The sequence below is a fragment of the Miniopterus natalensis genome, chromosome 18, assembly GCF_054644295.1.
Source record: "Miniopterus natalensis isolate mMinNat1 chromosome 18, mMinNat1.hap1, whole genome shotgun sequence".
In the NCBI taxonomy this organism is placed as follows: Eukaryota; Metazoa; Chordata; class Mammalia; order Chiroptera; family Miniopteridae; genus Miniopterus; species Miniopterus natalensis.
In genome coordinates this window covers 8,797,196-8,869,284 of record NC_142098.1, presented here as the reverse complement: position 1 = coordinate 8,869,284, position 72,089 = coordinate 8,797,196, and positions in this window count along the sequence as shown.

Here is a 72,089-nt window from a genome sequence, read left to right as displayed (position 1 = left end):
GTGGGCTCGTTGCACCCGCCCTGTCGCACTGGAGCTCGTCGTAAGTGCTAAGCGGCAGCCTTAGCGCCAGCCTGCAGCCCGCAGGCCCGGGAGGAGCGGGCACAGCAGGCTCGGGACAGCCTGGTGGGGGGAGAGCGGGCGTCGAGATACTCCATCTTCCCCTAAGTGTTTCTGTGCCCTCAACTCTCCTCCTTCTTTAAATTACTAGATTGATTTCGTCTACAGTCACCGTGGCCTCTGCAAACCACTCCTGCTTGGTTTCCAACGCCCAGGACCCTCAGAGCTAAAGCACGTTGGCGTTACCCTTGAAGCTCCCTGTGTGGGCTGCTCGTCCCCTTTGAGGACGCTCTCGGGGCGGCTCTGGCCACTGCGAGGCCCGTGGTGGCTTCGGCCCGCGTCCCAGCCCCGGGCTGCGGAAAGGAGACGGAAAGTGCGCTGCGCCACGCTGAGGGGAGGCGAGGCCCTACGGCTTTTCCTTTTCATTTCCAGAAGGCACGGGGGCAGCTAAGGTTACCAAACATGCCTCTCTCGATGGAGAGAAACCTCTTTTTTTCTTTCTTCTCTCTTTTTTTTTTTTTTTTTTGACTTGGCTTTTCTGTGCCAAATTCTCCCCTTTGAAAAATGCAGAAGCCCATTAAAGATCAAGACTACAAACAAGCTTAAAACACGTCTTAACAGCCTTCAGAAAGGTCCCAGGTGTGGGCAGGTCAGAGCGATATCGTGTTCTCCTAAATATTTCGACAGATAGACAAACTTTTGATTGTGTTATCTGCTCATAAAATGACTTTGAACTTTCCGCCAGCGCCGCCCACTTGGGCTTGCTCAAACCCACAGAGGGCCAGGGGTAGATAAGGGGCCTGAGTGGTCCCGGACGGCGGGGGCCTTTCATCTCCCCTCGGCTGTGTACACGAGCCGTTTGCTTAGCTTGGCTCTGCTATCCTGAGGACCTTTTTAAAATCCTCCCATTTATTAGGACCTAACACCCAATCTGTAAATAAGCCAGGAGAAACGTGGATTGCAGGGCAGGCGGAGTGCGGTTCACGCACCGGCGGGCTGGCTGCCCCTCGCGCTCCTCATTTCCCTCCGGGTCTCCTCTGCCCTCCGCCTGCCCTCTGTCCCCTCCCCTTCCTTCCCTCTGCCGCCTCCTGTCCTTTCCCTCAGCCACTTGCAGATAACAGAATAAAAGTCGAATAGATTGGCTGCATATTTTATGTAGGTGTCTTAAGTTCATGCATCAAGAAACAGTAAAGGCCCTGGGCAGTTTTGCTCAGTGGTTAGAGCATCAGCCTGTGGACTGAAGGGTTCTGGGTTCAATTCTGACCAAGGGCATGTATCTCAGTTGCAGTCTCGATCCCCACCCCGGCTGGGGCACGTGCAGGAGGCAACCAATCAATGTGTCTCTCTCACACTGATGTTTCTCTCTCTCTCTCTCTCTCTCTCTCCCCCCTTTCCATTGAAAAGCAATGAAAAAAAATCTCAAATGAGGATTTAAAAAAAAAAAGAAATAGCAAATCATGGTGGAGAACAGACACAGAGCCAGGCTATCTGGGCTCGGCCTCTGCTTGTGCGGGTCCTGGCTGTGTGACCTTGGGCAGTTTACATAACCTCTCTGTGCCTGTTTTCTCATCAGTAAAATGGGGACAATAACAGCAACCCTGTGGTACTGCTGTGAGGATTAACTGAGCTACATACACTACGTAAAGGACTTGGAACAGGACTTAGCACACACTAAGTCTTGGCCAGTCCTCTTACTGCCACATTGTTATTAAATCGGGAAGCTCTGAGTGTGTTTCCACGGAATTACCAGTGGTCTGTGGAAGGGCTGCACTCCACGGCGTGGCCTTGGACAAGTACCTCCTGGGCAAGGATGTGAGCCCCGTCACAGGTGGATTTCCCACACTGGTACCTGGCGCCCCTCGTCTCCCTCCAGGACGGCTGAAGGAAGGGCACAGTGGCATTGCTGCCCACACTCCCAAAGGCTGGCAGTGTCCCCAGCAGGCCTCTCCTTCCCCACTGCCACCTCTCAGCATTCAAAGGGCGGCAGGGCCTATCCGGTGGTGATGTTTCAAGTGTGGCGGAGCTGTGATTCGGCCGATCAAAGCAAGCCCTGCTGAGAGGCTCACAGGACAGGGCGAAGCTTTTGGTGGCCAGAGGCACGTCGCTGGCCATGCATGTCCCTCACGAGAGAATGCCTGAACCCGCCCGGCTCGGCTGAACCACACAGGAGGGGCTGGCAGGCAATAGGGCCCGGAGGTCCTCTCTGCTCCGTTCTGGACCCACCCTGGGGCCTCCGAGTCTCCGACAGGCCCAGGGCAGTTAGGATGGACCCTGCTGTCCCACTCAGCAGGCTGAAGGCCTCCGCGTCCCCTCACCGGCCGGTCCGTTGTGTTGTTAGAGGAAGGCCTTGGCCCATGTCTCTGAGGCCGGGGCTGACCCTGGATGCCGGGGCCGAGAGAGAGCATCGTTGCCACACTCCGGAGGCCCTTCTAAAGGGCAAGAGCAGACAACTGGAATCGCAAAGTCGCAGTGAGCCCCTCACGGGTTGCATGCAAACAGGAATTTTGAATATCCATCTTCTCTCCTAAACGCACGGCCCAGTGGGAGCTCCGGTCATCTTCTCTAGGAATTGCCTCAGAGACAACTGTGAGCGCTGGCGCCCGTCTCCCCCTCAGGCCCACAGTCCATCCGTCACTATAGCTGGAAACCATGTTGGGGCACCCCATAGCAAGCCCGGCGCGTGGTAGGCACTCTAGACATATTTGTTGAATGAATGAATGAATGAATGAATGAGCAGGGAAGTCAAAGAAAGAAGTCAAGAGAGGGGACAAGGGGAACCAGGGGCTCTTCCCATGTGGCACAGCAGGTACAGCCCGAGTTCTGAGTGCAGGAAACCCAGTTCTAAGAGGCACGAGCCGTGTGGCCTTCAGCCAGATAGTTGACCTCTCTGAGCCTTGCTGTCTTCATCTGCAAGATAGGGACGGACATGCTTAACCACACAGCGCTGCTGTCAGGATCAGAGACAACAGAAGCAGAGGACATGGCCGTGGCCACCCTCTGCCATTATGTTGGTCACCGATGTGGTGGCTTGTCTGCCAGGAGGCACCACTTTGCATCCAAGGCCCACCCAGTAAATACCACTTATAAGGGGTCTTCTTCCTCCGAGTCACTGTGCTGTCCTCTAATAACTGTACCCACCGCCTCAGAGCAAGGCAGTGCAGCCATGGGGCAGCCTTGTTAACTGTGGGCGGGGTGACAGTTACGCTCCCTACACGAGAACACGCTTGCTTGGAGCGGCGCAGGGCAGTGGGACATGCTATGGCTCAGACAACTGGCCGGGTGCCTGAGCCGCCTCTCCAGCTGGAGGACCTTACTCGGTGTTCTACTAGCAAGTCCCAAGTAAGGAGGTGACAGGAGGTGTGTGTGGCTGCTGAGGAGACAGGGCACCTGGGGCAGGCACGGGGGCAGGTTTGCCCTTAGAGATGCGTGTTGAGGGTCATGCGATGATCCAGTTCACGGCTGCCCTTCGATGAACCCAGACGTGTGCCAGGCGTTGCTGCGGGCACTCTGCAGTTTGACCAGCTTACGAGGGGGGCACTGATTGCCATCCACCGTCTCCAGGTGAGGAGACTGGGACTATGACCAGTCAAGTCCCTTGATTTGAAACAGACGACCCATAATAGTGGGGCCAAGATTCAAACCCGGTAGGACCCAGAGCCTTGTCTGAAACAGTGTTTGCTGGAGGTTTGCACCTGACTATGGACCAAACAGTAGGTGGATACACTCACTCATTTAAAAAAAAAAATTCCATTAGTTAGTTGCCTCTATTAAAAAACTAGGTGGTTTTAAGTTGAATTCTAGACTTGGGCCAATCAGAAGATCTAGCAACGTAGTGTAGGAATTGCACCTCAACAGTGACTGCCTGGAATCAGGTAGAGGCTGTCCCCTTTAGGAAAGACAAACAAGCTGCAATTGGCCACAGTCCTCACCATTCCATAGTGCCCCTTCTCTGCCAGCTTCACTATTTCCTTTCCTTCTTGGTCCCGGTGCACATTTGAGTTCAAGGTCCTTGTACTAACCTCTGTGAGGCCCTTGCCTTCAAGGGCACCTTGAGGAAGCAACAGAAGTATTATCCTGTTTATTTTGCCCTTTAAGAGCACGGTGAGGTGAGAATCGGTGTGCGTGGGGGGAGCACGGACTATTATACAAGTGACATAGGTTGTTCCAACAGCCAGGGGTCTATCCATGAGGGGGCACCATCTCCCCCTGCCCCCCAGGGCTCAAGGATCCTTGGAAGCAGCTCGTTACTGTCATCCGCTCGTCTCTGCAGAACCCTCGGTGGCTCCTGTTGCACCCACTTTATTTATTTCCCTTGATCTCCAAAGAATCCAGACTCATTACCGACCTTGGTAAATGCTTTCCTCCCCACGGCTCTGTGGGGAGATCAGCTACCTTGATCAATAAAAGCAAACTTTAATTTTTCTTACAGAGCTAGGTCTATCGGAAGGGCGGGGGCGCCTTAAAACAGTAGCTTTATGATTTCCCCGTGCCTTGAGGAGTAAAGCGCGTTGCTTCCGTTCCGGCGTGAGTTACGCCTGATGCCAGCGCGGCCGAAAATGGGTCAGGCCGTCCAGAAAGCCAACAGTTGGCCCCGTTTGTGCTAACTCCGGTCTTTTTGTTTTTGCCAGAGGAAGAGAATATTCTAATTTCTATCAGTGTAAATTGAGTTGGGGAGCATTATCAGCTGGAAGGACCCTTCTGATCTGACAGGCCCCGCTGTATGGTGATTAATTACTTCTCAGCTCCGTTGGACTTTTCTAATTTCCTCTCGCCACTGGCTGGAGGCGCCGCGCGATAAGTCCCCCTCTTATTATTTCGTGCAAAGGAAAATGTCTATTACGCTCTGTCGTACAAGCGAGCAGAATAAAAAGGCGGCGGATCAGGGCCCTCGCGAGCTCTCTATCTTTATTTGGTCTCCCCTGGCCTGCCTTCCTCGCTTGTTCTAAGACAGAGGTGGCCACACACGGTTTCCTGTCAAAATAAGAAGATAAAATCATAATCTCTGTCAGAGCACTTGACATTTTGAAATTTGTATAATGATTTCATGGGATTTAATACTCCAGCTCGCCACAAATCCTCCAAATGCAAATGCTGCTAAAATATTAGACTGAGAGACGCAGGGCTGTTCTTTGTCAGGCCATTTATTTGGTCGTAAATTCAGCTTGGGGGGGTTGCTTTATGGTGTCTCGTGCTGAAATAAAAACAATAATAATAATTTGGGTAATTACAATGATCAAGAAGCGTGAGTGAATTTGGAAAGAGAGCATTTAGGTGTCGTCCAGGCGGACCCAGCACCTAAATTATAAGGGGTGGGTTTGCAGGAGGGTCTCCCAGCAGGAGAGCGACGGGCGGCCGCCTTCTTCCCGCGATCACGGAGGCGCCGTAGTGCAGGACGGAGACTCCACAGAGGCTGCTTGTTTTCCAGGAGAGGAGGGACACGAACCCGCAGGGAGATCCCCACTCCCGCAGCCCTTCTGCCTGCAGCTCCAGGGCGCGGGCCGACCCTGAGCTCTCTGCAAGTGTTTACCGAGCTTATGCAGAAAGAACCCCTTGGAGCAAGTCACAGCTGTGTTTCTCTCTGTCCCCACTGCTGAGAGGCTGCAGATTTCACCCCGATTTCCCCGGGAGCCCTACATCAAAGCCGGGCGGAGAGGAAGGAGAGGGCCGGGCTGGGCTGGAGCCCCGTGCCCTGGGTTCCCATCGCAGCCCCACTGGCTTCTGAACGCACTTTTGCTGGTGGGGTTTGGTTTATTTATCTTTGGGGGGACACGGAGCCGCCTGGGAGTTCCTGAAGGAGAGTGGGCCCTCAGCGTCTCCTTTAGATACTATTAGCTGTATCTCACAATACTACGCGCGGGGCTCTGTGCTAAGTGCTTTACGGACGGTATCCCATCAGCTCTGGGCAGTCCACTGGCGTTTTGATGCTTTTACGAACCCATTTTACAGACAAGAACACTTGGGCATCAAAGTTAAATGTATCGCCCAGGATCACACAGCTAGTAAATGACAGAGCCTGCATTTGACCCCGAGACTGTCCTTCTCTCAGCCTCTCCATTGCCTCCTATTTCTTTGTCAATCTTTTTTCTCCTTTGCAAAATCCCTAATGATGATTGTGTGGTGAAGAATGCTGGCTGGGTCACCAGGGCTTATTTTCTTCATTCCCATACTCCACTCATTGTGTCTCTACTTGTTCCATAAACATTCGTTGAGCACTTATTATGTGCCAGGTGCTGCACTAAGGCCTAGGAACCCCCAGATAAAATCCCAGGGTACTTACCCTCAAGAGGCTCTGGCTAACATCAGCAAATGAATGACTAAAACTAAAACCCAGAGGAAAAAATGCTATAATAGAAATGTGCAGGAGTCATAAATTTTGTCTGAGGGAATGGGAAGGTCTCCAAGACGGGTGGACGTTTGACCCGAGCCCGGGAGGGCATTCCAGGTGGAGAGAAGAGCCTGGCCAAAGACTAAAGAAGTAAGTCTGATGAGGCCAGTTTGTGGGATGCTTGGGGAACTGAGAGGACAGAACAGCCAGAAACTAAGGCAGGGAAGGTAGAGAAAACCAGACCGGGAGGCACACTATGGAGTCTGACTCTAGTTTAAACCCTGAAATGTTTGTGACCTCAGGCAAGTGCCTTCTCAGCTCTGGGCCTTAGTTTCCCCATCTATGCAATACATTCAGTCGTTAGCCTAGACCAGAGGTTGAAAACCAGTGATCCATGGGCTGGGCAGGCCCACAGATGAGTTTCCTTTGGTCTGCATGTTCCTTTCTTTAACAGAGAGCCACCATCCAAGAGTTCACATCAAAACCCAAATTTATAGCTCCTTTTGAAAATAAAGCCTTGACCGATGGCACTCACATTCCCACCCAGCCAGAGCCGGCTGGAGTGAAGAAGCAGATGCATTGTTCGAATAAACTGGGATCTTTTCAGTTTGCCACAGTCTCCACCACTCCCTATTATTGCCCAGCATGAATACCAACTAAATATGCTCATTTGCCCTCATATTTGTATTGCTGATTAGTTTTTTTCTTAGAATAGAGGAAATACACCTCTGTAACCATGATGCTGACTAAAGTGTTAAAACAAAATCTAGACACAAAGAATTAGACCACATTTTTAAAAAAGTAGTAGAGGGCACATTTCCTGTTGAATTAAGGAATATTTGGGTGTGTTTTATGTATGAAGAAAAGTGTGCTTATGTTGAAGAACTTCAACTTCATTATCCAGTGTTCCTGATGGCGTCTGAGTTGTACATCTCTAAAACTTTTACTCTGGCTCCCGAGTGGGCCTGCTGTGGAAACTTGGAGTCAGAGCTCTGATGGCAACACAGCTCCAACAGAGGACAAGGGTGGGAAGCAGGTTGATGGTCACCTAGTCCACCTGCAGAGGTGGCTCTTAGTGCTACAGCCCCCTCCAGCTTTCTCTGAGAGACGTGTGTAAATCACTGGATGGGGAGTGCTCCCAAGCATGGACTGACCTTCCTGGAAGAGGGTGTCATGCATTGGTGCATAGAGCCCTGCCCACAGCAGCCCAGGGAGAGGGACAGGGCTGGGTCCTCAGTTTGGCACAGATGGGGCCTCCTGTGTAACAGATGGTCTGGTGGGGTGAGTTCTGGTAAACTGTAGCTTGGTTGACCAATCAGGACGCTTCTCTCCTGTGACTTCACCTTCCTGGATCCATACCGTTTGCTCTGTGACTTTGCAGGGCCCCCTCTTAACTCTGGGCTGTCATATGACTTGCTTTGGTCAACAAGATGTCAGCAAGGACAAGGTGAGCAGAGGCCCGAAATGTGCCTGTGCGTTTCCGTTTCCCCTCTTATTCCGCTGCCTTCTCGGCAAGAACACGCCCAGGCCAGCCTGTTGGAAGGCGAGACTCGCTGAGCAGAGTTGAGTCGACCAGTTGTCCGAGCCAGGGTGTTCCTAGACCAGCAACAGCCAGCTAACCCTAAACACGGGCGAGAACCATCCCAGGCAGCAGAGCCTCTAGCCACACCGCAGCTGACCCCAGGCTCATGAGTCAGGCCAGCCAAGACCAGAGGAACCTCTCAGTCAACCTGCAGACCAGGGACTAAATAAATGCTTATTGCTCACGCCTCTAAATCTTGAAGTGGTTTGTGATACCACAGCATTGTGGCAGCAGACAACTGGTGTACCTTCCCCCAAAGGTGTTTTCCTCCGTAACAGCACAATCTCTCTCCCGTATGTCAGCAGCCCCCACCTCTTGTCCCAGGGTTACCCCTAGACGTGGCTCAGAGCCCAAAGTGTTTGGTGTCTTTCAGATGTGGGTCTGGGGTTTAACCCTGCCAATGCCCAGCTCTGTGCCCTTTCGCGAGCGCTTCACTTTTGAATCCTCAGTGTCCTCACCTGTATAGTGAGTAGAATAGTAATACAGGCAGTGTCTGCTGGCAGGTAGGACATTTAACCCATTGCTTACCATATACTCAACATTCAACAAATATCAACTGGTCTCACTCTCACCCTTCCCCTTTCCTCTGTCCATTAATTTCTCAAACTTTTGGTAGAGTTTCGCTCTTCCCGCATCCAGCAGCTTCAGGCAACATTTTCAAACCGCACGGTGCTCCGTGCTGCGGGAGCACATGCTTGCAGAATTTCCTTGTGGCAAGAACCATGGACAAGGCCTCCTTACCGCAAGCCCAGGATCCCTCTGCCCTTCTCATTTTCAGTAGGTCACTGGAGGTGGGGAGATGGCCTTAGCACACTCAGATGTTCGAGACATTGCCTTGTGCTGAGAACACATAATCAGTTACACATCTAGAGGACAAAGTTTGCTCCCCAGAGAGGCTGATGATGCAGAAAAATGGGAGACCAGTGTTTCCCAGAGTGTGTACCGAGAGAATGTTTCTACATGATATCTGCTAAATAAATGATAGATACATAGTTAGATGATAGGTGATAGATGATAGATAGATGATAGATAGATAGATAGATAGATAGATAGATAGATAATAGGTAGATAATAGACAGATATAGATAGATAGATGATAGGTAGATGATAGATGGTAGATAGATGATAGATATAGATAGATAGATAGATAGATAGATAGATAGATAGATAGATAGATGATAGATAGATGATAGATAGATAGATAGATAGATAGATAGATAGATAGATAGATAGATGATAGATAGATAGAAAAATTTCTGGAAAATAAATTTGATAAATTCTGAGCCAAACAGAGGTCTGTGTTGCAGGACTTCTCTGAGACTTTCTAGAACAATGTGTATTTATCACTTCTCTCCAGCAAGGAGGTAGAGAATCTTGTATTTTTTAAATTGAATTGACTACAAAGCCCTCATTTTTGGCACAACGTTGTATGGGACTAATAGCCCATAGACAATCCTTTTGGGAAATGGTGACTTGGACACCAAGTCGATCGTGGGGCTGAAATCGCAGATGACGTACCCCCTTAGGTGGGAAGGGACCTGCCTCCTGGAGGGAGGCCTGCGTTGGAACCACTGCTCTTTTCCTCACTGCCCTTGGCCCCTTTGTGGGGTCTGTCCTCACTCCTCTGTTCCTTTTGCCACCAAGGAGAGGCAAAAGTTTGACTTGCCCTGGCTACGGCTTTTCCCCCCTGTTCTTAGAGAGAATTGTGCAGTCAGGTGTGGGCAATTTGTGCCCGCTTTGTGAAGAATAAAGCAAGGATGCTGGATGCATTATTCCTTCATCATCGCCCCAATCAGCCGAGGTTTAAATGGAATTCTGTCAGGGTCACCGACGTGATCTCTCTCTCTCTTTTTTTTTTTTTTTAAACAGGCACACAAGATACCATTACATTTCATCTTAGGACAATTGTTCTGTGAGAAAACTGTGTTATTTTCCTGTAGGTAATCCCTTACCAGATTGCGGATTTTCCTTGTTCAACATCAGCCACTACAACCAAAAAGCAACCAACTGTGTTATTGACAGTGTTTTAATTATGATACATAAAAGATACAAGAGAGCAAAGATAAGAAGATCATCTGCCTGCAGATAATATTTTTATGTGTTTAAGAAAACTCACAGTGATGATCACTCCAGTATGAAACGCATATGTATTAATGCTCAAAATCATCTGGTACGTACGGGACGGCTTTAAAAGCAATAATAACATTAATAGGAACGATTGTCCCCGGCAGCACAAGGAATGAAAGGAGAAGCCCTTGGAACGGTGGGCTTGCAACAATGTTAGTGTGAGACACAATCGTTGAGTTGCTTTGTTCGCTTTTCCAATAAAAGGGGGAAGCTATCGAGGGTTGTTACCAGGCGAGATAAGCTGGGCTTCTGCTCAGCGCAGTTCTGCGCGTCTGAACCAGCAGAGGCTTTTGAAGTCCCGCGATTCCTTCTGCTTGCTAATTCTTCCATTTGTTTGATTTTTGGTACAAAGAAAATGAAAGAATATGATGAGATTATGGCATTTTAAGTCAATATTTATTAAAAAATCAATCTAGATGAAAATCTGCCCATCCCTCTAATTAGATGAGGCAACTTGAGGTTGATTTTTAATTGCAAAAGTAATTACACGGAGCAGATAGCCAGTGACATTTGATTATCTAGGTGATTGATTAAAAAGCCGAGCTCACCGAGCAGATTGCCAGCCAGGGAATCCAGACAAAAGAGCAAATTAAAAAAGTTGTCCTGTTAGTAATCACAAAATTCAAGGATGAAATTACAGAGCCACGCACCTCCATCGGCCCTCAGCTTCATCACTCACTCCGCACGCGTTCACTCCGCCGCCCGATAAAGAAATGGATTAGTGTGAAATTAATTGAAGGGGGGGAGAGATGGGGAGCGAATTCACGGCTGAGAAAAGGCCTTTTTAACACGTTGAAACAAATTTCTCCAGTTTTATAATAAACTTTTTTTTTTTCTTGGCAAGAGAGATGTTTTCGTAAAGGATTTTTTCAGAACGTTTGATGATATTAATTTATCTATTAGGAGAGAGGGAGGGGAAACGCTCCCTTTCTGGCGGGGCAGGATATTAAGACGTCTCGCCCGCTCCTTTCAGTGCAGCAGGGAAGCCTGGGGACCAGGCCGCAGGTTTGGAGAGAATCCTTGGCTTTGTAAACAGCCCTCGCTGACTTATTGGGCGGAATAATGAAGGGGCCCTGGCTGTTCAGAGAGACCCCGCAGGGTCTGCAGAGGGTATGGTGGATGCGAGTGGAAGGGGTGTGCACCAGAGCAACCCCCAAGAGGACACTGGGGCTGGTTCACAGTGGTGATTTCAGGTCCCCAGAAGGGACGCCGAGGCAGGCCCAGCGCGGTCCGGTGCACTGAGGGTTCCGCGCCACCTCCCAGCGATGCCGGGTGGTGCCGCCCCGGGTACAATGCAAGGAAGCAGTCAGGGGACCGAGCCCAGATCACCGCTAACATCTGTCCTGCTTTGTCGGCAGGCACCGGCCAGGCCCGATGCGTCCCGCCCGACCCTCCAGGGCGGCTGATCTCAGCAGTTTCCAGGCCAGGCGCCGTGTGTGGGCCGCTCCTTCGGTAGACCGAGGGCTGGGCTCCCGGCCTCGCAGGCAAGGCAGCCCCCTCCCCGTGTTCCTGCTGTGGCCTTTGTAAAAACCCAGTTATTCCTTCGACACATCCTTCTGGTAAGGCAGTTTGATGTTATGGAGACGAGTTCAGGCTCTTAGAAACCAGCGTGGCGTTACCCAGTGGAACTGGAGGTGCACACACCCTCTGACCCAGAGATGCTCCCACCAGCCGCGTGTCCTAGAAAAACACGCACAAGGGACACGCTCCGGGAGACACAGGCAGGTGCGCTCACAGCCACAGGGCTCTCACAGTTGCCGCAAACTGGAAGCATACCAAATGCCCATTGCCTGAAAAACGGATGAATAACTTGAGCTGTATCTTTTAATGGCGTCATATATATGCAACAACATTTCATAATTCCAGCGTTAGGCCCAAGCAGTGAGACACAAAAATGTTTGCTCCATGATCCCATTCAGAGGAAGTCCAACATCAAGGAAAGCTAAATGATATTGTCTAAGAACCTACAGGTGCTGCAAAGGGAGGGTTAGTCAGGGAGACAGTGCAGGGAGCCCCTGGGTATTTGCGGTGTTTTATTTTTTGTCGTAAATGGCCTATATTTCACATGCACACATATTTATAAACAGATATATACGGATTTAGAAATAAACCGTCAGGATGTTCCACAAGCTCTGAGTAGACTGAAGACACTTGGTGTTACTGGAAGCCCCCTCTGGGCCTCGGTTTCCCCATCTGTAAAATGAGCCACTTTTCCATCTCTCACGCAGGGGGCTCCAGGACATACGGAGGCTCCGGGCAGCAAAGCAGCCAGGGCCCCGGGCTTTGGGGGCGGCCTGCCCACGTTCAGTGCGGCTCTGTCATTAGCCGAGAGGCTTTGGGTAAGACGGTCTCTCCGTCTGTAAATTGCCAAGTCTGTCAAAATAGCGATCACAGTACTTCACTATTCACCTCGTCGGATTTCTGTGAGGATTCAGTGAGTTCACATGTTTGAAATATGCAGATCAGTGCCCAGCAGAGGTGAAGGGCTCATACAGTTCTTGTTGTGGTTACTATTATTACTATTGGCGGTTTGTTTTCAGGTATCTGACGTCCACTCACTGCTCTTCTCTAAAGCTGTGGCTAGTTGGTCTCTTCCGCCCACAGTTTCACAGGGTCAAGGGTTCTGCCACTTTTTCAGGGGCATTTTCACAGCCTGGGGCTCGTCTCCTCCCGGGCGCCCGTGACTGTGTTTCCAGGCTCGCCGAGTATCCCCTCTCCGCAGCTCCCCCCACCCCCGGTCCGCCTTTCATAGCTATTTTTGGCTGGGATTTCATTAATTCTTACTTGTCTGAGTTTTCCCTTCTTATCGTGACTGTCAGCCAAATTCTCCAAAGGCCACAGGCAAAGCTCCCCCAAATCCATGCTCATTAAATCGCCCTCCCGTGGGGAAGGGGAATAGGCCGGGAAATAACTGGAAAGATCTCACTGTTGCCTTTTCCTTAGCGCCGGCTTTGGAGCAGAGCTTCTCCGTTAGGCACCGTTTGGCAAACGTTCCCGGGCAGGTTCTCGCCGTCTTGGGTAGGAAGCAGTTATGGGGAGACTGCGGGCGGACGTCCTCTGCCAGGGGTGCCCGGCGGGCAAGTGAAGGAGCATGTTTTCCAGACGCTCACTTTGGGCTTGCACGTGGGAGCTCAGCTTGGGGTGGGCTCTCGGCTGTCAGAGCTGGGAGGAGACATCGCGAGACCTGGTCCAGGCCCTGGTGACACAGGTGAGAGTGCCAAGGCCCAGAGAAGGCAAAGCTGGGAGTGCAGCCGAGTGTCCCGAAGTCCAGCCCATTGCTCTCTCCGCCACGTCGGCTAGCTCAAGCCTTACCCCCATCTCTCAGTGCAATAAGTCGATGGCATAAATGTCCCCAGTTTTTCACTCCTCCGTGGGAAAACACCATTTACAACTTGATTGCAATTCCTCACATCAAGTCTGTTTCTCTACCAAGATCTATTAGCCGGCCAGGGCCTCCAGAGCAAAGCACCGCAGCCTGGTGGCTTCAACAACAGGAATTTACCCTCACAGCCTGGAGGCCTGGAGGCCTGGAGGCCGAGATCAAGGTGTGGGTGGGGTTGGTTTCTTCCGAGGCCTCTCTCCTTGACTTGCCGGTGGCCACCTTCCCCCCGTGTCTTCACATGGTCTTCCCTCGGTGCTTGTCTATGTCTTAATCTCCTCTTATTATAAGGACACCAGTTGTATTGGTCTTGGGCCCCACCCACATGGTTTTGTAACAACTCCAACAGGTAGACCCTTAGCAGCTCCCACATGCCTGCGTATGGCCCGCGGGGAACCTACTCCCTGGCTGGAGAAGCTGGTTTGATGAGTTTCATGGTGTCCGTGCAGTAAAAATTATTTGATTCCACAACCATGATTCACTTCTCCTGGTCTTGGCACCCAAGAGCAGCTTCTTCCGTGGACCCTCCTGAACAAACACTGACCAGATGGTCAGCGACCTAAACCACAAGAACAGGATCCCTGCAGTGGGCCGGCATGTCAGGCCTTCTCACAGAGTGGCAGGACCACGGAGCACAGAGAAGGGGCCCCGAGTTCGAATCCCAGCTCAGCACCGCGCCAGCTTTGCGCGTTGAGCCGGTCACTCAATCCTTGGAAGTCAGTTTCGTGTCTCAGAGATAATGACGGTGTCTGCCTCCTAAAGTTACTGCGAGGCTGACCTAAGGGAGGTCCAGGCTGCAAGCACAGGGCCTGGGACTCAGCAACACCCCCCCCCCCCCGAGGACCAGTGATTCACATCAAACAAGCCAGCCTGAGCCGAAGGAACCTCACCCGAGGCCACCTTCTCCCCAAGAGGTCACCTAACCCCTCCAAGCCTCAGTCTTCTCATCTGTAAACTGGAAATGAGAATGGTCTCCAACTCTTAGGGTTATTTAAAAGATTAAACTGAGAATGAGGGAAATGGGAGATGTGGACCAAAGGGTACAAACTTTCAGATATAAGATGAATAGGTTCTGGGATCTAATCGACAACATGGTGATTATACTGAGGAATACGGTTCTGTATCCGTGGGGTTTGCTCTCGCCGCACACACAGTGTGGGCCAGCTGTGTGAGGGGACAGTGGCGTCATTAACTTGATTGTGGTAACTATTCCACAATGTACTAAATCATCACACTGCACCCCTTTAATACAGCCTAAATATATACAATTTTTATTTTTTGATTATACCTAGAAAACATAAAGGAAATTTAAAAAGAATTTAGAAGAAGGGATTAAATGAGCTAATCAGAGAAGGTGCTTAAAACAGCGCTTGGACAAAGCAAGTCCCCGTAGGGCTGAGCAAGCATTACAGCAGAGGGGTGAACTGTGGGACACGGGCGTGGGTGTTTCGGGGTCAAACAGCGCTGTGCAGGGGACACGGGAAGTCACACGTTAAACACGATGGATTTTCCCGGAGTGCCGACCTGACGATTTAAGAAGAAAAACATAATACATATGAGGGACCGATGTGCCTCCAAGTACACTGTTCTCTAACCACCTGCGGTTGATCCTGAGGGTCCCAAGAATTCCATCTCCTGTCCTAAAATCGAGGCCTGGACTCGAGGGAGAAGGGAGGGGGGCCCCTGGATGACGCGGGCCGCGGGCACCACGGGAGCGTCGCCGTCGCCTGGCATCTCTCTCCACACCGGCTGCTTCAAGCACGGCCGTTTTCCACATTCCCCTTCATTAAACAAGAAACTCAGATGTTGGTAATTAGACGGCCGTCCCCAGCTGCCAAGTCACATTCGGTTCCAAAAAGCCCTGTATACTGCTACTTGTGTGTTTGTTAACAATGTCCCCACAACAGGCCTGCAATTAGAGCCCATCTGTTGGGTTTCTCAAAGAGCATTGCCAATGAGGCTGGTGAACTTGCCGTCCTCATTGTTGTGAATCCCTGACCGGAAACCCTGCGGCGGAGGCTGCTTGTCCCTGAGCGAGCGTCTGGGGTTGGGTGGGGGGCAGGGGGTGGGCCCCAGTTATAACGCATGTCGCAGGCCCATACTCAATGTCAAGGAAGCTGGGCACAATAAGGTGACGGCCGGGGATGCTCTGTGGTTATCATGAGGTGACAGTGCTGCTCTCCTCAATCAAAGCGACCCCTCCTTTCTCTAGCTGACCCATCATGTTTGGCCGCCACACCCTGTGGGCCTGTCTGCAACTACTGGTACCCGAGTGTCATTTCCCGGACACTATTATCTGCTCAAAATCAAGCATCATCGCTTCCCTAGGTGGGGTTGGGCGTGTCCAGTGCCATCCTGGTAGGAGATGCCCTGTAGCTGGTGTCAGCTCCCTTTCTGCACAAGCCCAGCCTTGCAGAAGAGTCAGTGATAGCCAGGCTTTCCCTTTGGGAACTGACGGGGGGATATGGAAAAGGTGGGGAAAGGGGAGAGGCAAAGCCAAGAGCATCAGGATGCAGGCACCACATATCGAAACCAACAAAGTTTACAATGTATTTTCCAAGAAAGAAGCTATGCGTACATGAGTCAGAAATGGTTGCTGAGCAGCGACCCAGGGTGAGGGTCCTCGCCAGGGAACTCACCTTCTCTCTACCTTAGGAAGCTTTGGCTAACACAGTAGTTTTCAACCCCAACTGTACATGGGAATCACTTGGAGAGCTTTAAAAAAATACTAATGCAACTTGGAAAGCAATTCCATTTATATTAGTAGCTAAAAGAATTAAATACTTGGGAGTAAATCTAACCATGGAGGTGAAGGACTTGTATACTAAAAACTACAAAAATTGTTGAAAAAAATGAAAGAAGATCTAAGTAAGTGGGAAGACATCCCTTCTTCATGGATAGGAAGAACTAACATTGTCACGGTGTCGCTACCACCTGAAACAATCTATAGATTCAACACAATCCCTGTCAAAATTCCAGCGGCCTTTTCCTACAGAAAGGAAAAAGTCAATCCTCAAATTCACATGGGATTGCAGAGCGCCCTGAATTACAAAAACGATCTTGAAGAAGAAAAATGAAGTTGCAGGTCTTGCACAACCCAACTTTGAAACTCACTACAAACCTACAACAATAAAAATAGTATGCTCTTGGCGTGAGGACAGGCATATAAACCAGTGGAATATAATAGAGACCCCAGAAATAAACTTTGGCATCTATGGTGCTATGGGCTGAATGCTTGTGTCAAAATTCATATGCCGAAGCCCCAGTCCCCACTGTGATGGTCTATGGAGGTGAGGCCTTTGGGAGGGGATTAGGTCATGAAGGTGGAGTCCTGGTGATGGGATTAGTGCCCTTGTAAGAAAGGACTTGAGGGAAATGATTTCTCTGTGTCATGTGAAGACATAGCAAGAAGCCATCCATCTGCAAACCAGAAAGAGGGCCCTCACCAAGACCCCAACCGTACTGATCTCAGACGTCCAGTCTCCGGAACTGTGAGAAATGACCATTTATTGTTTCAGACACTCGGGCTATGGCATTTTGGTATAGCAGCCCGAGCTGACGAAGACACACGGCCAATGAGTTTTGAGAAGGGTGCCAAGACCATGCAGTGAGGAAAGGGCGGTCTTCATTTCTGTACCGCAGAGGAGAGCACCAGCTTCGAGGGAGGCTCGGGAGGGGAGATCAGGGAAAGCTGCCTGACGGAGGCAGCACTTGAGGATTATACGGGGCTCTTTCCTAGGGGTGAGGGGCAGGCAGGGCAAAACTGCCCAGCGGAAGGAGCAGCTTGGCCAACACGGAGGACGGAGGGGCAGCTCGGTGCCTCTTTAGAGAAATGGCTCCAAATGGAGGCTGGGTTTGAGCAGAAACAGAGTGAGTGGCAAGGCTTAGCGAGTAGGTCCAGGATGGGCTGCAGGGGCGGGCAATGCCAGAGGGGAGGGCATTGCTTCCTCTCTGTGGGTAAGTGAAGAGCCACCAAGGGGATATGGGCAGGAGAGACATGCTCTCGACCGTGGGAGAACTAATTAGGCAGAAGCACGTGGACTGGAGGGGCAGTGGGGCTGCATCCGCGAGATGTTAGTGCACAGCTGCTGTGTAGCAGCGACTGTCCCAGGTCCTAGGGATCCCCTGTGAACCAGGCAGGACACTGAGCAGCTGGCTGGGCAGAGTAGAAGTGGGATGGAAACTGGTGATCAGAGGAAAGACGACTGAAGTCACAAAGGACACTAGGCTTTTAATGTGGGTTTGTGAGGGGCTGAGGGTGCCCCTTGAAGAACCATTTCATGCAGAATTGCTGCCTTGGGTGCATCACCAGGCTGGGCATGTCGTGTTCCAGCTGCCAATACGCCCTTCACTTCGAGAAGTAACAATGAACTTCTATGATGCCAACTGCAGGCCTTGGACATAATGCTTAACCTCCCTCCCTGATCCTCAGTTTCCACATCTGTAAAATGGGGGGATAATGGGTGAACATTCCTCACTGAGTTGAGAATGCAATGACTCCGTATGCTGAGCACAGGGCCTTCCCACTCACAGTAACGTGAGCTGCAAGAGAGAGTGGGAGCCTCATTGCAAACAGGCTGAGGAGGGGAGGTAACTCTAGAGTAGAAGCTTAGAGAAGTCTCCAAACGGGCTAAGGGTGTTGGAAAAGATCACAGGTCACTTGGGTGAGCGTCAAATAAAGCAGTCACTTTATGCGTAGAGACCGAGTTTTAGATAGATAGATGATAGATGATAGATAGATAGATAGATAGATAGATAGATAGATAGATAGATAGATAGATAGATAGATAGATAGATGATAGATAGATGATAGATGATAGATAGATAGATAGATAGATAGATAGATAGATAGATAGATAGATAGATAGATAGATAGATAGATGATAGATAGATGATAGATAGATAGATAGATGATAGATAGATAGATAGATAGATAGATAGATAGATAGATAGATAGATAGATAGATGATAGATAGATAGATAGATAGATAGATAGATAGATGATAGATGATGGATGATAGATGATAGATAGATAGATAGATAGATAGATAGATAGATAGATAGATAGATGATAGATAGATGATAGATGATAGATAGATAGATATAGATAGATATTCATATTCTTAAAAATATGTAAGAAAAAGGCCTACTGAGTGAGGACAGAATCCTACTTCCTATCTGCTACCCACATTCTTCGAGAGGCAGCATCTCCCGCATCATTTAAATGGCTGCCGCGTCTCTCTGTGTGCAGATAAGCTCGTGTCCACGGGGCTGCCAGGCTTGGCTGCAATGACCCGTGGCCAGTGGCAGAACCCGGCATGCACAGCTGCTGATAAGGTTGGACCCAAGGCCTGTCCTGGATGCCCGGGTGAGTAGCAAGGCCCCCGGCTCCCAGAACATGCATCACTCTTGGCAAGAGAAGAGCAGAAAGGGGGAGGCCTCTGCATTTGCCCGAATTCTTGATCCGAAGGCGAGTGAGGGGGAAAGGTCTGAACTGGGCTTGTCTCTGTTCACTAAATCAGGTTTCCTGCTCTTGGGCCGGAGAGGAGAATTTAGGTCAGTTATGGAGAAATACGTGTGAGTTTGTGGCTCTGCCGACGTACTTGCTGAACTGGCAGCTTGTTAGGAAGACGGGATCTTGCTAACTGATTTGGTCCAGAGGCGTGTCTGAAGCACTCCCATGCGCCCGGCGCCTCAGCAACCAGAGGAGGGAGAACGGGAGATGCTGGTGTGAATCAAAATAGACCGTACCATGGGGGCTCAGGGTAGTGGGGTGTGTATTCCAGGTGAGAATGGGTAAGGTGGGGGGGATGGAGAGAGAGTCTCATCCTGGGGGAGTCCGGGACCATGTCCTGAAAGAGATGCCATTGGCCGTGGGACCTGAAAGAGAGGCTGCAGTGAAAATTTGAAGTCATTGTTGGGTTTTATTTTTCCCTTGTGATACCCCAACTGGGGGTATCCGTGGTTCAAAGACAAATCCTTGCAGCTAATGCCGAGCCTTCTAGCTCAGTCACGACGGGCAGCCATTCCTGCAGGACCACAGTCCACAGAGGGTGTTCGAGAACACGGGCTCCCCCAGCAGGGAAGCCTGGGTTCAAGTCCCAGACCTGCTGTGTGACTTCAGGCATCTCACTTAGACTCTCTGAGCCCTTGGGGTCTCTCTATCGATAAAAGGGAGGCAATAACACCCACCCTGTCAAATGATTCTGAGACTAAATGGGCATCATATGCAGACAGAGCTGTGCACAGGACATTCTCGGGGGCAGAGTGAGTGCTCAAACAGCCAGGGTTGGGGCAGAGCCGGGTTGGGTCCTCAGGCTGCGAACGCCTCTGCTGCTTTAACAGGTGGCCTTTGCCTCTCTCAGAGCCCTGCTCCCCTGGACATGATTAAAAGTCCTGACTTCCTAGGTCAGTCTCCAGACACTGCCTGCCATCCGCCTGCCACTGACCGGGGCCCAGGTTTAGCCAAGTCTATAGACGGTGGGGGGCTTCCGGGCTCTGGCAGGGGTGGCGGGGGGGAAGAGAGTGGTTTTCCCTTTGCGCTCAGGAAAGCGTCTGTCCTCATTTCAACACCAGCCAGGGCTGATGATGGGAAGCCAAAGGGGCTTCAAGGTCCCTTTCCTACTGGGGAAAGGGGTGAGGCACAGAGGAGGGAACAGCATGTGCGGAGACCCTGAGACAGGAGGAGCAGAAAGAAAGCCAGTGTGTCTGAGGAACAGAAAGCTAGTGAGAGGGTGGTGGAGAAGATGAGGGGTAATGGTGACAGCGGATGCTCTGAGTGCCAGGGCCTCTTCGACGCCTGCACTGACCCATTTAGGCCTTGTACAGGCCACGTGGTCAGTGCTGGCACCTTCCTGCCGTTTTCCAGATCACACCTAGAGAGGGTTTCAGTGACCTGCCCAACGTCACAAAGCCAGTTAGGGGCAAAGCCAGGATTTAAAGCTAGCTTACCTGGGGTTCACAGCACCTTCTGGCTACTCAGCCCTACCGACCGGGCACAGGGCATTTATGAAAGCCACCGGGTGTTGTGCCACAAGCCATGGGAACTAGGTAAGAAAAGCATATAATGTCGTCTGGATCTGCGACAAGGTCTCCGAGGCTGCTGGTGGACAGTCGAATGGAGGAGCCAAGAGTGAAATCCAGAATGACACCCACCACAGAGTCCCTGAAGGTGTTGGGATGAGAGATGAGGGCCCACACCGGGCTGGTGTCTTGGGAGGTGGGGACAAGTGGTCACTTGCAGAGACGCCGGGTGTTCTCACCTTGGCACTTACCCTAATTTTAGTCGTGGAATAAAAGAATTAGCCCTGACTGGCTCAGCACTGGGCGAGGAAGGCAGATGTCAACTCACAGAAGGCTTCAGCGGCCCCGCTAGGGACCTTGCTGTCATTTCCCACTGCCTCCGCTGTCAGGGTGAGGGGCTTGGAGCCCCGCCCCTGGTTCTGGGAGTTGCGGGAGGAGGCAGATCCCAGGGGACCAGCACTCAGATTGATTCCTCCAGAACAGGGAGGCAGCCGGCCCTGGCAGGCAGCCCTCCCCGGACCCTAAGACCCCTGTGGTTCACTCCCTCCCACCCGCGGAGCTGAGGCTTTCTCCTGGACCAGGGAGGGATGAGAGCTGTGTTCAGACGAATGTCCCCACCCCCACCCCACGCAGCCAGCGAGCCTGGGCCAAGGGCATCAAAGGCCATTTGAAAGACTGTGCTCACAAGCCAGGCAGTTTAACCACTGTCAGGGGCCGCTCTGCACCAAATCCTTACCTCCAGGTAGCATTTACCTCCACGGCACACAGCCTGGGCTCCCTGCACCTTTGGCCTCCCGGGGCCGGAAAGCCGAGGAAGCACAGCGTTTCCAGCACGCTTCCCAAATCCGAGCCCCGAGCCGAGGGGCCCAACCCGGGGGCAGCGGGGGACTCAGGCCCGCCTGGCACCTCGGCTCTGCTATTTGCATTCTGCCTCACCCCGTTCCCGCAGCCTAGAGTTAATCTCCACAGCCAAGATTAGTTTATTCGATTAACTCTGCTCCCTACAGACTATCTCGGGGAGCTCTCCGCCGCGCATCCCGAACAAGCCTTACCAACCTTTTACCAGCCGGGAGAAGATTCAATAGAATAATCTTTCTCTCTCCTCCTTTCATATGATTGGAAAATAAATTGAAAATGAATTTCAGTCATTGCTTGTGTTTTAAATAGGAGATAAAGGGCAGCCCCCTGTGCCAGCTAGTTCAATAGACGGAGGGCGGGAGGAGGGCCCGTAATGAGAAACACAAACACCCTGGCGGGGGAAGCAGGGGCTCCTGAGCAAACGTCAGCTTCCCGGCTGTAATTAGGCTGTTACATTTTGACACCTTTAACTGATTAGTATTACTTTGTTTGTTTCTGGAGAACTACCGCCTAGCCAGCAAGCCTTGAAGTTATAAAATAAAAATGTTCCCTCCAGCATCCTATTTCAAAATTTCCCTCTGCCACCGGCTGGCTCTCTGACTTGGCGGCCTGTTGGCCAGCTGGGGAGCTTCACAAACGCCGGTGCCTGGGTCATCCCCCCCGGGGCTTCCGAGGTAATGGGTCGGGGCAGTGGCCTGGGCGTGAGATACATTTTAAAGCTTTATTATTATTATTTATTAATGTTTTTCATTTCTAAGGATTCTTTTTAACGATGATGTTAGTATGTAGCCAAACTGGAGAACTGTGACACTGTCTTCTCTACTAATGGCAAGCTCAGGAAAACTCAAGGGAACCGCAACCTCATCACCCGTCCCCGCAAAACGTAACGTCAGAAACGGGGCGTCAGCCCCGTCGTCCGTTTCTCCTTCTGTCTTCCTGTGGGGTGGGTATGTGCCCACCAGGGGTAGGGTGCTGATGGGGGTGCCCTGGGCAGGCGATGAGCCCCCGAATGTTTGTCGTGCAACGGTCAGAGGCGTACTCATCCAGGGCCGGTGCTCAGTATTTGTCACCACGAAAATGATTGCCGAGGTCATGAAAGTGGCTTCGGAGCTCGGCGCCGAAGGTTCGCCCTGCTCACGTGCTTGCGCGGGCTCAGGAAGGGATGTCAAACAGCTCAGCCAGTGATCGCTTTTCACACTGAGTTTGCTCAGCTTGGGAGCGACAATGATGTGAGAAGGAGCCAGGTTTCGATGTTGGCCCAGATAGGAGGGTGGCGAGCGGCTGAGAGCCACGGTGTTGACAGGGAGAGGGGCTGGGCAAAGATGTGCGAATGTGGCTGCTGCCTTCCATGGCAGCGGCCTTCTAGAACCCAGTAATTGTCCCTGAATAATAATAATAATAATAATAATAATAATAATAATAATAAATAACAACAACAATAGGGTTCCTGGTACAAGTGTCTTCTTTTGCCCAAAGAAGGGGTTTCTGGTTCTCACAAACGATTCTGCTCCGGGTTGACACTCCCCTCCACATACATATTTTAAAATGCACTGAAATCTAATTAAAGTAGACAGCACGACAATTCTTTTAATTATTCATTACAGCTCCAGTACACAGAGAGTCTCTCTAAAGTTATCGCAATTGCCGAGGAATGATGCCCCACCCTCCCGCCTCCTCATAACCGGGCGCAGGCTGGCGACCCCTCACTGTATTAGCCCCACATCACTCCAGGCTGCAGGAAGCGTAAGGGTCAAGCTCCGATATTCTCTAAGAAGAATCCCATTTTAAAATTAGATTATTAAAACCCTCAGACAAGAAGACACGCCTGGATAAATGTCAGATCAATAGCCGGGCGCTGGTGCAGTTTTTGAGAGGCTGAGTACATTCACTTTCATTAAATTATATGATTGTGCACTAAAGGCTATTGTTCGCCTATGAACCTTCGGAGAAGTCGCAGTAGAACCAGAATTACGATGGTGGATTTCTTTCAAGAAACAATAACACATAATTTAAAACACAATAAAAATAAATAAATCTGAGTGTGTGATTTCTGCTTTATCCAAAGAAACAAAAATTCCCCAAACTAGATGTTCTCAACTCGTCGATTAACAAAGATCACCACAAATAGATTTCAAATTGGTTGAGAGCACTCTTCCCGGGCCCTGGAGTGGAGGCGTTTTCAGATGTCTGCACGCACAGGCCCCGCTCGGCCGAGCGCCGGCAGCCGCCCTGAGCTTGGTTTGCGTCGTGGCCTTTGGAACCCTGACCGCTCCCGCCGTCTCGGGAATATTTTCTGGGGGGGGAATGTCACCCGCCTGGAATCTGTGCTGTTGCACCTCGGGAACGCGGGCTTCCTCGCTGCGGGGCAACAGCCCTCAGCTCTGTACACTCCCCGTGTCAGCAAGGAATCCGGCCCGAAGTCCGTCACGACCTGGAACCGAGGGCGCACACGCTTTAAAATCATAGCAGGCCTTTTCCAGATGAGCCCCGCAACTAAATCGTGAGGTTAACTGGGCACAACACCGCATGTTTTGGTTTTTATTGGATTCTCTGGTTTCAGTTCTCCTGCCTTTCTTCCCCATGGAGGGTCTTCATGCTGGATCTTCGGCCTGGATGACTGGAATTCCTCATTTACAATCTCTCCCAATGGGTGACGCTCGGGGAGGTTACTCTGCATGTAACAGGCTCAACAACTCGGTCATTGTTCCTGGGATTTATAGTTCGGCCACCACCTGTGGGCTAACAGTCCTTCAGCAGAGCAGCGTGGGGTCCCCCAGGTCCTACCTTCAGACAAGGCTCCCAGGAACTCAGCCTCTCAGCTGGGGGAGCCCCACTGATCCCCAAGTAGCCTCCATGCTGAGCTCCACCCACCCACAGGGCACAGCTGCCAAGCCCCCTGCAGTCCCCTCCCTCATCTCCTTTCTTGTGACAAAGTACAGAATATCAATAGCGTTTTAGGCTTAGAAAGTTCAAGGGTCAATCTTCAAGATGCTGAAGATGCTGAAAGCAGGGGAAACTCCCCAGAGACTTGAGGCCAAACTCAACCTGCAGTAGCCAGCGTGGTGTCCTTGGGGTGCAGGACAGTGATGGCATCTCCAAGTAAAGAGAGGGATCCCCTTGTGACAGCACCAGTGTTCCCCATGCTAATCAAACAAACCAATTATGGTAATTACCTGGCACAAAGGTGTAAACGGAAGGGGGGTTACCACTTAGGTTCCACACAGTTACGCTGGTAAAAATGAATTTCCAAAGACGATCATGCTACAATTATCTGATCACTTGCAAAACATATATATTGAAGTTCTTAGAAACCATCTGCCATTCGGAACCATCCTTAGACTCTTAAAGAAATAGTGGAGAGGAAAGAAGCCGGGCGGGGAGGGAGGGAGGGGGGGGAGGGAGGGAGGGAGGGAGGGAGGGAGGGAGGGAGGGAGGGAGGGATGGGAGAAGGGAGGGAAAAAAAACATAAGCTAAATTTTTAAAACCCCTCTGCACTGACAAGATGCTGTGGGATGTTACATTTCCCATCACTTTGCTGTAGTGATTTAGAGAAATTCAGCCTCATTGAAGGTCACCTTGACTTCAGGAAGGAAGCAAGGCCTGAATGATATGCTAATTAGGGCACATCTCTTTGAAAACTGTCCACATGGCTGAATATATATATATATTAAAGCCGACCTGTGGTTAAAATACTTTCGGGCCAAGTTCCCTCTTTTTGTGTTTTCTTCCTTAAGAGAGTTGATTGGTCAAGTCGATCCCTTGTTGTTGAAATTCAATCAAGGGCATTAAAGTGTAAACCAGTTGGAAAAACAAAGAGCTTTAGGGAAATTAGTTGCTTCAACAACAACAAACAAGCCTTCAGTAATCTTCTTAGAGAAATTAATGAAGGGAAAACTCCCCTCGACTGGGGAGCAGAAGGATCCCTGGCTCTCAAAGCCAGGGCCTGGGAGGTTTATCGAGAAGGTGCGGGCTAAGTGGGACTTCAGTGACAACACCAAGAAACTGGGGGGCTCTGAGAGCAAGCACACCCACTTTCCGAGGGAAGAGCATTTTGGAGGGCCAGCGGGTCCTGATCCTTCATGCAAATCTCCCGTTGGAGTGGCCTGTGTTGCACAGTCAGCGCGCGGGCCTCTGAAATGCTAACGTCCGTCAAAGAAGCCCCGTGTCCAGAAGCATCCAGAGCCGCCGGCTTGCTGCATTTAATCATCTCCCAAAGTTGCCCGAGACTTGAAGTTGAAATCTCACTTTCCAGAGTCTTGAGGGCCTTGCAAACCGTCGGAACACCAGACACAACAGGGCACCACCACCAGCACCAAACAAAACAAGTAAACGAAACACCCGCCTTTTGATGACCAGGCCAGACTTGATCTTCTCTGACTGCTGGTTTTAAGGCTGGTAAGTAACTCTCCTATTTTTTCTTCCACTACTCACCTTCCCGGCACTACTCATTTTAATTTCACGTGAAAATCGTAATCCTGAACAAGGAGTGGTGTTTTGTTTTTTAAATGTTTTATTTGGAAATGACTTCAGATTCACAGAAAAGTCATAAAAGTGAAAAATAGTATAAAGAACACCCTTTCCTTAGAGTCAATTACTCTTAACATTTTATCTCATTGCTTTGTTATTTATGCATCACACACACACACACACCCCAAATTGTCTTCTCTAACCTACTAGCCTGTTAATACTAACTAGCTACCTAGGCTAACAAACCCAGTTGAGGGTCAGTTAGATACCTCAAGTTACACACCCGTATTTCCATGGGTATTGCCTAAGAGCAGGAGGATTCTGTTACGCAGCCACAATATAGTTATCAATGTCAGTAAAATTCACCTTGATGCAGTAACTTTTATCTAATTCATCATTCGTGTTTCAGCTTTGTCAGTTGACCCAGTAATTTCGTCAGCAATTTCCCCTCTGCAGTGCAAGACGGGGGGCAGGATCAGGACTGCCTTTGTTCGTCTTGACTTTTTTAGTTTAAACAATGTTTTTAAACTTCTATGAATTTTAAGCATGTTGGATGTTTTTAGTAAACAATGATTGTATTCCATAAATGGCTGCATTGTTTCATTTAGACGCCAAAGTTTAAGTTTTTGCTAACATTTGTAATTGATGTATGTGGAAGCCAAGAATCAGGAAATAAAGATAACAGTGATAGGAGCAATAACAGTAACCCTCTACTGATCAATGACTCTGCGCCCGGGGCCCTGCTGGGGTAGATCTGCGGGATCTGCTCCCTCAAGGCCTCCTTTTCTCTCCCCCAACCTAGAATGAAGGGGCTTCGAGAGATGCTCAGGACCCCCCTTCTCATTCCTTCTAAGGTACTCAGCACCTGAATCCCAGCTCTGCAGTTCAGACCTACAGTTGTGCAGGGCGTGAAGGTCAGGCACCCCAGGTCTTTATCTCCAGGTCTTTAGCTTCAGGGGTTACTGCTAATCAAGGCACACAGGGACCTCCTGCTGCTGAGAAAACACACAACAGACACACACACACACTCCTGCCAGCCTGTCTCCACCCCTCTCCCAGCTCCGCCAGTTCGCTGTGCATCCCCAGGCCGGTCATTTAACCTCTCTATGCTTTTCCTCCCTCTGCCCCTCCAGAAACAGACAAAACAAACGAGGGAGGTTTTTCCAACGTACGGAACACTTTACCTTCGATGTAAAACGGTTACTCCAATTTCTCTCTCAGCCAGGGGGTGATGTGCCTGGGCAGGCTTTGGAAATCGTAGCTGGTGCTGGCGGTGGAGGGGGCAGTGCCGGAACGGGATGCAGATCCTGGCTAATCAGAGTTTTTACGGGGCCACCTCAGGACGGCGGAATTCACCGGCTAGGAAGGAGCGGGGGAGGCGGAGGAAAGAGAAGCGTCTTCTGGGACAAGAGCCACCCGTGGGCAGAGGCCCAGAAGGGGGGTGATACCTGGCAGGTTTGGAAATCGCTGCCGTGTCTGGAGTGGCCCAGGATGGCACCGGGCATCCTGCGGAGACAGCATAAAGGGCTGGGGGACGCAGGAGCCGCGTGCACCTCGACGGCCTGCAGGTGAGCGGGCCAGAGGGAGCCTGCAGCATGAGCGGCCCCGCGGGCAGTCGGGGTCTCTTTGGAAGGAAGAAGGGGAGGGAGAGAGGGGACCACAGCGGCCTGCAGGCGGACAGAGGCCTCTGCGCTCGCCCCGGGTTAGAGCCATCCGCTCACCGCTCGGCCATGTACATTCCTTGAGTAGGTTCTAAGTACCGGGCGCTGATCTAAGTCCTCGGAGACAGCTGTAGATAAAGTAGACAGAATTTAATGATAAGTGCTGGGGAGAAAAATCCAGCAGGGTGGGTGACGTGGATGGCAGCGCTTGGCTGGTTCATTCAGGGAGGTCCGGGACAGCCCTCTGGCGAGGTGGCACCGAAAAGAGCCCTGAGACAGGACGCGGTGGCGAGAACCAGCTGCGCGAGAGCAGCCGGGAGACGGGTCAGCAGGTGGGGTGGGGTGGGGGTGCGCGGGCGGGAGGCACCCCGAGGAGCCCACGTGGCCGGAGTTCAGCGATCTGGGGGGGGAGGGACGGGAGAGGAAAGCACCGAGGCGGCCGGGCAGCAGACGGCGAGGGGCCTCGCCGGTCACGTCGAGGACTCCGGCGCTTCCGTGAGTGACGGGAGACGCCATCGCGGGGCTCTGGGCAGAGGAATCCTCGTGAAGGCTGCGAGGTGGAAGCAGCTAGAAAGCAGGGAGCTGTGAGCAGGGGGCGGCTGCCGTGTTTTGAAGGTAGAGCTTTCGTGATTTGCTGATGGGCGGCTGTGGGGTGTGAGAGAAGGAAGGCAAAGGGAGCTCCGCAATGGTAGGCCTGAGCGACTGAAGGACAGACGTGTCCTCCACAGAGACGGGGAAGGTGCCGCATGGTTTTGGTGAGGGGACAGGAGGAGAATGGGCATCAGAGGGTCCTCTTCACGTACTATGAAACCCCATCAGGCACCAATAGCAAGAGAGCTGAGCCTTCCTCCCAGGCTCTGATATCTGAGTATTTCATTTGATTTAAAAAATATTATTTTATTGATTTTTTAGAGAGAGAGGAAGGGAGAGGGAAAGAAAAAGAGAAACATGGATGTGAGAGGGAAACATCCACCCGCTGCCTCCTGAAGCCACCCACCCGGGTTATGGAGCCTACCCCCTGGCATGTGCCCTGGCCGGGAATCGAGCCAGCACCCTTTGGTGCACGTGAGGACGCCCGGCCAACGGAGCCGCACCGGCCAGGGCTGAGATCGGGGTGTTTCAAAGATGAGTGTTCACTTTGCAACTCTTCAGAGTCAAGTTCTTAAACGGGGTGCTCTTGTCCTGCTGAATGTGGAAGGTCATGAAGGAGCCCAGGCAATGAGATATGATGTGTGACTCCTCCGAGTTGGGGTTTGTTCACACGTGAGCTCTCTCCCTTTGACATGTAGAAAGAGATCATGTCATGTGGAATTTTCTCCCCAGAAGATATTATAGCATAAAATTTATTTCATGTAATAAGTTGAACAGGGGATGTTAGAGGGCAAGGCCTCCCTGGGATGACCCCCTTGTCACTGGGGACGTGAGTGGCAATTCCTTCTCGGCAGGAGGGCCGGCCAGTGCGCTGTCTACGGCATTTGCTTCAGAAGAGGCGTATTTCAGGGTGTGTGTATGTGTGTGTGTGTGTCCTCGCACAAGCACACTAGCACAGCGGGATTCTGGTGTGGACGGTGCAGGATCTAATCGGGGTGGGGGACACTCCTGGATTTTGCTGAAGGTGACCCAACACTCACTGCTCTTGCAGAGCTCTCCCTGCTTTGCCCACTATGGCATGTTCAAGTCCTTCCTGCCCCCAGCCGCCCCTTCCACCAACTTGTCCCCATTCCAGGAACCACGGCCACATCCTTTTGTTCCTAGACCCCTTTTGTATTTCTGTGTGGCAAAGCTTCCCGGTGAGCAAGGGGGAGCTTTCCAGGTCTCCCAACCTCACCTCTCCTCCCCACACAGCGGTTAAGAGGGGCAGGCTCTGGACTCAGAGACCCCAGTGGGAGCCTAAGCTCTTTACGTCTATGCTGTGTGACAGCAGGCAAATTGTTGAGCTTCTCTGAGCCTCAGTTTCCTCCTCAGTAAAATGGGGATGGTGGTGACCAGACCTAACCATAGAGTTGTACCGAGGTTGTGATAAACACAAGGCCACTGCAGGCTCGTGAGGTGCGTTTGTGGAAAACGGGGGACGTGCCCTGCACCGGGCAGTGGCTCGGTGGATGGAATGCAGAATAGATTACAGACAGACTTGGTCCCTCCTGGGCACCTGAACCATTCACACAGGTCCTGATAATAAAGCTACAGTTGGTAGAACATGGTGGGTGCCTAACATTCACCAGCCTTACTAAGAGCCCTGGCTCCTCACCTTGATCCTGGCAACCAGATCGGTCAGGTGCCACTTTTACCCCGCTCTCGGTGGCCCAGAAAGTTCTCTTCTCTGAATTCAAACGAGGTAACCAAGAAGGGGTGGGCCTGCCCATCAGAGCACCCCACCAAGCACCAGGCCTCCCTCCCACGGGGTGCCGGGTGGGGGTCAGGGTGGGGGCGGGGATGATGGATGTTACCACCGAACCCTCCGAGTACCTGGCAACAGCTGGTGGCACTTCTGAAACTTGCAAAGAAGGGAAACCAATTTTCCCAGTTCCAGCAAATGGCTTGAGGCCTCCTAAAGGCCCCCTTCAGACAGGCAGCTGGAGCAGGCTGGGGCTGCGCTGCTTGGGCGGCCCGGGGACCATATGGGCAACACGGCTTGGTCCCTGGCCGCCCCCGCCCTGCTTGTCACCCCCAATCATACTGGCTCTAATCCGTGTTTTAATTTACTCTACTGGTTCAACACCCGCGCTGCCGGCCGGTCCTTGGGGCCCCCTCATTCCTGCCGCTGCTGACAAGGCGTATGCAAAAGGCACAATTATTCACCCACCGAGGTGACAGAGGAGGCCTCTGCCTGGGAATAGGTTTCCAGCTTCCAGCGTTTTCATGTCAGTCGCTGAAGCACTTTGCAGTTTGCAAACAATTCTACGGAGACCTTTTTTTTTTTTTTTTTTCCTAAAGCATTTTGATCAGAGCAAGTGATGAGACTTCCCGTGGCGGCCGCCGCCGGCTCGCCATTGATTCCGAAGGCCCGTCCCGAGGAGGGTGGCTGCACACGCTCCCTCCCCTTCAGCTGGATTATTGGATTTTTTTTTAATCAAATAAGATCCTCCCCTCCCTCCTCCTGGCCGGCCCACACCCCGATGCTGCCCGATGGGCCTCAAACAAAGGGAAATGTGTCGGCCGGCCTATGAATTCGTGCGGAGCTGGCGCTGTTCGCGTTCTCATGCGGGCCGCATTCCAGAGCAGGAGCGGGAGCCCGCGCGGGGCTTCCGGCTCCCGAGCCCGTGATGTATTTCATTTGCCACGGTCCGAGCCGTGGCAACATTGCTTTTCTTTTTCTTATGGCCTAAAATGATTTTCTTTCTGGGAGGGCCGTTTTGAGAGAGAGGAGAGAAGGAGGGGGAGAGAGAGGGAGAGAGAGAGTTTCCTTTCAGGGTATCATTTGCAATTTAAAGCTAACCTGGGGAGCCCAGGAACAATGGCCATGCCCATAAAATGGTCCCAGCCGGGCCGCATGCCGAATGAGGGTGATGTTGAGCTATTTAGTTCTTTGTGCTCCCATAATATCTACTTAATGCAATTCAATAGCAGAGGATTGTTAGCGGCATTAAGGATTCTATTAAGTTCCTCTCCAAGCCCCGCTGTCTTCCTTCAGCTGTCGAGAGCCCGAAGCCTGACGCTTGAAGCTGAGCCTGGGGTGGAACCTTCCGGAAAGCACCTCTGGAAAGTGGGCCTTTTCCAGCCTGAGAAGGACCCACTTCATTTCAGACCTGGGGCTGCAGAGCTGAGCTCCAAGCCAGTGTCAGATCCCACCACCGGGCCCCCAAGCCTTGAGTTGGGGAGTCTCCCTGTCCAATATATAAAGTGCTTTCCCCATCTCACGTGAAATATGACCTTCTTCATGCCAAAAATACTTTCTGGAAGCATTTTTAGAATATTTAATCATTTTCGGTTCTGCTTCTGTGAGAGCAGGCCATCCGCTCCGCTCTTTCATTGTTCAGATACTACGAGACGGTGGGACCTCGGTTGCCCACACACTCCTCCCTCACTGAGTCGCTCATTACCCGCCTCATCTGTCCGATCTGGCAGTTTTTCTTTTTATGTTTTGGAGCCACTGCTCTAACTTTATTTGCAGACAGGAAACTATTCCGCGAGCCCTTAAAAGTGGGCCCTGGGCCGGTGGGTGAAATGGCTTCGACCTGCGAGAAGTTAGCCCGGTGCTGACCCAGGTTCTTCTCAGCCCCGGCTGTCAGCTGCTGAGCCCCATAGTAGCTTCACATTTTTTTCTGGTGCTCCAAGCCAACCTCAGAGGGTATTTCTGGAATAAATAGAGCCAGGTGGCTGGGTTCACCTCTCCGGGGCCTAGAACCCTGCCTGGCACAGAGGGGTGCCCCGGGCTGCCCAACCAAGGATCAGGTGTTAGTGAGTTCTGGAGACAGCCCTCCAGGGGTTCGTCTTTTTCTCCTTCCCTGAAAGCTAATTCCCTCTGGGGCCACCCTGCCCCACAGACACTCCGGGGGTGTCCCCTTCTTGCCCGTGGCAGCCCCGATCCCTGGCAGAGCAGCCAGGGTGGGTCGGCGTGGCGTCCAGGGGCAGGTCGCTCTTTCCAGATCGGGCTGGGAGGGGGAGGCGGGGCTGCGGGAGGGCCGGGCGGAGGGGAAGGGGCCACCCCGGGATTTCACACAGTCGGCTTGAAGAGGCCAGCACTAAGCTGCCTTTTCAACCGCGGTAAACCCGTCCATCTGGCCACCCTAAAACTCCGTCAGCTTGTTCCCCGGGCCCAGGGCTGACTGGGCCCCCTCAAGCAGAAGTAACGACATCAATGCTGTAAACCCCGGCCACTTGAGGGTATTACATTTCATTTCATGCTTGACTTAATCAAAACTGGGGAAATGAAATGTACACCTTTTTGATGTTCCTTTCCCCGCTGCTTAAAGAGAAGAATCTTAACCCATTTGATCTTCACAGGCACCCAGTAAATGACCAAATATGCCAAGCTGTCAGAAGCAGAAGGCGGCCAGTTGCCAGGCGGTGTTAGGTCACTGGGAAAGCGCCTGGCGCAGGCCCACGTCAGTCGGGAGCCCAGGGACTGTGTCGCGAATGCACCGCTTCCCCCAGCCAGGCCGCAGTTAGGAGCTTTTTAAAAGGGAATGTGAATTGGGGAAAATAAACGGGTCCTGCGATTCAGAAGGAGGGAGCCTGGGCCCACGCCCTTGCTCCTCGGGTCCCGGGCCTTCAGAACTTCTCTCAGGCATCACCTGCCCCTTGAAGCTTTTCCCAACCTCCCCCCAGAACTGGGCGGTGGGGGGGCCTCTCTGGAGTTACACCTCGTGTCCTTAGGCAAGTGACTCCACCTCTCCAGGGCCTCAGTTGACTCAGCTGTGAAACGGGGGGATTCTAGTAGCTGTGAGGATGAAACGATAGGAAGTATCTAAGGTGCTTGGCACCCTGCCCGGCAGGTGGGTGCTCGGTAAAAGTGAGCTATCGTCATTGTTCCTGTAGGGGTTCGCTTGTCCGTGGTGGTGAGTGAAATAAGGACCTAGAATAACGTGACCGCTTCTGCTCTCAGCTTACGAAAGGTTTCATGGGCACGCAGTGTTCACATAGTGAGGGGAACCCGCGTTTATTACTCGCTGCTGTTAACTAATGTGATCTCCCCACCCCCAATTTATAGGTTGAAGCTCAACCCTCAGTGGGATTGCATTTGGAAGGAGGGAATTCAGGAGTTAATTGAGGTCAAATAAAATCATAACTTAGGGCACAAATCCTACAGAATTGAGAGCCTATGAGGGGCTCGTTTTCCATGCTCATACACTAAGAAAAGGCCATGTGTGGACACGGTGAGAAGGTGGCCATCTGCAAACCAGGAGAGTGCCAGCCCCAGAAACCCAATGGTCAGCAACTTGATCTTGGACTTCCCATCTAAGTACCCCGCCTGGTATTTTCTTACGGCACACCAAGCTGACTAATACACCAACCGATCAGAGTTCCCTCTCTCTCTTTTTTAAAAAAAATTTATGTGTCCATCTCCTCAATGAGACTCTTAAGTTCTCTGGAGGCAAATTCCATGACTCACCTGGCTTTGTATTCTGGGGCTTAGCACAGTGTCTGGGAGACAGTGGCCGCTACTGGTTAACCATATAATTGGGTGGACACAGTTTTGTGTGGCAAGAGAGCCCTGGCCCTTTTCTTAACCTCAGTTTGGCTACTTGTATGCTCTATGACCTTGGACAAGTCACTCACCCTCTCTGTGCCTCAGCTTCCCCATCTGTAGCACATGGGGTTGGATTGGATGATTTCTAGGGTCCCAGAGATACGAGATTCCATCTTTAATCAAAGACGGAGGCAGGGAGAGCAGGGGGAAGGGGCGAGAAGAGGCTAGAAGAAGGCTGCTGTCTTCTCCTAACCCAGGCGGCAAGAATATGCTTAGTTATGACACTGACCTAGCAGGAGGATGCTGGAGGTGCGCCTCAGGCAGCTTGAGTTTGGGATTAGGAGGGCACAGGCTTGGGGCTGCGCGCACCGGGTGTCACTCTGGAGGCGCCCCAGCTCTGGTTTCTGCCTGCCCAGTGAGGCTGGGGAAGGGGTGCTGGCCGCCTGTCAGAGCTCAGGGATGGCTAGGTTTGTAGTCCTACGTGCACATTTGGTTGAAACGTACACAGTTGCCCATCCAGCCTGCGAACTGAAACACCAGAAGAGGGTGCTTGTTAAACTGTCATACCCGGGCCCTAAACCCTGCCTCCTTAGCTGGCTCAGTAGGGGGGTGCTCCGGAGCGGGGATTTCTGCCAGGCCTCCCTGGAGAGCCAGGAATGCTCCCTAGGTGTGCTCCCACCCAGCCAGGTTTACCTGCCGCTAACACACTCATGACCTCGGACCAGTCCTGTGGACTCTCTGGGCCTCAGGGACTCCCCCCTGAAAAGAGCACAGCGAGCCTTTGCCTCTCACAGGGCAAGGGTTTGCGTTGCTGTGAGGGCCGCTTCTCTGTAAGGGCACAGGCGCCTCATGTGAGCCCTGGGCCTGGAAAGTTTAACTAAGCCCTTCAGGCAACAAGCTTTCCAGAAAGAGCAGAACACTGGAAACAACCTAAATACACTGTGATACATCCATGCCATGGACCCCTTTGCAACCATCCAGTGAAGGGGTCTGTGATTCAAGGCTAGGTTAAAGCAAGACGTTGCAAAACAGTGTACAGAACGTGATGTTATTTTTGTAAAACTTGGGGGGAGGGGTAGAGGGTTGTGTGCACATGTGTCTTTGCAGCTGTAACACATCCAAGGGAGCATAAAGTTTCGGACGTGGACTGAGTTCTGATCTGGACTCTCACACCCCAGCTTCATGACTTGGACAAGTTACTTAACTTCATTCTTGCCTCAGTTTCCTCTTCTGTAAGATGGGGATGGTACTGACAGCTACTAGCCTGTTATAAAAATTAAATCTGACAATACGGAGTAAGGTTCTTATCACAGGCTCCTAACAGACATCCAATACAATGTGAGCTCCTATTAGTTCCATAGAAGTGCTTTTAAAAAGTCAGACAGGATTTGTACCCAAACAATGATCATGGTCACCAATCATTTCTGTATTCCGCAATTGCAAGACAGGCAAAAGAGGTGGAATTTTATTTTATTTTTAAGGAGAAAAAAGAGCTCAAGGGTGGGGCAGGACTTATATCTCTTTAGCACAGAAAGATACTGAAAATCTACTGGGTGAGTGAAAAAGTGAGCTCTCACAGTCTGCATGGCGAGAGCTCATGTTGCCCAAGATGATGAAATGTTGGTGCCACAGTGAGAAACGCCACCAGTCAATAGATGACACTTCTCATGATCAGTGCTCCTGGAAGCAGGACCAGGACCAGAGGAGGCAGCCAGGCACCCAGAGCACAAAGTCTGCACTTGGCTGACACTGAGAGCAGGCACGCCCCTCAATTCTGCACCCTTCATGCCACGCTTGCCTCACCCCCATCCTTTGCCTGCCTAGAAACTTTCCATTTCTATGCCCTATGTTTCTGTATTGTTTTAGTTATTTTGACAATTATTCTTTATTCCTATTTGTTTCTATTTTATTTCATATTTATTTTATGTCTGTTAAAGAAATTGTCTATATTTCTGTAATTTTTTTTAACAAGGTGGCCTACCAATAAAGATACAATCTAATAATAATAATGGCTACTGCTATAATGTATCCACTGGGATCCTGGCCGTGGAGTAGCCTGCCCCTGTCCCTGCCTAGCCCACAGTGCAACACTTGCTCTATGAGATAACTCCTGCAAAAGCCCTTTTTGAGCACTTGCTGTATGCAGGGCCCTGTCCTGCCACAGAGAATAGGCCAGCTAATCCTCTTACAGGCCTTCCATTAAGGCCTGTTAGTATCCTCATTTTAACATGAGGGAACATGAAGTTCAGAGACCTCAAAAGACTTGCTCAGGGTTGCACAGCTCGTAAGAGGCGGAGGTGGGATCTGAGCCCTTGGAGCCAGGCCCTGGAGCTGCTGCTCTCAGCAGACACCCCACGCTGCCCTGCTCAGCCCAGATTTGCCATGTACCTGCATCTTCAACCATCCTGCTTCGGGGGCCCCTGGCACTTCTTTTTTTAAGTGGGACAACTGACTTGACCTGATGTGCCAAAGAACTCAAAAGTCCCACCCAGAAAATAAAAAAATCGCGGTTTCTGCCCCACCCTGAGCAGCACCAAGGGGTTTCTCCCTCCCTTTTGTTCAGAGGCCTCATTTCTGACTTGATGAAAACATTTGTGATAGATAATCGAATGCTGATATGCTGCAGGGGACAATGCCTTATTTGTTAAAATATAAATGAACATGAGCACGGGTCCTCGGTGCCAGAAAGGCAAAGGGTTCGGCCGCCTTTTCAGCGGCACAGGCTGAGCCCCGGGAAAGAAAGCCCGGAGCCCCTAAAGGGTCTCGGCTAGGACGGTGACCAACCGACAGCTCTTGTGTGACAAGATACATAGTTTCTTTTCAGCCACAGGCAGATTATCGGTTACTATAGTTTCCCTAATGCTCAAATACAGCTCGGGCCTAAGCTGAACAGAATAAGTTAAAAGGTGCCGAAGTTTGGCCCGGGAAGCCACATGTTGAGAATCAGAAACCAAACAAAGCAAAAAGCACATCTCCCTGGTCTTTGATGTCTTTTCTGAGGGATGTAAAGTGGGAAAAATACAACCGGTGCTCAGGCCAGGGGCTTGATGGGCCCCCGTGACAATGGCTGGCTGAGTGGGAGCCCAGCACAATGCTCAGACAATGTCCCCGATCCCAGGCATCCCCGGCGTGCTGTTCCTTCACAAGCACCCCCCCTGGAGACAGCATTTTCACCCCCACTTTTGTAGAAAGTCCCTGCAGGCCTCCCCAGCCCGGCTAACCCAGACCCTTTAACAAGTTCCTTCCTGAGAGAGGCGACTTTCTGGCTAAAATGCCACCGGCCCCAGCCGCCTAAACACCGCCACCGCCAGCACCATTGTTCCGCCTGTTTTGAATTTTCCTAGATCTGCATAAACATCCTTTCTCAGCCTCTCAAAAGGGAGACGCTTCCTCGCCTCCAATAATTCATCTTTGCCCGAAAACATCGCCTTGCGGATCCCTCGGAGGTGACGGTGTGACGTTTTTCATAAACGGGATGAAATTAACCACTCTTTAGGCCCGCGATGTGGGTTTCTCTTCTTCTGCCGGGATCTGTTTATTTCATTTTGCTTTTTATTTAAATTTAGGGAGCAAGATGGATGTGCTCTCGCGTTTGGAGATCTCCATCCATCACCGGCAGGCCGCGTCTGGGAAAATGAGCGTGTGGGAGATGACGGGAGCCAGGGGGAGCCGGCCGGGCTCCTGCCCGCAGCTCCGAGCGCTTTTCGGTGGTTGTTGCAGCATTGTGCTTCTGGTTGTCATTAGTTCTTTATAATGTTTCATGAAAAATATCTAATTGTAACAACTGTATTCCTCGAGCGAACATATTCCTTCAATGGAAGCGTTCACAATGGCCATAGGATAACTGTCCTTGAATTTGAGCCCTTTGTGGGCCGTCAATAGGCTTACAATGTGCTGAATTAGCAGGCATATTAATGGACAGATGCAACAGCAACCATTCTTCAGCCTCAAATCTTCTTATGCAAATACCCCATGAATCCAGTTCAAAGCGCTGCCTTCAAAATGAGCCGAGCCTCCCTCTCAGAAGGGACCCCGGGAGAAAGTGACATGAGAAAAGTTGAGACACTTGTTTTTATAACTGGACATGATCCTGTTATCATAATCTGGTGCTGGTCACTTGCATGGCCGGCTTGTAGGGTTTTAAACCCGAACAGAGAGCGCTAATCTTGGCCTTTGTGGGACTGTGGACAGAGCCCCGGCGCGCAGGAAAGCCGGCAGTGAGAAGCGCAGTTCGAGCTTTCTCAAACAAAACTTTTCATGATAAAAGCTTTTATCCTCAGATAATCACCCGCCTAGTTTTCAATGGTGTTGGGAAGGTTGGCAAAGGGCAGTGAAGGCGAATTTTAAAAAAAAAAAAAAGAAAAGAAAAGAACTGAATTTCAAGATTACCCGGATCAGGATGACTCAGCTCTCAGAAGCTCCTGAACAGCCGTCGTTTTTAAAGATCCCAAAGTAAAACTGAGTTTGTGCAACCCCGACCTGGCCCCAGGCAACCCAGCAGACGGCTGGCTGATGTTTCTGGGCCACCAACATGGGCCGGGTACCTTTATTCTGCTCTTAGGCCTTTACGGGACTGACTTGTTCGATACGAACACCTTATGAAGCAGCTGCCAGACGGTTATGACCATCCCCATTTCACAGATGAGAAAAATGAGGAAAGAAGTTAAGTAAGTTGCCGAGGCACTGAGGTTATTAAGCCATCGGGGGGAGACCCTGCTGCGGGCACCTCAGCCGACTCCAGCGGGAAATGGGAGGTCCCCAGGAAGACGTTTACCCCAGAAGAACCTGCTGCTCCCTCACCCCCACGCCCCTCGGAGCTGGGGGGGGCCCAACCCGCGTAAGGATGTGTGTCGTTTGCCTCTATTAGCGGTCTCTGCCCCTTGGCATAGCCGTGTGATAAATTCGTATTTATAAAAACGTTTTAAAGGAGAATATATCTCTAAGTAGTAATGTGTCTTTCGACCGTAGCACTGTCATTGCACATAGAGCCAAACCCCACGGCCACACAGAAGTTCAATATCCTGAGGACGTTATAAACCGAAAGTCACGTTGCTTGACAAGAAGTGGCCGGCTGTATGGTGCCATTACTGACAGTGACAGCCGGCATTTTCCAACTGTTTGCACGTTACGTATTTACTGAGCACTATGCCTTTGTGCCTTAGTTATTTATGGAGCATTGACCCGTTTATTTCTCACATCCACACTGTGAAAGAAGTCGGCTTGTAACTTCCATTCTGTGGCTGAGGAAACTGAGGCCCAGGTAAGTTCAATGATTTGTCCAAGGTCAAGGAGCTGAGACTTGAACCCAAGAACTCTGGCCAACCCTCGACCACTCTGTTCCATGCCAGTCCAGATGTTCCAGCCACTCCGGTGGCGCAGTGGCTGTGCTTCCAGCATCTGCCCTGACCAGCTGATCCTAACCCACCTTCCACTCAGATTCATTATATTCCTGCCTTGTTGTGTGTGTGTGTATGTGGTGTGTGCACTTGTGTGTGTACATGTTTGTGTTTGCGCATTTGTATGTTTGTGTGTGTGTATGTGTGTCTGTGTATTTGTGTGTGTGTGTTTATGTGCTGTGTGCATTTGTGTGTGTACGTGTTTGTGTGTTTGTATATTTGTGTGTGTTTGTGTGTATGTGTGTCTGTGTATTCGTGTGTGTATGTGCTTGTGCTTGTGTATTTGTGTGTGTGTTTATGTGCTGTGTGCATTTGTGTGTGTACATTTGTGTGTGTGTTTGTATATTTGTGTGTGTTTGTGTGTATGCGTGCCTGTGTATTTTGGTGTGTACATGCTTGTGCTTGTGTATCTGTGGGGGGGATGTATGCGCACTGGTAGCCTGTGTGATGAAAGGGGGAGGTAGACACGACACAGGGTGATTTACCATTAAGGAGACTGAGGAACCCAAAGGCCAAGAACTTGCCCAGGGTGCTGGATCTGGGTGGATCCTTCCAGGATAACCTCAGGCAAGAGACATGCCCCCTGCTGCCCCCACCTTGGCTTAGGACCTTAAAGGTTTGTTACTAAAAGGAGTCTAATAACAAAATGGGGACATGCCTGTGCTCTCCAGAAAAATATAATGATAATAACAACAGTAATAACACTGAGTCGTAATAATAACAGGCACTATTTGTGGATGTTTTACCTTGCCCCGGGCACTGCGCTAAGGGCTTTCTATGGATAATCCACTAGCCATAGACAGGACGATGCAAAGGAGAAAAAATATCACAGATGTGGCATAAAGACGCTATTGTTGGAGATAGTGGGCGGGGTAAGGGCAGGGGAGAGGTGATGAACGGGCTTCGGTCGGCTCCGGCTGCCGTGACACAACACGACTGGGTGGCCTACACGACAGATTTATCTTCTCCTAGTTCTGGGGGCTGGAATTTCAAGTTCAAGGTGCTGTCACTGGTGGTTTCTGGGGGGCTCTCCTCCCGGCCTGCGGACAGCCACCTTCTCACTATGTCCTTCACATGACCTTTCCTCTGTCCATGGGCAGACAGCGAGCGAGCTTGATGGCTTCACAGGCATGAACCAAACAGAAGGTGCTTGCTCTGGGAGCTGTCGATTTTCATGGTGTTGGCTGGTCAGGCATCTGGTCCCCGAGTGCCTGTTCCCACCCCAGGTGAGAGACCCTCAGAGGAACAGGTCCTCCCTCAGAGCCTTGTAACGAGGCATGCCCGGGGGAAGACTGCCCTGATCCTTCATCCCGAGGTGGCCACATTTAACTAGTTTTTAAAAAATATGTTTTTATTGATTTTTTTTAGAGAGAGAGGAAAGGAGAGAGGGAGAGAGAGAAAGACAGAGAAGCATCCATTGACCGCCTCCTGCACGCCCCTTACTGGGGATGGGGCACGACACCCAAGCACGGGCCCTGGCTGGGATTCGAACTGGCAACCTCTAGGTGCACCAGGCGACACTCAACCAGCTGAGCCACATCGGCCAGGGCTAATTAGTTTTTGATTGCAAATCAAGCGGTACTAACGTATGTCTTCCATTTGGACGCACTGGAATGTTCCACAGAAGAAAGATAACCGGCCCTGTTGTTTTTCCCTTGACCAGTGGAGGAGGGTCCTTGGGGATGGCTGTGGTTTAGATGGCCATCTCTCCACAAGGACATCCTGTGCTTCAGAGGGGTCTCGACTTTCCCAGAGTTTTTCCTGGAGGGTAATTGGAAACTGTGGTTAACGTAGCATGGCTTTTCAAATTGAGTTGAAAAGTTCATCAAAATGTCATTAGTCTGCTTTCCGTAGCCTTTCTTGATTAGGTCAAACTTGGGTCTGACCGAGTCTTTATGAAGCCGAGCTCTGGATGGGGCCATCGCGGCATCTGTGGCCCAACATTATGTTATAGGGGGGCACGCACACTTCTCCCGGGGGACCCCGAGACCTCCGCTAATGCCATCACCACCCCCCCCCCCAGCCAAGGAGGCTCTGTGGCTCGCACAGGTAACTTCTAGCCCATCAACAGTGTTTGGTGGCTACAGGTGGGCATCTACTGTGTGCCACACATGATGGGAGAGCCCGTAAAAAAGTGCAGTCCCTGGCCATCTCGGGTGGCTCTTTGCTGGAAAGTCCTGCATGTTTCACAGCAGGGATTTCACTCGGGCGGCCCTCTGGGAATGGGGGCCAGGAGAGGACGCTGGGCCCGCCCTCTGAGCTCTGCTCTGCAGAGGACTCGGCAAAGGCAGACTTTCTTCCCTGGCTGCAACTATAGCAGGGACAGTGATGACAACGATGGCAGTTACTGCACGTTTCTGCATGCCAGGCACACTGCTCACAGTATCTCAGGGAAAAGGGGATACTCGCCTGTTTCTTCTGATGAAGAAAACAGAGGCTCCAAGGGGCCAGGGCGCTTGCACGGGGCCGCGGGGCCGAGGCTGGAGGCCGAGCCTGCCTGAGGGAAGGGTGTCCTGGCACTTAGCTGCCGCCACCAAGCTGGTTGTTTTTTCCTCCCAAATAAGTTTCCTGTGGACACAGGGATCGCCTCTCAGCTTGACTTTCCAGAGGGCTTCTCAGTCTGTGTGATATAATTTTTAGTAACCTGAACGTGAATCACAAAACTAGGGGCAACGGAAAAGAAACACACACCCTGCTGGGAGCCACAGGGCGAAGCGGGGTCATGGGGTCCGTGGGGACCAAACGGGCAAGTGCGGGAAACGGCCGGCGGTGTGAGAAGGGCCGGAACCGTGGTCCCCCTCTGCCCCCTGCCCGCCACATGCTTGGTGGCCTGCGCGTCCCCGCGGGTTCCCAGGAGGAGGGAGCCGCTGTGTCCTGGGGAAGGTGCCGCCCCACTGTCTGCGATGGTAGCAAACTGCGGCAGGTGGGGCGCCTGGAGCGTCTGCCGGCCGGCTCAGCACATGTCTTTCGACAGAATTTATGGGGACCCAGCGCTCCTCTTCGAGGGAGAGCGCGAGCGAGACAGGACTCGTATTTCTGGGTTTTCCGAAGCCTCCGTGGCTCCTGACATGCTCTGGGCAAGCTGCCACCAACACCTCGGGACTCAGCCAGAGCCTGTTTTATGAGTTTCCAGGTCCCCCAAAGACATCTTTATTAATGTCCGACTCCAGAGAGTGGCTCCTTGGGGTCACGTTTCCCATAGCTCTCTGCTGTGTTCTGCAGGGGCCCACGGGCCACAGGCGGCTGAGTGTCTTTGTGTTTGTTTTTATGGCCTGAGTTTCCTCTTCTTCCTCCTGCATTTAAGTGCATTGCTCAGGTTCCTATTATCGAGTGGAGTTTATCCTCCCGGCTCATCAGCACGTCCCCCCTGTGAGGTGGACCACCTTCCGGAAGTCATTCTGGCTTTGAATGGCCGGGCTGGGCTTTATTTATGAGGACAAGCCTCCAGTCCGAAGTACCCGAAGCAATTTATTTATTGGCCAAGAAGCCCTGGGTAGCACCAGCCCCAGGCGGAATCTGTCACCAGACGATGTACCGGGGTCTGGTCCCTCGCCTCGCCTCGCCTCTCTGTCGGCTGCTTCACAGCCAGGCTCACTCCTGAACCTGGGCAGTGGTCTACAGCACCCCTCCGGCCTACATGTTCCTACACCCATGCCTGCCCTTCCCCCAGTGGTCTTTCTTGGGCTCACATTGGGTCCCATGCCCATGTCTAAACCAAGTGTTGAGAGGATGGTTTATGCTGTTTGGCTTAGGCCCAGGTCGCATCCCACTCTTGCACTTTGGATGGGGATGGCTTCTCCCAGACCACGTGGACTGAGAAATGGGGCCAAGGGGATCTTCAAAAGACATATAGATGTTTGTTTTCAAAAGAAAGAGAACCATCATCCAAGGTCGATACGTTCCTACTAAGAATCCAGTGTCTTCAGGCAATTCCTTGAATCGAGACCTTGCAAATAGTGCACCTGGTCTTAACTTTCCCAGTACCGGAGAGACTAGAAGCTCTGGAGCAAGCAAGGAAGCCTTGCTTCAGTGTCATGTTGAATCAATATCCAAAACGTCCTTCTAGAACGGGGTGGGGAATGTCTGTCCTGCAGGCCGTATACAGCCCATGAAATCACTGGTCCTGCCAAGGCAGCCACAGAAGGGGCTCGAAATTCAATAAATCTAGGAGCTTTTTTCATAGCTAATTTTTAAATTGATAATTTTGTATGGCCCTCAAATGATATTACAAATATCCAAAGGGCCCTTGGCAGAAAAAAGGTTCCCCACCCCTGTTCTAGAACATCCCTATTGGCCACTGTAGCCACCAACTCCTGTTCCTCTGAGAAATGAGTCAGGTTGGATACTTTTCTGGACTTTTTTCTCTGATCTTTGGAAACTTTGTTGCTTTTTCTTTATGAAGCAAGAAAACCTTAATCTGAGTGTAAAAATGTACTTTAAAAAAAGACAACTTTCCGTTTAACAACTAAAAAATCTAAAATGAAATACTGTACACTGACAGTAATGTTTTTCACTCTCATGGAAACTTTCACCTTTAAAATACAGTCACATCCATCGTTACTATTGACCAGTGGGCCTCAACCAGGGACAGTTTTGTCCTCAGGGGACATTTGGCGATGTCTAAAGATATTTTTGGTTGTCACAACTCGGGAAGGGCTGCTGCTGGCATCTAGGGGCTAGGGGCCAGGGAGGCTGCAGTGCCCAGAGCCGCCCGCACAGCGAGGACTTGCCTGCCCTCAAATGTCGGTAGTCCTGAGGTTGAGACGCCCTGTTTTTGACCCTCATGACATCTCTCTAAGGAAAGTAGGGCTGGCGACACTGTCCTCATTTGACATTGCCCAGAGAAGCTGTATGAACTGGGAAGGCATTTGGCTCCAAGAAACAGAATCCAACAGTTTTTATTTTAAAAAAACAAACAGACGTTTCTTTTTCTCAAGTAGCCAGAAATCCAGGCGCTGGCAGTTGCTGTTTCTGTGCTCAGCGATGCCACCAGAAAGCTTGGTCCCGTTTCTGTTCCGCGTCACCCCCACTGGGCTGGCTTTCGTCTTCATGCTTGTCACCCCGTGGCTGCAGGCAGGTTTCCGAGGCTCCCCAAATCATGTGGGGAGCAGAAAGCTCAAAGCAGAAAGCGTGGAGAAAAGGCTCGGCACCGGCCACAGCCTGGACCTTTCATCAGGCAATTGAAAGCTTTTTCAGGGCCCTGGCCATTGTGGTTCAGTGGTTAGAGCATCGGCCTGCGAACCGAAGCATCTTGAGTTTGATTCCGGGTCAAGGGCACGGACCTGGGTTGAAAGTTCGTCCCTTACCCCGCCCTCGTCAGGGTGCGTTTGGGAGGCAGCCAATGGATGTGTCTCTCTCTCCCCCTTCCTCCCTCTCTTCCATTCTCTAAAAATCAATGGAAAAAAATCCTCTGATGAAGATTAACAAACAAAAAATAAGCAAGAAAAAGAAGAAACAACCCTCTCTCAGACCACCCTTGTCTCATCAGACTTCTGCTTCCACATCCCGTCAGCACTGACACGTGGCCGCCTCTGGCTGCAGGGCCACCGAGGGGGGACAATCAGCTTTCCAGCTGCACCATGGGAGGCGGCAAGGGAGGGGGCGTAGGACGCGAGCACTGACTTAGGAGCCAATAGCATGCACCGCAGGGGCTCAAGGACGTGCTCAAGGTCATGCAGCCAGCCAGCCAGGCTAGGCCCCGGGTGCTCTGATATCCAGCGCTGATCTAACAGTACTACGATACGTAATGACTGTGTTTCCAAAAGGACAGAGGATGAACCCAGAAAAAGAACTTGCCCTTTAGACATTCCACAAGTTCCAGAAGTTGTATTTGTTCCCCCCCAGCCTTTGTCGCTAGACATCACGGGCTTCTTGATAACTGCAGTACCGCTCCCTGTAATGAGAGCAACAGCTCAGCCCTGCAGAGGAGCTCTGTGTCTTGGATCTCAGGCGGAAGAAGCTCAAAGTAACCAAAGTGTAAAATCCCAAACCAATTGCCTACCTGGAAACTCTGGGTAGAAATGAAACATCAAGACAAACAGGTGCTGCTTATAGGCCCATATTTTTCTGTTGCAGACCGTTAGTGGGTGGCAAATTCGATTTAATGGGCCACGACCGGCTTTAAAACATGGAGCAGAAGAGCACAGGAGAGAAATACAGAGAGCATTGCACGTAGGAAGGTCAGTGTGATTGTGTGACTTTTGTTTCAGTTGTGTGGGTGCGTGTGGGGGGGTGTGCCACCCTGCACTGTAAAGTGTGTTTCTTGCTGTGTGAACCACAGTCAACAAGTTGGAGAGGCATTACTTCCCTTTGTCTGGAAATGAAAGGACAGACACGAGGAGGGCCAGACACTGGCCTGTCACACGGGCCAGGCTGGTGCTGCCTGGGTTTGGGCCATTAATGAATTGTCCTTCTGTTTCCTAATTATCTTGAAAGCCTGATTGCAGGGGGTTTGCAGGAATCTAAATAACCTCCTGCCACTCTCTGTCTCCTGGGCTGAGTGGCCCGTCGGCCCTGGCACCTCCTCAAGGCAGCTCTGGTTACTTAGAGCGGTTGCTCTCCCAAGAGGACCCTCGTTCGGTGTTACAATTCCCCAGAGCCTGTCCTGTGTGGCACCTCGGATTGGTGGCCGGGAGTACCCGGTTGCTGACCTCTGGTGATGAGCTCATTGGCATATAAAGGAGAGCGATATGGGATATTATGATCTTTTTTAAAATCGGGCTGTCTCGGATTGGAGGCTCAGCGTGTCTTTCTCTGCCTCTGATTTCAACCAGTTTACATTCAAAGGAAGCGATTTAAAAGAGCCTGTCCCCAACGCCTTTCTTGCTTGCTTTGCGAGATGTCTCTTGCGGTGCCCAGACACTCTTTTCCTTCCCTTTGACATCCCCAATGCAAGGCAGAGAGCGGAGGGAGGAACAGGCCGGAAAACCCCACCAGTAATCCCCCCGTGGCTCTAGGTACCCCACAAGAGGAAGAAAGCCTTTGGACTTTCATTCAGATGTTTTGAGAACCGTGACCCTCGTCTCATATGGCTCTTGCACCCCCAAAAGACTGGTAACAGCAGCCGTCCAGCTTTCCCTGCCCAGAGCACCGCAGATCTCCAGGTCGCGGGAAATGGGAAACACGCACCTGGGCTTTAAGATCAGCAAGCCGCAAGGACCCTGTGCTCTTCTGTGACCTTAAGCAACGCAGTTCAGTCTGCACACTAAAACTCAGATATATTAAAAAATGTCACTTGATATATTTCCTAGAACTGACCTCATCTTTCCTTACAGCTCCCGTTCTCATTGATTTTAGTGTCTCCTGGTTGAAGATGAGCTCTTTTGAGTAAATATGAAATCTATTCAAAGTTCCTGACTTTTCCCCACAATAATCTCTCTTCTCACTTGTCATTTCCATTTTGGCACCAGGGTTATGCGGAAGCTTGTATAGCCTCACGGCAGTCAAGAGAAGGGGCTAATGACCCTTAGGATATTCTCTGGGGCCTCACTAAGGGGTCTTATAGTCCATCCCATGGCGACCTAGTAACTTATATTGGCATCTGGTTATGGGACCCAGTCCTTCTGGCCTGAGGGGTATCAGGTTTGCATCTACTATTGAGGACTTTGGCCATGGCCTCTGGTTATTAAATCCACTCTCTGTGGCTGCCTCATTTTAACCCCCAGGCCCCCTGTGTCCCCTGGTTCACTGTTTCCCACTGTCGCTTCACTATGGCATGTGGGAATTTTTGGATCCCCAACACACCTTGTGCTCAGTATGGGCAAGCAGGAGCCCTGCCTCATGCCTTTCCACATTGTTGGCAGTGTCCTTGGGCACTGCTGTTCCAGATTGGGGTGACAATTTGGGGTCAACCCCTAGACACTGAAGGGACGTTCATGCTTCCTATCAAGTGGGAACTTCTTGCACCATGGTCCCCATTCTTTCTGGGTGACATGTATGTAAAGCTCTATATTCATATTCCCCAGGCCAGTTCTTGACATACAGAAGGGGGTTTTGAAAGCCCCCTTTCCCCCGCAACGATGACCACTGTCTGTCCATGCACTCAAAAGAGTGGAAACACAAAGTTGATCAGTGATCTCTTCATTTATCAATTCCTTCCCCCAAAGCAATCAATTCAGACATGGGGGAACCTATAGAAAGATGCTCGGCAAGAAGGTGTCATTGGTTTTTATGTATAGGGCATAGTGGTAAATTTCTAAAAATGTATTTCTTGTTGAGTGACTTTTTAGGGGTCCATCTGACCATTCTCTCTATTTCTGTGTATGTTGGAATTTTTTTCCATAACCCAGAGTTTAAAATAAATAAATAAAAAGGCATAGGCCCATCACACTCAGAGACGTGATCCACTGTCAGGCTCAGAGCTGAGAACGTCTCCTGCCCAGCAGCTGGCTGGGGCTGCTGCTCACGTTTGGGCGCCGGTCCTCACGCTCTGCTCCGAGCCACGGTGGCTCCTGCTTCATTAAAATAACAAGGGAAGGCCCTAATTTAGCCAGATTTAATTTTCAACTTTTATAATTCATTTGAAATTTGTTGGAGAAGTTAATTTATGACAAGGGCAAGGGGCGCCGTGCCAGCTCATCTAGTGGGCAAAGGCACTGGAACTTAATTCTCGGTTAAGGCCGCTTGTTATAATTAAGTGCAAGGAGGCGGCTTCACGTCTGGGGTTTGGAGCCCCGAGGAGAGCGGGGGGAGCAGTGGGGTCCCAGCCTCTCCTCTCCACAGGCCGCAGGAGGCCGCTGGTCAGAGCTTGTCAAGGGGCCAAGGAAACCCACATGGCCGCACCACACCAGGTGTCCTGGCTTCTCCCAGAGCCCGGGTGGGAGCACCCTCCAGAGCCGGGGTGTTGGCCACGGGGTGTGCAGGACCCAGCTCATCAGACGAAACTGGAGAAAGCTCAGAGGTGCCCCGACAAAACTGGGAGGTGCCGAGGGATTCTAACATGTCCAGTGGCTCAGGATATAGCAGGTGTGTGTGTGTGTGTGTGTGTGTGTGTGTGTGTGTGTGTACACACATGTGTAACTATGAACCTGTGTGACTGTGTGGATGCGGAGGAATGTCTGTGCATGTATCTGTGTGCAAATGTGTATATACCTGTGAACATGTGTGTGTGTCAATGTGGGGGATGTGTGTGTGCATCTGTGCATATGTGTGTTTTGGGCATGAACGTGGGAGGAGGTACGTATACCTGTGAACATGTGCCTATCTGGGAATGCTTGTGTATCTGTGTGTGTGTCGATGGGGACATTGAACTCGTCTATGAATATGGGTGTGTTTCTGAGGATGTGTGTGGACTGGTAATGTGTGTCTGGGGGGCGTGGGGGGTGGGGAGAGCAAAGCGGGTCAACTTCTTACTTTGCATTAAGGTCATTTGCAAGGAAATCTCCACCTCCCCACTAGACTGTACCCACCACCATGGGTTATATCACCTGTCCTGTTGCTGGCATGTTGATAGTTCGCGGGAGAGCTTCCTCGGAGCCTGGCTCTGTGCTTAGTGCTATATTAGTTTTATTGATGTGTATTTAATCCTCACAGCAACCCGAGGGTAGGGACTGTTACCATCCCCATTTTACAAATGAAGAAATTGAGGCCCAGAGAGGTTCAGCCACTAATCCAAGGTCACACAGCTACTAAATGATGGATCTCCAGCTCAAACTGAGGGTCTGTCTGGTCCTGAAGTCATTGCACTTCACCACTACTTAGCACAATGCTGAATGATGGTTTTCCTGAGATGTTTATACTTTATAAAAGGACTGAGTCAAGAGAAGCATGCTTAACCCAAAAGAGTGACTCTAATGGGGGGCACTGCAGGCCCTGTGGCTTGAGTTGGGGGCAGAGACTGGACCAGAGGCCTTTGCGGGCCTTCCAAGCACAGCTCATGGGAAGCGCTGTGTGGCAGGCTGGCTTGGGCCACCCTCTCCATTACTGGAGGCCCCTTCCGAATCAGATGTTGTGACAGAAGGGTTATGACACACTTCCTCTAATGTGGGCCTGGGACAGATTTTAGCCATTCGGTTGCATTGAATGAAGCTGTAGTTTTTAAAGCCATGCGCACTGTCCTCGGCTGCCCCTGGCCCCGCGCTCCCCCGGCCTCAGGGCAATGGGCATATGAAATAAATCAGTGAGCTAGTCTTGGGCACCCCCACTTCAGCTCTGAAGAAAAGTAGAAACGGAATGGAGTTCTTGACCACCTAAAAGGAGCACTGGGTTTTGAGGATGCACAGAAGGGGGAGGGTGGAGGGAGGGAGGGCGATGTCCCCGGGCAGCCCTGGCCAGACTCCGGGCTGCCACGGAGCGAGGGCCTGTGCTTCCCCTCCCAGCGCACCCAGGGTCTGCCCTGTAAGGCTCAGGAAACAGCTGCCAAGTGAGCAGTGCTGACCAGGCCACTGTGCCCTGTTCTTCTGCTCAATCCAGGTTTCCCAACCTCTGCATTGTTGACATTTTGGGCAGAATCATTTTGTTGCTGGGGAGGGGGCATTTCTGAGCCTTGTAGCATGATTAGCAGCGCCCCTGGCCTCTACCCACTAGATGCCAGTAGCAAACCACCCCTCCTTGGTTATGATGACCAAACATGTCTTCAGACATTGCCGCGTGTCCCCAGGTGGGTGAGGGCTGAGGGGCAGCAAATCGCCCCTGGTGACAACCCCTGCTCTAATCAGAAATCAAAACAATGAAGTGCTAGTCTCCCCAAAGAGGGAACGAACGAAAGAATGTGGTCTTGAGTATCCCTTTTCTAGAAAGATCCGTGCCCTCTCACCTGGGAAATCCCTGTTATAAGGGCTGATTCTTGCTTTGGTTATGCCCAGAGTATCCTTCGGGTCCTGCTCTGCTGGGTGGTGAGAGGTGTTAAGAGGTGTTTGTCATGAGGTTATGACTGGGCAACCCCTTAGATTCTGTTCTGTCCACACTCCCTGAACACCTACTATGTGCTGAGCACCGTGGTAGGTAAACAGAGGCTCCAGTTCACCTTCTGGGTCTGGGGACTTTGGAATGACAAGAACATAGCTGTTCTTCAGTAGTTCATTCTCAGAAAAATCCAACAAACAACGGACAAATGAATAATAACAGCATCTGAGATGACCTGGGCGTTTTTTAGGAGGTAAGGGTTTTTATAAGCTTGATCTCCTTTAATGCTCACCACCACCACCCTAGGAGGTGGCTACTATCAACAAAGTCGAGGAGCAGATGTGTTAAGGAACTTGCAAAGGCCACACGGCAAGTAAGGGAAGGAGCTTGGCCTTGAGCTCAGCAGGATTGGATTCCAGAACCCGTGGGGATTTCTTTCTTCCATCTGTACAAAAGGCCTTAAGGAGTAACAGGCAAACAGTCTAGGTTCTATAATTAATATTTTACTATACTTACTTTATCACATAGCCATCCTTTACCCACCCATCAATCCATTTTATATTTATGTGTGTGCATTTCAAAGTAAGTTGCAGACTTTAGTACACTTTATCCCTAAATACATCAGCCTGCATGTCATTCACTAGACTTTAATATTTGTTTATAGCTTTTTGTAAAGAAAAATTTCCATTCATGGCCTGCATAAATCTTAAGCATGCCAGTGCATGAGTTCTGACAAACACATATACCTTGCAATGCACACTCCCATAAAGATAGAGCACATTACCATCTCCCATTAAAGTTCCCTCCTGCCTCTTCCAGCCAACTCCTGCCTCTCTACTCCACAGAAATAACTAGCTCCTCCAATTTTTTCCACCACGCATATACTTAGCCTGTTCTAGTACTTGTTCCCCAGAGTGGATTCATGCATTAGTGTATGGTTTAGTGTAAGGTTTTCACTCAGCATAATGCTTTTGAGATGCATCCACATTATTACACATACCAATAGTTTGTTCCCTTTATTGCCAAATTCCATTATATGACTATACCTCAGTTTGTTTATCCATTCCCCTGTGTGTGAACATGTAGGCTGTTTCTAGATTTGGGACTATTATAAATAAATTGACTGTGATGGTTTATAATAGACAAATGGTCTTTTCTTGTCTTTTTTGCACAAGTCTTTTGATGGACAGATGCTTGTATTTCTTTTGGGTAAATACCTAGGACTGGTATGCTGGGCCACAGGATGGCTGTATGTTCAGTTATGTAATAAAATGACTTTGCTTTCCCTAAAGTGATTATACTATTTTACATTCCCATCAACAATGTTTGAGAGGTTTGGTTGTTCCACATCCTTGTCAACACTTAGTGCTGTCAGTCTTTTTAGTTTTAACCAATCTGGTGGGTATGTAGTGGTAGCTCAGTGTGGTTTTAATTTCCATTTTCCTGATGACTAACAATGCTGAACATTTTTTTTGTGTGTTTATGGGTATTCATAAATTCCCATTTTCTTTGTAAATTATCTATTTGGCTGTTTCCTCCTTAAAAATATTGAATTATTTGTCTATTTAATTTTGAGTTGGAGCAGTTCTTCATATATTCACAATATCAGTCTTTTGACAGATACATATTTTGGAGTCCAGGGTTTTTACCACCAGGAGGTCAAATGAAATGAAGAGCTTTGGGATGTTGAAACTGTTCATTCTAAAGTAGGAGACACTTCAGGTTGGCCTGAGTCAGAGGCCCCTCTCCCTTCCCCACCCCATCCCACTGATGGGTGATTTCCAAGCTGACAAATGTCCTGCACACTCTGGAATAGATGGGGTGAGGGAATAAAGAACTGGGAGAAAAGGAAGGACAGGAAGTGGGGACTGGCGCAGGAGAGAAGCTGTGTGGAGTTAAGCTCCAGAGACGTGGTCCCACACCCAGTGATTCTTCTCCTGGATTCAGGCTACATTTCACATGTAGTGCCCTGTAAACTTGGGGTCTGTGATAGTCATTTCTGCCCTTCAACAAATATTTCCAGCTCTCCTTCTTCCTGATATGAGAAAGGACTACATTTCCTTGCCTCCTTTGAAGTTAGCATGACTATGTGACTTGCTTTGGCCAGTAAAATGTGAGCAGAAGTGATGTCTGGGCAAAATATTTTAGAGCCAGTACAATTCTTGCTTCCCATGTTCCTTTCCCACTATTGTGATAATCATGGGAGTTGGGTCTCTGAGTGAATATAATGAGCAGAATCCCCTGCTGGCACGAGGTAGATGTGTAGCATTAATATGAAATCATCTTTTGCAGAGGTTTTGTGGTTGTTACTGCAACATAACTTAACCTATCCTGACCGAAAGAGTATTGCTTTCTCTTTCTATAGGCCGCCTAAGAAGAACAATGAGGTATGTATGATTCAGTTCTCTTTCTTCCCTCATCTTTAGACATACACCTACACTATTCTGTGAAAGTGACAGCCTGCTTATCTTATGGCAAATGAATAAATATAACAGTTGGAATTTGATCTTGCCATTAAGTTTCTTTTCTCCTCTTGGCCTTTTTTTTTAAGCAGCAGGAAAGTGATTTTGATTTTTAACGTATGACAACCCACAAAGTGAATTAGGGAAAATTTTAATTCAGGCAATAACAAATAAAATTTAATTTCATTTTAAAAGAGAGTGAAAGAGTACACAGGTCATGTGAAGTTACAGCAACTTGTGGAATCTCAGAAGGGTTTGCACCGGAAAGCTAAGCAGAATCTTTCTGAGAAGATGGGAGCCTGGAGAAGAAGCCCAAGGCCCTGGTTGTTAGAAGGTTCTTGTCTCAGAGATGCACAGGATGGACATTCAGATCAGTCACAGAAGATGGGATCAGTCAGCCAGAGCTGAATGTAGTGTCTTCTCTTCAACTAAGCCTGAGCATCTGGCTAGTATTTGTTAACCAATTCTTGCCCATTAATGATCAGCAAATCCATACCCTCCCAAGTTGACCAGTCCAGTTTCAAACGAATATCTTTGGAATATCAACGGAGTGTTTACAAAGGGCCTAGTGCTGAGCTTTGGGAATTAAAAAGTAAATAAAAGTCCAATTGGTTGTACACAATTCAACAAATATCTATTGATTGTTTTTACAGGGCACAATAATCACCATTCCTATACAGATTTGCCCAAAATAAAGTCAGTGGGGTCTGGTTAAACCCCAGAGATGAGAAGTGTCACCAGAGAACCAACTGGCTACTTTTTCCATCAGCAAGTGCTCACAGACCAGCGTCTCCTCTCTGGAGCAATGATGGTGGCGATACATCAGAACGTGTGGGATTCCAAAGCCAGCAGCAATGTTTTCAATCCTGATGGCAATTCACACTCTCCCCCAGCCTGGCTTCTTTCAGGAGCTTGGCCTCTGGACCTGGGCTCATTTTTGTGGCTATAGCAATACCCTTCGTGATGGTCCAGCTTGGATACGATGGGTAAAGATCTGCTATTGTGATTACCATTCATTTTGCAATTTTATTTCAATCAAAAGAGTAAGGCTTAAGGGTGTGTCCCTACCCACTCCCCAAGGCTGAGATCTTAATTCCCTGGGCTGGGAGCTCATGATGAAGACACATGGAACTGATTTCGTGGCCAGACTGCCTAACAGCAGAGGGAATTATACTAAAGACATTGGCTTCTCTGCTGGCCTGTGTCTGTAAACTGTGTATGTGGCTAACAGTGTGGAGCCATTATTGGTAACAGACACAATCAAACGCTATTTTTAGTATCTCATTTAATCCCAGCAACAACTCTAGGAGCTAAATGTTATTTTTATCTCCATTTTACAAAGGCGAAAACTGAGACAGAGAGTCCGGGCCACTGAACTTGTAAAGGGCAGAGTTAAGATTTGTTCTTGCTGAGGTTGACTCTACAGTCATCCCAAAGCTTTAAGAACATGGTACCCCAGCCAGGGAAGGAAGAGGTGCCTGAAGGGGATGGCAGGTTTCCTGGCAACCTGCTGAGTACGAAGGTAGCCAGGTGGACTCTGTTGAGTACATCTAGGCTCTGTGTTGTGGGAGAGAAGTAAAGGGACATTTATGAAAAACCCAGATGACTGGACACTCATTACATGTATATTAAACAATCTCCAAGGTCCAGTGGAAAATGTAAAGGGAAATAAAAAAACAATATGTGTAGTATGGAAAGAAAAAATAAACAGTATGTGTAGTATGATGACCTTTATGCACAAATAAGAGAGCTTTCTCTGTCTGTACATAGGTGGAAAGAAAAACACAGAAAATTACTGGAAGGGTATGCACAAAATCATGTTCGCCCATAGGGAGGTCAGCAAGGTGCAGAGGATGGCGAAGAGGGCCCTTCAGCTCTGTGGAATTACACTTTGCTCTGACTTTCCTACAATAGGAATGTATTCATATATTATTTATATATAATTTTAAAAACACACCTATTTAAAAGATAGTAGCAAGTGTTGGCAAGGATGCAGGGTGACTGCAGTTTGGCCCGTAAATTGATGGAGCTGCTTTGGAAAGTAGTTCGGCCATTCCTTCAAATGCCAAATATAGAGTTACTTTATGACCTACTGATTCCACCCAAAAACTTGTACATGCATGTTCATAGCAGCATTATTTGTAATAGCCAAAAAGGGGGGAAAAACAAATGTCCATCAAATGATAAATGGGTAAGTTAAACATAGTGTAGCCGTGGGGAGGGGGGAGGGCGTGTGTGTGTGAAATGGGTGAAGGGGCTCAAAAGGTACAAAGTTTCAGTTATAAAATAAATAAGTGTTGGGGATGTCATGTACAGCACGGTGACTATAGTTAAGGATGCTCTATTGTACGTCTGAAAGTTGCTAAGAGAGTAGACCTTAGAAGTTCTCATCAAACGAAAAATAAATTGTAACTGTGAGATGATGGGTGCTAATTAGACTTACTGTGGTGATCATTTCACAATATTTACAAATCATTTTATGTATATAATAATTATGTTGTACACCTGAAACTAATATAATGTTATATGTCAATTATACCTCTTTTTTTTAAATAAAAAAATTTTAAAAAAGCACACCAAGGTCTACAGTGAAAAGCACATCTTTTTATCCCTGGTCAACCAGTACCGATCCCGGGACAACCATTGCTTCCCGGATCTGGTCCCTTCGCAAACCTTCATGAAAACAGTATTGTAATGTTGGAGAGTGCCTCTTAAGGTGGGCTTTTCAAGGTGCCAGTACAAATGGGCACCGCAATTCTTAAAACATTTCCTCTTGGTAAATACTAAAGAGCTTTTCGAAGTGAAATAGTCACATACTCTCTTGTCCCAACATTGGTCAATGAGGCAGATGGCATTTTGGAACTCTATAAAGAGCTCTATAATTGGGGTGGCAACACTGGGCAGGAACGTTTTAAACACACATGCAAAACATAGTAAAGTAGAAGGTTGCTGGGAGTTTGAAGCAGAGGAGCTGGATTTGCATCCCAGCTCCATCGTTTACAAACTGTGAGCCAAGCTATGAAACCTTTGAACCTCAGCTTCCCAGGCTGTGAACTGGGGACGATGTTGCCTGTTGTGCAGATTTATGGCAATAGGACTGGAACTGGGCTGAGACAACTAAGACACTCCTCATCTCGGGAGCAAAATTTAAGGAGGCATCCAAAACCTCAGTAGTTTTGAAATAAATATTTTCATGCAATATTTCAAAAAATCAAATTAGCAAACAGTGGCTGGGGGCTGGCCTCTGTGTTTTTTAAATACAGTTTAATGGGACTTGGGGATCATTCATGTAGCACCACTATTCAGTGTCTGATGCTTAGAGATGGATGTCTTTCAGGTGAACCATGGAGTGAGGGGTGTTTGCTGCATCCTTGGATCATAGAATAGCTAAAAATGTTCTCTGGTAACCCGCCTGTCCCCTCCCTCCTTCCCATTGCTCACGATGGAAATGGGGCTCCCTCCTCAAGCCATTTATCAGAGTGGCAGATTAAAATTATGTAACAGGAAGTTTTCTGTTCCTATTGTAATATAACCGAATCGCCAGTCCTCTATTGATAATTCATTATGTGTTGCCGCTCGCTCGCTGCGGCCCCGGAATGCTTTTTGCCATAACGATTTTAAACCCACTTCTGTAATGGCCTCCTGATGGGGCCCATCGGCTCCCCTTCCGTGCACAATAATATTATTCTGCGATCCGTCTTGGGAGAACTCTTAAAAGCTTTCTCTCATTTTCTCCATTTAACTCATGTATTATCCGAGTTTTTACATTAAATGGCCGTTCTTAATATCCCATGACACGCCACCTCTCTTCTAGAGAGGACACTGACGCAGTCCTTACCCGATTCCAGAATCCATACTAATCAAATCAGCCCCCCGCGACGGCCGAGAGCAGTTCGTCGGGTGCAACGGCATTTAATCTGGAGGAGGAACTTATGAAAGGGAACAAAAACAATTGAAGCCGCCGCCGGTTAAGTGCGAGCCTGATTGATGCAATTTGTTTTATAAAAAGGAATTAGCAGATATTGAAGTCAAGTTGTGGAATGAAGGTCAAAAACGCCCACATTTACAGTCGGCCGTACAACCGACAACAATGGGTTTTTAAAAGCCCAGCCAGGGCGGCTTGTGGAGAAACACGTGAGGTTTGATATGAGCGGGGGGAAAGGCTACAGCTAAGGCTTTAACTCTGCGCTGTGATCTAGTAACGCAAAAGGCCCGAGAGCCAGCCTAGAAATGCCCGTCCTTCGCCCAGGACTTGCTCCCCTCCCCGAATCTGTTCCCAGCACTGCCTTGAGCAAGATTCTGGAAAGCCTACGTCCAGCACCTGTTTGAAGGAGGAAAGACTGTCTGATCATCAACTCACCTTCCCTGTAGAATCCAAACAGAAAACGGAAAAGTGGAAGCTCAAATTCCTTTAAGATATAAAGGGACATAACTGACTGTTGCCTTGAGGCCTCCGGGCTGGGCATATTGTGATGTGAAGAGTCAGAGGCCTCCAAACTTTCAGGCTGATTTCTTTCTCGTCCATATAGAAAGTTCCATCTCGCTAATGGATTGGGGGCAGGACATGGGGTGCGTGTGGGGGCCAGTAATGGAGGAGATGTCCATTTCAATCCGAGAGTGGCTGGGGGTGAGAGGGGCAGTGGGGGAGGCAGGGGACGGTGAGTCATCCATCCTTCTGATGTGGGCACCAGCCCTGAGAGGAATGAGTGAACTTGACTGACCTACCCAGAGTTAGCTTGGTGGGACCCGGAGAACAAGGAGCGGAGGTTCCCCAAGCACCGCAGCCAAACAGATCTAGGTTTGAATTTTGTCTCTGCCACGCAACAGCTGTGTGACTTTGGGCAAGTCACTTAACCTTTCTGAGCCTCAGTTTCCTCATCTGTAACGGGGATAGCAAGGTCTACCTTGTAAGGTTGCAGCGAAGATAACAGGTATGATATATGCAAGCACCTCACGGTGTCTTGCACATAGTAGGTGGTCAACACAGTGTGGTAGTTCCACACCATTCTGCACGGCTAATGTATCCCAGAGGCCTTTGCGCGGCCAATTATAACTTGGGATGGCAACAGCTGAAATTTCAAATAGCTAATTAGATTGTAAATTGATTTGCTTATTCCATTTAAAAGCAACAGACAAATACATTGTGAAATTAAAATTATGGGAAGACTTCACGTAATGGAATTCATTCTGCACTTAAAAAATTAAGCTTTAAAAACTCCGTTTTGCCCTTTTCAGTGGCCAGGGTGTCGTTGGCAAGGAGCTCGGTAGAGAGAGCTGCTTGGCCATCTCCTCTATCCGAAGGTATTTATTTTATTTTATGCTTGCTTTCTGGCTCACGGAGCTCTACGCTGTCATCATCTTGGATGATAAATCCATTTGTATGGGCAACTTCAGGAGGGAAATTTGCCCAGAAAACTGGCTGGAGCTGGCTTTGGAAAAAGCCAAATTAGGTCTCCAGCAGACCAGGGTCCCTTCCAAATGAGATCCCAGTGGGCAGGGAGCGCTCGGCTCGGTACAGCGGGCGGCCTTCGCCGGGAGCCCACGGGCCGTGCTGAACAAAGAAGACCCAGCCATTGGCAGTTGCATCGATTGGCAGCTATCAGGCCGCATTCCTTTGTCTGCTGCCCGGCTTATTTTCATAACCCGGGCCAACCTTTGTAAAGGAACAAGCTTAAATGCTGACAAATTTCCCCCTCCATAAGAAATTGCTCCTGCAATTTGTCTTTTTAGCTGAGCTTCTGTGGGCCTGTGTAGCATAAAAAAAAAAAAATGTTGTCCTTGTCACCTGCCATTTTTCCAGCCAGCCTGACACCCCCGGGCTTCCCAACAGCTCTCTCCAGCAGGAGCTGTCTCCGAGCTCTTAGCACCACCAAATAATTGAGGTTGTCACATCTCTTGTTCATTGTTTTTTCCAGCCCTGGAAAAATGCAAATATTTCATTGTAGTCATTAATTTTCCCATCGTTTTCTTCAAGCATCTCGTCGGTGTGATCTGATGAAAAGGGCTGAAGGCGTGATTGCGAACGCAGTGGCCTCGGCTCCTGCCCAGGGTGGGGAGAATCTCATCAGATCGAGTCGCAGGGAGGTCATCAATCACGCCCGCTGACAACCATTTTGCCTTCGTTTGTTACAGATGTGAACATGCTTAATTATTTGTAGTGTAATTAGTTCATGAAATGTCAGGAAATGTCAAACTGTGTTCACAGCACAGATTTTTTTTTTTTTTTTTTTTTGCCGCAAAGAGCGGCGGGAGCAAGTGTCAGCGGGAAATGAGAGGGACTGATGAGAAGGGCTGTGTCTGCAGGCAAATGAGGGGATGGCTCGGGGGGCAAATGAGGACCAAAAATATTAAGGTTAGGCATTTTGGAGAAGTGGGCTTTCCAAAAAACAACAATATCAACCCAGGTACGCATCAGATGAGTGGGATGTGACAAGGCAGACACGCTGCCAAGTTCCTCCTATCAAGGGAGTTGGGGCTGGAGATTCTGTTTGCCTTGAGTTGAAAAGCAGTGGATTTTGATGTAAAAAGATGTCAGGTTAAAAAAAAACACACAACTCTCCACCTGGGGAGGCAGATTCTTCAGTATAGTCTTGGTGCTAGAAATATTTTTTTTTACGAACTATTTATTTTTAGGTGGATAAAAGGCCAAGGTATGAAGACAGTCTCCGGATTAAGGGCAAGCTTTCTGCCGCGGAGAGAGCCAGCGCCCCTTCGCCGCAGCCTCGCTGGGGAAGCTTCCACAAGCTCGGGTTTATTGCCTTCTCGTCTGGCGCTAGAGGCTGGTGAGTTTGCCCCACAGAACTGGGGGGAAAGATAGAGAAGCTCTCGAGAGCTGGGTCTCTGAGTCTAACGAGGCTTGATTTTTTGGCAAAGGCTCCAAAGGGAAAAACAAACATGTCCAAGATGTATTTAAATGTGACTGAGGCTCTATTGACAACTGGTACATTTTTCCCCCCTGGTGTCTCGATCTGTCTGGGATTCTTTTGCAAAAATGGGGGGGAGGGTACAGAATTGGCTGATGCTAAAGCCAGAGCTATGTGGCCACAGAATGTGAGTGTTAATTACAGGGGGTGTCCTAATCTGCTGTAAACTCGGGGTGCTGTGGACTGTACCTCCTCAGATACACAATGTTTAGCAGGCTTGGCACTGCAGATCAACCTGTTCGCTGTATTCCAGCAACTGTGCTACTCAAACAATATATATCCTTGCCAGGAGCTGAAGGACAGTAAGCTGACTGACATCCTACAAATGCCCTTTGATGGACATTCTGTCCTTGAATTCCTGGACGGTCCTCTCTGGCCAGCGGAGCACAACAATCTTGAGATGGCCGAGATGGTGGCCCAAGCTGGCCAGGATGTCAGGGCTGAGCTGGTGAGTGATGACAGATCCTTCTTCCTCTGCTGGTCTGGGCAGTTTTAATGCCGCCCCCGGGGGCACTCAGCTGCTCTGAACCTTCCTGAAGACAGCATTCATTGTTCAACAGCAGAGCAGGGCTTTGGTTTCCCTCCTTTCCTCCCCATGCCATCACAGTCTCGTCTGCTTAGAGAAAAGTTTCGGGAACTTACCCGCTTCCCTGAGCTGTTAGCCCCCGGAGTCCGATCAGCGACGTGTCACCAAGGCCGCATTCAACACGGCGCTGTTTGAGGTCCCCGCGTGTTCCTCGGATCCCCCCGCTCACCTCCAGCAATGCGCCTGTGCATCAGCTATTCCTGCCGCCGGTTGTTGAAGGTGAATTTGGGCCGGAGAAAGGCGTTCTCCAGACGAGGCCGTGACCATAGAAGCGCTCAGCTAGGGGCCGTTGTTTTTAACCACAGTCCGGGTACGATCTCAAGCGGAGGGGAGAGGAGAGCGGGCGCGCATCCCTCACGCACTCGCGCCGAGGCCCGCTTCACCCGGCAGCCTTCCGCCGCTGGCGGGGGCACACGCTGCTCATCCTGAATCCACTGGACGCTCTCGACGGGACGGTCTGAAAGCGCGTCTACCCCAGAGCGTGGCTCACAAGCCAGCAGAAGACGGGAGACACGGCGTCAGAAAGTTCTAGTGTCCCCGTCAGGGCTGGCCCCTCACCGCCAATTTGGGCAAACGTCAGCAGTTCTGTCCCTTTCTCGGGGGGGGGGGGGGGAACCTGTCCCTGGGTTTATTGGAGGGCCAGGGTCCTCCGCTTCATTTCCCCCAAGCTTTTCCTTTTCAGAGAGACAGAGATGGCCCATTGAGCAGGGCTTTCTCCCTCGGCGCCCGGGGCTGGGCCCGCGTTACACTCAATCGGACTGGAAGGCTGGGCCCGCGTCTTCCCACCTTTTGTGCGTGAGGTGGCAGCCGGGATTTAATAGACGGAGAGTGCTGTGATTACTTAATGGCTTCCCAGACAGCGATGGCCCGGAGAATTAAATTTCACATCTGCTTTCGTGGCGTTAATCTCTCTTCTCACACCCCGCCTGTTATGATGTGCACACGAGAGATAATGTTTAAACTGACTAAAGCAAAGTAAACCAGACAAGTCTGTTATTGGCTTTATAATTACATAATTAACTTTTTGTCTCTAATCGTTATGGAGGTAATGGTGCTGTTAAAATGGGCTCCTCTTGAGCAGAAACTAAATCAAAAATCAATAATCCATAGAATGCCATTAAGGCCTGTAACAGCCCTTGTTGAATTCACTCAAATTTTTGTACTGCAAATGAATTTCATTAGGACGTAGAATGTTATCGCACAAGCTGACTTTCAACTGATAGCAGGGAGCAGGCGCGTCGCAATCAGCCCCACGCAGGAAGGCGGGCGAACGTTGCCGTAAATTACACCGTGCTTGTAATGCAGTTACTGTACAGTGGTTGACCTCCCGGAAATTAATTCTATTTTCCGTGAACCCTCCTTTATTTCTAATTTACATTACGATCATATACGTCTGAAAAATGATATAATAAAAAAGATTAATGTACTAATTACTCGTCGCCTTATCTTTTCCCCTGATGCCTACACCTTTGGACTGACTCCACTCGGCACGTAAGTGTGTGACTTATTTCACTGTGACAGGGGTAATGTATTTGTAAACTGAGCTATAAATATTGGCATCTCATATTCCGACACCGGCATATCTCATATTCCGACACCGGCATTCCTGAGCTACGCTTTTTCAAATGAATTTAGAATTGACAAACATTTTCAAAGCCAAATTACGAGTGTGTCACTGTGAAATTAGGTTCTTGACCCCGCTTCTGATGTATGCTTATTTGGGCCCACATTTTCTCCTAAATTTTATGCATCGCTGTTCACTGCTGGAATCGGTGACATGGCTTTCCCAAAAGGGGGTAAGCAATGCTTTAATACACCTAGGAGAGGAGGCTGCTTTTTTCTTTTTTCATGAATATTCTGAAAGCTGGCTGTCACGTCCGTCAATTGATAACCGCACGCTTCATTGCAGAGAGGAGTGCACTTACGGCAGGGCATATCTTCGTAAACTTTATTTCATCTCCCTGACATCTTCAACTTTCATTATGCCAACTTAACTGTGTTTTTCTATTATTTTAAGTGTGTTCCATTTAAGATGGAAGAGTCCTGGGGATAAATCAAAAGGCCATAGGGATCCTCTTAGCAAGGGCTCAAATCAAAACTTAGCCTGGCCTCGGCAGCCAGGGCAGGCCCAGGGCAGCTCCCTACAGGTTCACGTCCCCAGGAGAAGGCGCCTATGAACAGATTGCCTATAAACAGAAGCACGTAGGGTAATTCAATCTGCCTTTGTAAAAAATAACTCACCCAAATCTCAGCTGTTTATTTTATACACGTTTACAAGCTGGTCTTAAAATTCATGTGAAAATGCAAGAGACCTAGAAGAGCCAAAACAATGTTGAAACAACAAAGTCAAAGGACTTACACGTCCCAATTTCAAAACTTAGGTCAATGGAATAGAATTGAGAGTCCAGAAATGAACCCATGCAGATTTGTTCAACTGATTTTGGGCAGAGGTACCAAGACAATTCAATGAGGCAGAGGTGAGGGGAAAATAGCGTTTTCAACAAATGGTTTGGAGCAACTGACTATGCATCTGCGAAAGGATAAAGCTGAATATCTACCTCACACCATATGCCAAGATTAACTCACAATGGATCATAAACCTAAAGGTAAGAGCTGAGACTATTAATCTCATGGAAGAAAGCATAGGAGTAAACCTTGGGTTAGATAGTGGTTTCTTAAGCACGATACTGAAAGCACACGTGGCAAAAGAAAAACTAAGTAAATGAAAGGTTCTAAAATATTCGTGTTGCAAATGATATCATCCAAAAACTAAGAAGACAACTCACAGAAGGAGCGAAAGATATTTGTAAACCCTATTTCCAATAAGGGACTTTTATCAATATTATATAAAGTACTCTTATAATTCAGTAAGACAACCTCATTTTAAAATAGGAAAATATTAAAATATTTGAATAGATATTTCTCATACACACACACAAACACACACATATATATACATATATATGTATACAAATGGCCAGTAAGCACATGAAAAGGCCCTGTTTTATTTTGTTTTATTTTATTATTTTAATTTAATTTAATTTTATTTTATTATTTTTATATTTGCTAATGCCTGCTACATTCAGTCCTCTGAATTCTAGAGTTAATTAAACTCTCTGTAATTGAGAACTTTAACAGACAGATAGAGAAGCAATATTTGTGTGGCAAAAATAAAAGTGAGGCCCTGGCCAGATGGCTCCATTGGTTGGAGCATTATCCATGCACCAAAAAGCTTGCTGCAGGTTCGATTCCTGCTCGGGGCTGATCCCCGGTCCGGGTGCATATGGGGGGCACCTGATCAATATTTCTTTCTCACATTGATGTTTCTCTCTCTCTCTCTCTCTCTCCCTTCCTTTCTCAAGTCAATAAACATATCCTCAAGTAAGCATTAAAAAAATAATAATAAATATAAGTGAGAACACGTTCTCAGCTATGATCTGTTTAAGGTTTGAAAGAGGCACGCTCGCCATCCCAGTGCTCAGTCATTCCAGGATATTTAAAATAACGCATTCTGTAGAGTTCTGCAACAAGCACAAAGGGAACCGCGAGGCTATAGCGTCCTACCTCTTTCACTCCGATGCTTCTTCCCTCTGCGCGGGGCGAGGAGTCACATTAGCATCTGGTGGGACGGAAAGTGGCCAGGGCTGGGCTGCGTTCACCCTCTTTGGGGAGCTGTGGTCCCTCCTCAGGTCAACACCGGCTCATCCTGAATTGAGAACAAACATGAAAGTTTATGTTTAGGTTCTTTTAAGGCCCAAGGTCGTTGTCAACGACAGGCTATATCCTGGCACGTTGAGAAAACTAATATCTGAATTTAGGATGAATCTGAATTTAGGGTGGATTTTATTTGATTTTAATTTATTTTTTTCCTGCTCAATATATTGAGGTACCTGGGCCTGAGCGAGGCCAGGAGCGGAGAGCTGCCGTCACACGTTCATATACAGTCAAATAAACCCGGGCTGGTGACCTCACCAAGCACAACTGATTACGCAGCTGTCACCAGGAGCCACCCGCACAGGTTCAGGATGACAAGGCAACTGGTCGGACCCTTTCAGATCTAAGTATCTGAAATATGCACTCTCTTCCCTCTGACCATTCTATCAGTTTTCTGTCCCCCGTTTGCTTCCTTTGCCCCGGTTTCAATCGCTCCACAGCCCCCACTGGCTCATTTAGACGCTCCTGCTTCTCCTGGGTACCGTTGGCTGCTGGCACACAGACCAGCCAGGAAGCTGGGCATCTGGGCGGCCATGTCCCCTTCCCCTGAGGGAATGCCGCATGAGAGGGACCAAGGTCGGGGTGCAGGCCAGCCCTGCCTCCCAGGACCCACTGGACTTTCTGAAGGACTTCAATTAAAGCAGACCAGCTGCTAGAGGCTGAAGAGGCACCCCGGCCACTTTGTGGAGACTCAGTTTCCTTTTCTTCTGTGTCAAGGGCCTCAAGGGGGAGTGGAATCGTAACTCAGACCTGTGCAAAGCCCCGCGACACCCGGGATGGCTTCATTTGATCGCAGACTCTATCGGAGGCTCCTCTTAATCAGATATGTCAGCCCGTCTTCGGGGAGCGTTATTTCACGAGGCGTCTGTCTTCATTCTCGCCGTGTGGATGGTTCTCGATGGAGAGGGAAGTGCTCTCAGGAAGGGGACCCTGTCGGCAGCATCGTTTCTGAGAAGGAATTTAACAGCAGCCGCTAAGCTCTCAACTAGAGCCAAGTTGTAAGGATCCGAAAGGGAGGCCAAGCTCGTCGGCAAACCCCGCCCGGTGTTTGCGGGTCTTGCGTTCTGTGTTTTGCAGGAATGCGCTCCCTTCCCGGATTTAGATATTGGAAAAGCCCCACGATTAGATTAAGACGATCATCTTTATATCTATCTCCATGATTGTTTTCGCTCTGCCAAACCCTCAGAAGCACTGAACTCCGCACAGAGCTGGCAAATGGGGCTTCTGATTGATTGAAACGCACAGGACGTCGCCAGAGGGCCACGTAGTTAAAATAAAATATACACACAGGGTACAAGGGATGGCCGCTATCGGCCACTGGTGAGTTAAGCAGGGCTTGTCATGTGGAATTTCAAAATCAGAGCGTCACCGGATCACGTAATAACACGCTAAGGGTGTAGTTGCAGGGCTTTTCCCAGCCTCTGCCTGACTTCTGCAAAACCGTTGTCACATTTCTGTAAGGAAAGGGCTGTCCTCGGGGAGGGTGCCCGATTCTGCCCCACAAGCTTTCCCCTGCTCTGGAAGCTGGTGATTTAATTAGCGCTGCTTTAAGGTGTCCCTTCGTTACCTGCAACAGGGCCTTGCCTGCACCAACTGCCACCTGATCTTTGCATGAAGCCAGAGCTGGCCCTTTGCTGTTCGGCATTTTGCAAACCTGTCAGGGGCTTTCATAGGACGCCACAGAGCTCTTTATATGGAATTATGAGACATGACCAGATCCGAGCTGTTCTTTTGCTGCAGTGAGATAATTTCTGGAGGCAAGACACCTGGCTGGCCTCGAGTGGTGATTAATTTTCTGTGTTTAGGGTGTAATCATCGCTCAGAAAAGAGGTTGCGGCTTGGGATGATAGATGACGGGGAGGAAGGAGATGGCCCGTGGAACTGTTCTACATCATCAGTTCCTTTGATCGCTGGCACCAGTTCAGAGATAACTTCTTTGCATCTGCCCAGAATAAACAAAGCTACCAGAGACTTTGCAGAGCTCCGTTTGAGAGGGAGTTTAGGACCACAGCATCTGAGCCGCTGAAGCTGAGCAAGGTACCACGGGCTTTTCATCTGTGTCTTCCCAAATAACATGTATCAGTTCATGTTCTGCGTGTGTAAGCGCGGGCGCCGTGGGTGCCATGGTCTGCCACCAGGTGCCCCTTTGGGACGAAGGCACTCATCCCCCCCCACCCTGGAGTGATGGCTGCTAACTGCTCACAGCTGCTTTCCTCTCTGGGGATTAGGAAAATGATGTATGGATTAAAGTAAACACTCCAAAAGCATTTTTGCTCAATCAAAGAGATTTAAGGAAAGGGATGCTTATACCAACCAAAGGAAGAAAAAAAATACCCCTTTTGTACTTCAATTAGCAAACAATAATTTGGATAATTGGAAGCAAATGTCTCTTCTTTTATCACATGAATTCCACAGTTCTTTGCCCAATGCTGTCCCCTGCAGGGTAGAAGAAATCAAGTCAGAAGGATCTGACCAATGCATGGCCAAGCATCCCTGAGATTCCAGCAGAGGGGAGCAAGGTGGTGCCCTGGATGCCACCAACAGCTACCTGGGCCCTCTCCCGGGAAGATGCCACCATTCCCCAGAGTGGCGTTTCCTAGGCGTCACGCGAAGAATACCCTCTAGAAAGCATTTCTGAAGCGCCCACGGCCAGCCTTGCGAATTTTTTGGATAACGTGGAAGCACAGACTGTTGCTGATTCGGGGCGAAGGGCTGATGTTGTTTTGCAGTGAGCCAACTGCTTTAAAAAAACAGTCTTAAAAAAAAAATTTGACACAAAACAATAACCTTATGGAAACCCACCCTGAACTACCTAGATTTGGTCATCTGAAAACTTTTCCTTTCATATACTTCAAAAGGTATGAGTTTTATAAAAACAACAAACAACACCAGCATGAGTTTCACATGGGAACCTGTTGTGTGGCAGAGCTCTTGGTACGCAGGCTTGTCTCCTGGCCCCGCCGTCCCGCGTCACCTACATGCCCCACCAGACTTTCCACCACGCCAAACTGCTGTGATCACGTGAGCCAAGTGGGGAGTCGCTTGGCACAGAGTAGGGCCCCAATAAGTATTTGTTGAATCAAGAAATAGAAATCTCCGTCCCTGAACAACCTTCGTTCCCTGAGCTAAAACGCACTCCGACAGCCGCAGCCTGGAGACGCAGCCCATCGCCAAGGCAATGGGGACGCGCTTGTGGGGGAGCGGATTTCAGGTTCCAGCTGCCACTCTGAAGGGCAGGGTTGGCTGCCTTCAGCGCCAATCTCAGGAGTGAGAGCAGATGTGAAATCAAACACAGGGTTTAGAACTATAAACTGTTTATCTGTGCGGAGAAAACCTATTCATCGCCCGAGCAGCCCATTCAGCCTCGCCGTTCCTTCCCTCCTAATGGGGGTCACACAGTTCTTTTTTTTCTCCGTGGCAGTTGGAGTCTTCGCCGGGTAGTAGGGTGTGGGCTGGGCTGTGTGTTGACTGCCCAGGAGACGAGGCCAGCCAGGGCGGGGTGATCACATGCTGCCATTAATTTTTAGCGAATGAGCACCGTAATTCTATCCAACACCTAGTTTATGTGCCAGCTCCTGGGCCAGGATGGAGCTGGGAGCTCGCAGAGCAAGAAATAAAGCATCAGGAGACTGGGAGGCGCTGTCTGCTGGGATGGGAGGGATGGGGGTTGCCTGCTGAGACTGGCGCTGATCAGAGCCGGCCCAAGGTTACCATCCTGGAATTCATCTCACATGGGTGCCAGGGAAGAAGGGCAGTGTGGGACTGAACACACTCGGGGTCCCTGGGCCTGTGGCTTCTGGGGAAGGGTAGCACAGAGTAATTGTAGGGCGTGAATGCAAAGACTGGACCTGAGAGTCACAGAGCTGGGCTGGGACCCTGGCATGTTCCACTCCCTGTTGTGTGGCTATGGGCCAGTCATCTCCCCCTCTGGGCCTCTCGGTTCTCATCTGTAAAATGGGGCAATAGTAGCACTCACCTCTTAGACTGCTTGGGAAGAGGGAATGAAATCATTCATGTAGGGCTCTTTACCTAGGGAGTGCTCAACAGATGGAAGTGATCGTTGCTGTAATGATAATTGTGATGTTTGCCCAGGCACTGGAGCAGCTGATTGCATGACCAGGGCTGAGCGCGCATCCCCAAACCTTCAACACACCCCTCCACGTCCTCCTCCCATCTGTCAAGGCAGCTCAGGTCCCTTGACACTCTTAGAGAGATGCCACCTGGGAGGGCTAATGTATCTGATTTCTTCTACCACTGCCTAGCTTGGGCAGGTCTCTCCGTGTTCCTGAAGCTCCATTTTATCACCATAAAACAAGAATCCCTACCTTTGGGGTTGTTGTGGGCTTTACCCAAGATAGTGAATATAAATTGTAGCATGCTGTCGAGAGTGCTTTAAGCTCCCAGCAGTCAGCAACTGTAATAACAATGATGGTAAATATTATTATTGACCATTAATAGCTGACAGAGAGCCAGATAGTTTCCATGTGAAGGAAAGGCTTGGAGCGTTTCCCCAGGCTAGATCATAACACGCAGGCCTCTGAACCCCAATAGGAAAGGTTGTACAGGCCCTTCACGTCTATCCTCACGGAAATCATGGGAGAAGACCGATGATAGTGCCTGCACTTTATAGGTGACATCATGAAGACCCGTTAAGCATATTGTTGTGGGATCACACAGCCGATGGCCAATCTAAAATCTTGAAACCAAGGCGTCTTTCCACTATCACAATGGATCGGGAACACAAACAGGGGCAATTCTTCCCCTTCAAACCAGGGAACTTCTGGCAAAATTTGGAGACATTTTTGTAGTTGTCACAACTGGGGGGGGGGTGCTACTGGCATCTAGTGGGTGAGTGTCAGGATTGAGCACCCACTCACTAGATCTTTCAGGGCAAAAGAGCCTCCACAACAAAGAATTACCCAGCTTAAAATGCCAGTAGTGTCCTGGTTAAGAAACCCTGAACTACCCTATAGCTGCTTCCGATTGAGTAGCCTGACCAAGAGAGGTCAGAGGGCAGAAGCCGAAGAGAATGGTGGAGGGGGAGGTGCGAATGCACATCTCTCCCCATCTGCACTCCGAGGCGGAGGTCTTAGTGACCAGCTCTGGTCTGAACAGTGTTTTCCAAAGATGCATTCGTTGGTTAGCTGAGACAGTAGTCATTAGTTCTGCTCACCCAAAATTTCTAGTTCTTCTTGGTACATGTAAAGGTGGCCACAGGACTTGCCTTGACCAATGAAATGTGAGCAAATGTAGTATCTGTCACTTCTGGTAGGTGGTTTCAGAGCCAGAAAAGGGGAGGGAGGGAGGGAGGGAGGAGGGAGGGAGGTCGATTCTCATCCTGGGTCCCTGAGTACAGATGACACAAGCGGAGCCCCCCAAATACCTCTGCTGCACTATAGTGTGAGAGGGAGAGAAACTCGCATCGCTTGAAGACACTAACATTTGGGGCTTCTTTGTCCCCAAAGTATAACGTAACCTATCCTGAACAGTACCATTGCCAAGACTGAAAATAGAGTTCATATAAAATCCTGGATTTCCCATGTATCTTGGGGCATTCTGGAAACTCTGAGTCTTCAGTCCATATAGCAAGATGGCCACATGGTCCACTTCACACGTCTACATTATTTGCTTATCAGGGTATTTGTGTTTGTAAAGCCCAGTGACAATCTTCTCAAGAGTCAGCCTTGTCAAATCGGTGAGCTATAAAGGTGTTGCATCTGTTCATCCTGTTCAGGTGGGGCAGCAGGTGTAAGCCCTCCCTCTTTCTGGGGGGCGGGGGGCGAACAAGAGACCAGGGAGGAGAATCTGGGGGAGCCTTGCAGCCTGAAATAATTGCTCCTAGTTTCATTTCTCATATTTCCCACAAATAAGGGATGGTTTGCCACTCTATTTTAGAGGAGTTTTTCACACTATTCACTCACTAATTCATTCATTTGTTCATCTATTCTACTCACCCATTAACTTCTCCATTTACTCATCCGTCTGCTCAGATATTCATTCATGTATGCACACATGTACTCATTCATTCACACATTAATTCACTTATTCACATCTTCATTTATTCATTTCAAGATGTTTACTAGGGGCCTACCACATGCCAGGTTGACACAGGGGATATAATTCAAGACCCAAGTCCACCAGAAGTCTGAATGAGATGGTATTGTCTCTAAAGATAGATGCCAACAATTCCTCCAATTTCTGTATCCACATCCTGCTCTACTTAAGGGATGAATTTGAATTTCCCTCCCCTTGAATCTGGACCAGCCTTGTGACTTGTTTTGTCCAAGGGAATCCATCAGAGATGATGCTGTGCCAATCTGAGCCTATTCTTTAACAGGCCCAGCACCTTCTACTTTTGTTCTCTTGTAACACAGCCCCCCCTTCTCCACCTGAGCTACCCCAGATGACACCACGTGGAGCAAGGATGAGCTATCCAGCTGAATGTGGCAAGAATTAGTGGTGGTTGTTGTAAGTGACTCTGCTTTGGAATAGTTGGTTACATATCAAAAGACAACTGAGACAGTGTGAATCTGGTTAAGGAGGTACCTAGGAAGAATGTTGAAAGTACCAACTGCCTTCTAATAACTGTTTGCTATAAAGTATGGATAAAGAATGATAAAGTAAAAGCTAGTCAGTTTTCAAGCAGAATTTCAAAACATATATAGCATGCCTAGAAGAGTCTCTCCAGCTAGCAAACATATTCTCAAAGTACAGAGTGACTTCAGGGTACAAATCAGATCAAGGCATAGCCATAAGCCCCTTGTTGAGGCCACAAAAAGATTTAAAGCTATTTAAACCAAGCAAACTCTCTTATCTAGGCAAAAGAACTTTAAGAACATTGTCCTAAAGCATGTCTCAGAAAGGATTATGGATATGGCTTTGGGGGCATATAATAAAGACATCAAGGTTCATAGATAACCCACAAATTATTTAAGAGAATTGTATTGGTAAAAGCACTACAGGCTTGCATCAAAAGGGACCTGAACCATTCAAAATGAAAAGAGGTTTTTGGGCCCCCACTTTTCTAGAAGCAACAAGCATACTGAAAGACATAGCCACAAATATGAGTTAATTCTTATGAAAAGGAAGGACCCCATAGAGGACAGGTCAACAAGCCCAGAGAGCTGAAACAAAGACTGGAAAGAAAATGGATTTAGAAGCCCTCTTCTAGGGAGAAGAGCTCGGTCATGATCAACTAATATTCCATGTGTCCAGTTGGAGTTAAGAATTGCTATGGAGCAATGAGTGCTATGTGCTTCCCATTTTCTCCTTCTGCAAAGGAAGTATCTATTGCAGTTATCCTTTCCGTGTTTAACCACTGTACAGGGGGTGTAGGAAGACAAATAACTTGTCCTTTTAGTTTACAGTTTTTTTGAAGGAACTTCTCCTGGGGAGTCTTATCTGCATCTGGACCTGATTTAAATGGCTATATCTTGGACTTCTAACTGATGTTGTAATGGTATGTAATTTGTGCAGGTGGAAGGATTGCATTTTTCTTGTGGGAGAGATGGGAGTGTGTGACTACAAGAAGGATTGTGGTAAATGGTTTTGAAGGTGGCTGCAACAACCGCTCTCACCCTGAATGCCTCTTAATGAGCCACATCTCAAGAGATTGGAGCCCATTTCCCTTCCTCTTGAGTCTGGATGACCCTGTGACTTCCTTTGACCAAGAGAATGTGGCACAAGAGATGTTGTTCAACTTCTGAGGTGAGACCTGCAGAGCCCTTGCACTTTCTGTTTCTCCTTGAAGAGCACTCTTCCATTATGAGAGGAAACTCAGTCTAGATTATTGAATATTAAGAGTAATCATTTGGAAGAGAGGCAAGATGTTCTATGTGACAGCTGGCATCATGGTCTCATGAATAAGGCCTCCTTGGATCCTCCAGCCCCAGTCAAGCCATCCCTGCCGACCTCAAGTAAAGCAGAAATAAGCCATTCCTGCTGAGTCGAGACCTGCCCATAATGCCGACCCACAGAATTTGAGCAATAAAAAGTTTTAATCCACTAAGTTTGGGGTGGTTTGTTACACAGCAATAGATAGCTGGAACAAGGAGTTTGTTCGGGTGCTTTCTCAGCTTAAGCTGATGAAATTGCTTCCATTTCACTCCAAATCAAAGCTAAGCAGTCAGAAATGACATGTCAGGGCCCCACACCTCATCAGTAGCCTTACTTCCCAGCACCTGACACGTGTGCCAAGAAAGCTCACCAGGGAGCCAGATGCTGCTACCGAGAGCACTCTCTTTGCCAAGTTGATATCTTACTTCTTTAACTTCCAAGGAAAAATGAGGAGCGGAAGAAATAACATGGGAGCTCTCCCATTTCTGAATTCCGGGGGGAATTTTTTTTATTGTACTAATTTTTCTTTTTAGCTGTCACTACTGACCAGCTGTTATGTGTCAGGCATGTGACATATCTATCTCTTAAGGAAGCTTCTCTTAAAATCCCCATTTTTGCAGATGATAAAACTGAGACGTCTGGAAATTTTGTGACTTAGCTGAAGTCACTCAACTAAGGGGAGGTGAACCTGGGACCAGAACCGCGTGTTTCTGGCTTCAAA